At 36.7% G+C, this 72,089-nt stretch overlaps 2 protein-coding genes and 1 non-coding gene across 3 annotated transcripts; 1 reads left to right on the top strand and 2 right to left on the bottom strand.

Annotated features, from left to right (window-relative positions):
- Nucleotides 1-627: 627 nt before the first annotated feature.
- On the bottom strand, nt 628-5,481 carry LOC132065752 (dicarboxylate transporter 1, chloroplastic). The gene is made up of 3 exons (XM_059459278.1): nt 4,251-5,481; nt 2,720-2,941; nt 628-1,279 (listed from the first exon to the last, which is right to left on the bottom strand). The coding sequence occupies exons 1-3, from the start codon at nt 5,403-5,405 to the stop codon at nt 917-919; spliced, it is 1,740 nt and encodes a 579-aa protein (XP_059315261.1). The 5' UTR covers nt 5,406-5,481; the 3' UTR covers nt 628-916.
- A 9,208-nt stretch (nt 5,482-14,689) lies between these two features.
- On the top strand, nt 14,690-14,771 carry TRNAS-GCU (transfer RNA serine (anticodon GCU)). Its single transcript has one exon. It is a non-coding gene; the product is annotated as a tRNA-Ser (tRNA).
- A 28,585-nt stretch (nt 14,772-43,356) lies between these two features.
- On the bottom strand, nt 43,357-47,878 carry LOC132065751 (transcription factor MYB46-like). Its single transcript, XM_059459277.1, has 2 exons — nt 47,401-47,878; nt 43,357-44,501 (listed from the first exon to the last, which is right to left on the bottom strand). The coding sequence occupies exons 1-2, from the start codon at nt 47,700-47,702 to the stop codon at nt 43,763-43,765; spliced, it is 1,041 nt and encodes a 346-aa protein (XP_059315260.1). The 5' UTR covers nt 47,703-47,878; the 3' UTR covers nt 43,357-43,762.
- Nucleotides 47,879-72,089: the final 24,211 nt, after the last annotated feature.

Here is a 72,089-nt window from a genome sequence, read left to right as displayed (position 1 = left end):
TTCGAAATCTCTACACAACTGTAGCATTCCTACATTTTCCACAAATCTACTACCTATGTTTTCCAAAAAAAGCCTTTTCGTATATTTTCGTTAATCTGTGAGATTTTCCAAGAAGTTTTCATGGCTCTAGAATGTTTCATACGTTAAGTACTGTCACGTAAGCATCCACATGTCTTTCCTACATGATAAACAATCGACGGCGCTAGGTGGCATAATGATGTGGCGGGTCATCACAACATGACCAGATACCTCTTTTATGACCATGGTGAACAACAATCTACTCGCTACTTTTTTTTTCCTTCTTTCCCTTTTAAATTTATGAAATATTCTGGTGATGAATTAAAAAGGGGAAGGAGTTATTCCACTTTTTAACACTCACTGCAATTTTGGGAAAGTAAGGGAATTATCACCAACAAAATTGTAATAAAGGGCAACCCGCTAAGCTCCCACTATACGCGGCGTTCGAGAAAGAGCCGGACCACAAGGGTCTATTGTATGCAACCTTACCCCACCCTGCAATTATGCAAAAAATTGTTTCCACGGCTATGAAACCAAATGTTATGAAAATATCTATGTTCTAATGATCCAACTAGGTCCAAACAGCACCGTTAAGTTGCCACCAAAGAATCAGTAAAGTGGTGAGCAATAGATGTAAAAAGAATTGAAGTGAGCTAATCACTCAGCTCCTACAATTTGAAGTTTCAATGTCAAAAAACCTGAACTTCAGCTACAAATGGACCTAATTTATATACTACCATTCTTTAACTCCACAAGTCTCCACCAAAAAATAACCAAAACTTATTTCAAGAAAAGAATAGAACACTAATCTTAACAGTCCTCGTCAAGATCATATGAGGAGCTTGTAATAGGTATCATTAACTACTGTAATCAGATGCTGTCATCTTAACCAGCAACTCTACCACAAGCCGATAGCCTTCCACCAAATTCCTCCGACACCAAGCCAGATAATAAGGTTGACGACAGAACATACGAACCCGTATCCCCACCATTTAGCAAGGGGAACATAGTTTGCACCGTAGAATACAGGTGCTGATCCAATTCCGTAGTGGGTAATTCCACCCATAAGGTTCGAGAGGAATGAGAGAACCAACGCTCCCAAGTATGGTGGAGTACCTAAGGCACTAGCAACAGATAAGAATGCTGTGAACATTGCTCCGATATGAGCAGCTCCACTTGCGAAGAAGTAGTGGGAGTAGAAGTACAGAAGAACAAGAATTCCGAACGACAACTGCCATGAAAGACCTAATCCACCAACAACCTGCAAAATATAGAGAGTAAATCAAGCATGAGCAATAAATTAATGGAGCAACTCCCATACTTGTGGAGTAGCGGCACATAGATTCTTCAGCAAGTCCATTAAGAAAAAGGACAAAATGGTTTCACCACTTATCTGTATCAAAAAGTTGTTCCGTTGCTGATCAGAAAACATTCAGTTATCCCATCAGATGTACTCACCACACATGTTAACAACTACAATACTTTTGGTTATGGGAGACATAATTATAGACAAGCATAAGATTGTTAGTATTTTAACCCATAACATCCTTTTAACAGTTTCATATGTAAGCATTGTAATGGGATAATTTAGTCTTTTATGTAAACAATTCCAAATATAATACTGAAGGATATAATGTAACGCCAATCAAGGTTAAGTTTACCTCTTTTTAACTTCCCTCAATACACTTGTTAGTGGCAAGATAGTGATGTTGAATAACCATTCCACTCTTCTAAGGTGGCAATTCAAAATGATCTTTCTTAAGGCCTTTCAATATCTCCAATTGAGAAGTGTTAATTGATAATGCCCAACATTTTGATTGTTGAATCACATATTCAAAGACATAAAAAAGGGCAGCCTGCTGCACTAAGCTCTAGCTATGCACGGGGTTCGGGGAAGGGCTGCACCACAAGGGTCTATTGCACTCAGCCTTACCCTGCATTTCTGCAAGAGGTTGCTTCCACAACATTCAAAGACATAACCTAAGATAATTCATACCTCTCCCATATGCACAGAAACTTAAATCTTTTGTTACGCTTTCAGCCTTACCCTGCATTTCTGCAAGAGGTTACTTCCACAGCATTCAAAGACATAACCTAAGATAATTCATACCTCTCCCATATGCACAGAAACTTAAATCTTTTGTTACGCTTCATAACATGACACTAAGGTCAACCAAAAAGGGGAGATGGGCTCATAAGTTAACAAAAGACGAAGCTGAATTAGAAAGAAACTCTTAGCTAAGATTAAAGATCTCCATAAAAGTTGGCAGACATTGTAACAAAATAAAGAACTTGGGTGTTGAAATGCAAAACTGGATGTCCTGTAGCTAAATGTAAGTTTAGTTTAAGAAAGAAGTTTCAGTCAAATGTAAAAAGCTACTAGCATAGGAGAAACAGAGCTCCTATTAAACAAGGAGAAAAATCAATATGGCTGAGTACAACAAGCAGAAAAAAATAAGTGAATGAATGTTAACATGCAGGCATTTAGGCACAAAATCTTATATCTGATTCTACACTTGCAAATGACCCAAGATAGGATCAGCAGGCAGAAGAAGCAGTTGGCTATAGTTAAGTGTCAACTTCCTTTCAGCATAAATTACTGAACATCCACATTGATAGACTAAATAAACTATTCAGGTACCAACAATAGCAATAAAGCAAACCAAATATCATTCAGCGAAAATAAGCAATGAGAACGAACCTTGACCACTGTCTCACTAAACCAAGAGATGAGACCATATTTGTTTAGATAACCAGCCATTGCAATCAGTGCAGCAAACCAAGTAAGGGTGTCCCAAGCAACTGCCTCACCCAAGCACTCCTTCCATGTGACAACCCCAGTTATAAGGAGTACAGATAGTCCAAGAATTGCTGCAGTAACAGCATCAACCTTTAATGTGCTACCAAAAATCCAAAGTCCAACCTGGAAGAGAGCATACAGAGTGAAACATCAATAGATGGTATCATACAAATTCAAACTACATTTATCAATTCTAAATGAAAAGCATAGGGGCAAAACCAAAATGCAGAATGCATATGCTCCAACAATTACTAGGGTAAAATTCAAGCTAACTTTATTTGCATTAATACATCATGTGTCGACAAGTTAGCAACCACTTCTAAAAGCTCTTAGCACCTGCGTTTACCAACCCGATTACAGGATGGAAGTAAAGTATCACCGGATATTAGGCAAATAAGTTTTCTCAGCTAAATATGATCAATGTACAAAAAGTAGAGTATGAAAAAGTATCAGCAGTTGTCAGCCAAATGAGATATCTCAGCTAAATATGATCGGAACTAATAAAAAGATTGTTTGTCTAAGCTGGAAAGAGATGCACCGAAAAGTCATAATTAGGTTAAGGAAAAGCCACTAATGCAAGCTATTATCCAAGTGCTGAAAATGCCCCAAAAAAAAAAACACTAGAGTGATCACTAAAAACTCAATGACATAGTGATCTATATCTCTCAATTTATAAATCTGTGATGAATGAACCAATATTTTGTGAACAAGACAGAAGTGCTTGGCCATTGACGTTTCTTAAGGATAAGTTAAGCTCAATGAAAAGTGCAGCATCCAAAAAGGGACAAAATCATCTAGAAAAAAAAAAAAATTGATTCTAGGAATGCAGGACAGCATTGATGCAGCTTCACTGGCTCGACTGCATTTGCATGTCTTCGCAAAGTTAAAAGTTAAATAGGATCATTAGCTAGTCCAACAGAGCAACAAGACTAGTTATGAGAATGGTAAAATTATACTCCTTCCATCCCAATTTACGTGACACTCTTTCCTTTTTTATCAGTCCTAAAAAGAATGACATCTTTCTATATTTAGTATAACAATTTAATTTTGAACTTCCCATTTTACCCTTAGTGAAATGATTTATTGTCACACAAATGTCAAAGGTTTGTTTTACACCACAAATTTCAAAAGTCTTCCTTTGTGTCTTAAACTATGTGCCTAGTCAAACGATGCCACACAAATTGGGACATAGGTAGTAGCTCATTTAACAAACTCGCTCTATAGGGCTTTACACGTCTACATCATAGCATAATCCTCTTCTACCATTAATGCCCATAAATCCAATATCTTAATTTACATCCTAATCTTATCTACTTATGGCTGTTCCCTTAGTTCAGATATTTTTTTCAGAAATCAACATGAACAAACACATTTCTGCTTTCATCAATCAACAAGTTAAAAACAAAAGTGACCAGTATCGTTTTTCACTTACCGTAAGAAGCAGAGTTCCAGCCATAATAATCTCATTCTTAGACATTGGTCCCATCTTCTCCAACTTCTCCTTAGCCAACCTAGGAGCATCAGGACTACTCTTCACAGAAGGTGGATAAATTACATACAACAACAATGGAACCACAATCAAAGACACCAAACCAGGAACTATAGCTGCTTTAGCCCAATCCATCCAACCAATTGTCTGATTAATAGTACTAAGTGTCAAATTCGCGCTCAACGGATTAGCAGCCATAGCTGTCAAGAACATGGATGATGAAATAACAGATGTTTGAAAACAAGTAAGCATCAACCATGATCCTAACTTATGTTCAGTACCATCACCTGCATTACTTCCACAAGCCACACAAAGTGACTTAACTAATGGTAAAAAAATCCCACCAGCTCTTGCAGAAACTGATGGTATAGCAGGTGCTAAAAGTGCTTCACTGAAAACTAAACTATAACCTAACCCCAATGAAGAACTACCAAACAATGAAACAAACTGATAAGCAATCCTGTTTCCTAATCCTGTTTTAATAAACCCTCTAGCAAAGAAAAATGCAAGTGCAATTAACCATGGAATTGGATCACCAAAAGCTGAAAATGCAGCAGCAAATGTAAGTGTTTTAGTTAATACACAAGCACCAAGTCCCATAAGTGCAACAGCACCAAGTGGTAAAGGCTGTGTAATAATCCCAACAATTGTAGCAAGAAAGATAGCTAACAATTGCCATGCATTTTTTGTCACACCAGTAGGTGCTGGAATAAACCAAATAATAATTCCAGTGGCTATAGATGCAATCAATGGCTTCATAGCAGCACCTTGCCATGGTTGTTGTGGTGGAACTATTGCAGTAGATGAAGTTGAAGCATTTACAATTACACTTCTTGGTTTTCCAAGATTCCATTGTTTTCCAAGATTCCATTTTTTTTCAAGATTTATGGGGTTCTTGAATGAAGATGATGAGGCCCTTACAATTATGCTTCTGGGGTTTTCAAGATTTGACCTTTTTCCAAGATTTAAGGGGTTCTTGAATGAAGAAGACAAACTTGATGGGGTGTTTTGTGATGTTTGAGTGAATTGAAGGGGTTTATGAGATGGGGTTGGCCTGAGATGGAGGTTGATGGAGGAGGTGAGGGCCAAAGACGCCATCTTGTGTGATGGCGGAAGTGGGTTCAGTTCAGAGAGATCTGTTTAACTCAGAAGAGAAAATCTGGCAGAAATAGGGGAGTTTGAGTTTATAGTAATGGGCCAAATCTGTGAGGTGAATCTTGACAATTAAGGGTGTGTTTGGTACCAAGGAAAAAATGGTTTTCGTGAAAAATGTTTTCTTGAAAAATAAGTGATTTTTGTGTCTCTTCCTCCACTAGGTGCTAGTACCACCAAGGGATGTGGTGCAATGGATCCAGTTACTCGTTCCTAAATTAGAGGTCAGTTCGAGCCTTGGTATGAAAAAATTCTTAGTAAGGAACGCTTTCTCACAAATGGGTTGTACGCGACGCAAATCCGTATATAGTCAAGCGCCATTGAGGATATCGAACACCTGGTAGGAAACAACAAAAAGGTCTGTGTACACTCTATCATTCCCATACTACCTATGTGATTTCACTGGATATGTTGTTGTTGAAAAATACTCCATTCGTCTCAGTTTATATGGCACCGTTTGACTTGACACAAAGTTTAAGATAAAAAGGAAGACTTTTGAAATTTGTGGTCTAAAATAGATTTTTGATATTCGTGTGGTTATAAATCATTTTAATGTTAGATATTTGTGTGGCTATAAATAATTTCTTTAAGGGTAAAAAAGAAATTTTAAAGTTAAGTTGTCTCTAATTATAAAATTATGACATTTTTTGGGACAAAAAAAAAAAAGGTGTTACATAAATTGGACAAAGGAAGTAAGTAACTTCTTAATTATTTGCTAGTGTTTGGTAAGTAAATAAAAAATTATTATCACAAAAATATTTATATATAATCTAGCAAAACACTATAAGGTGGAAATACAGTTCGGGGTTGGTAGGGGTGGAATAATGAAAGTGTGAGGGTTGAGGGTGTTTAGTAAGTGGTAAGAAACAATGAACTTGAAATGTCATTTATGTAACTTGTTTTTTTTTCTTTCACGAGGAAAGTCATATTTTTTTATTTTTAAGAAATTTATTTTTCTAGAGAAAATATTAAAATATATTTGCCAATCAAATATGAAAAACTTGTAATGTTTTTCACCATGCCAAACACACCCTAAAGGTGATGATGGGGTTTGGAATATACGGCAAAAGAAGGCCAGCTTGGCTGCTCTGTTGTGTCGCATAGTGAACTCCGAAAAAATGCTTCTTGCAAAGTCCGTCATTGTTCTTGATACTAAAATACGCTTGCTCAATGCTAAAATACGCCTTTTTTAATCTTTAAGCTAACATCCTGATTTTGTGGCTCAAAAATGGATCTCCAATCTCTGAGGTGACACGTGACATGATCTCATTTGACGGGACTACATTTTGTATGTAAGGCTGAAATGACTAAAGAGCACTCAATGTTGGAGTTGTAGTCTAGTGGTCGATTAAAGAGGGAAAATAAACTAAAAAGTAAATATTGTCACTTAAACTGAAATGGTAGAACATAATTCAAATTTTAAGAAAATAATATTAGTTGGTGAGTCTTTTTATCTATCAAGTCATGATGCGCGTTACTCAATGATATTTCATATCTTTCAATTTATATATTTTATATTCCGTTGAAATATATTTACGTTCAATATCTTAACAGTATTTTTCTGTTTTTTAGTAGATTATACGTATCTTTCAAAAGTTTTATTTCTTTTCTTAAATTTTTATGAGTCAAACTAAAGCACATTAAGGTAGGCTATCTATATCACAACACTTAATGTGCGGCTCACTTCTGGCCCTATTAACGCGAGATGTTTCGTGCATCGAACTGCCCTTTTAATTTATTATTATTATTCAATAAATTAATTAATACAAATTGATCCAAAGTTGATTTGGTTATTTTGAAATGGACGAAATTTCCAAGGAAGGGTTTGGTTGCAAAATGTGATATAAACTATATTGACAACCACAAAATGGGAAGTGATGGGCATGTTGGGAAGAAGACAATGGAAGAGAGTGTGAGGTTGTGAGTGAATCTAAAGAACAGATAAAGTGCCTCTATTTCTGATCCAAAGGTCAGAGAATTTATAGAGGCAAATTCACCTGAGCCTCACAATTTAATTTCTGTAAGCTTTTGTCTTCCACCTCTCTCAATCACGAGGGCTGAAATATTTTTCTGTCTTTTTCTCAAAAGATTTTATTTATGAAGCTACCTTTTCTTTATAACAACCCATTCGATCATTTAATAATTGTAAATATTAGTTTGATCATTATTCCCTTTGTTTCAAGGCTAAGTTGACACTTATTTTAGGACGAAGCTAATACATAAAAATCCACTTGTTTAAATAAAGAAAAATTTTGAAGAAAATAATTAATTTATTCTTAATTATGTAAATGAACACTGATTTTGAACCAAAATAAAAAGGTCAAAGTGAACACTTATTACAAACAGGATGGAGTAGCATTTACAACTAACAAACTTTAATATTTAAAATATTGTTGAAATATTAAAATCTTGTTTGAAGAGTACGCAAGCAAAATAAGTAATTTTTATTTACAAATCTTCAACATTTTTCAAGTTGTTTATATCTATGTAATAATTATGCCTTAGTTTCAAACAGGTTAAAATCAACTATAAAAATCCTTGCTCGTTTACTGCGTTTCTCCATTTACGTTCAACTCTCATATCATCATATCAAATAAATTGTGTTTGGAACTAAAATTTCTTTTGAGTGAAAATCAACTTTTCACTTTAAAATACACACCTAAACAAGTATGCTATATTTTATTTGAAGTTCAAATAGGGAAGTCCAAAATATCTTTAAGTACTTATGGCCACACTTGCAAGTTTCAAGGAGTGACGGATTTTCAGTGAGAGGATTCGAAAAATAAAAATGTATTGATTGGAATTTCAAGTGAATTTTGAACACGCTATATATATATATATATATATACACACACACAAAAATGAAAAAAGACCTTATACATATGGTGTAACTTTTAGCTGATGGTGTTCGCATGAACACCCTCGGCGGGCCCTAGATCGGCCACCAAGTACTACAGTACTTGGCATTTGCAAATGATGTACTCTATTGAATGCCCAACAGAGACATATATTTACCAAACTTTATTTTGCTCTTAAAAACTTTTCAAGACAATATCTTAAAAATGATTCTCCAAACATTTCCCAAAAAGGTGGATAAACGGGCCAAATTTAGAATTATGAATTGAATGTAAAATTAAGTCGACGAAAAGATATAGCTTAGATTCTGATAGATAGTAACTCGATGGTCCCCGGCTTAGATTCATGTGCTACCTGTATATTCTATATTCATTAAAAATATTAGTATTAATTAACGCTATCAAACAAAAAGGACTTAGTTAAATTAACATATTTTTTCATGTACAAGGAATTAGATGAATATTGAATTTCATGGTGATTGGATACCTACCGGTATGGCAATAGTTCATTTAAGTGATGTGATGTGTAAATACGCTATATACAGTCAAACCTCTCTATAACAAAGATCGTCGTTGGTCTAAATTTTTTAATTTGTTATAGAGAATGGCCGATATACACCTATAACAAAAGATTGACATTTAAATAATACTTAAACATTTATAGGCAAAAAAGATGCATAAAATCTAATTTTCATTTTTAATTGTCAAATTCTAAGCTTAATCACACTTTGTACAACGAACGAAAATTGTTTAATGATGAAAATATATATATTCATATGATATTTTTTTGTCATAAATAATGTATTAATGATCAAATATTTGGTCAAAATCTATACACTTATTATTGGTAATCATAGATATTCTATTTTTATAAAAATGGTTAATTATTATAGTACCAAAAAAAAAAAAAAGATAGCTATTATATGGGGGTAATTTTACAAAGAGCGTACCGTTATAAAGTTGGTTGTTGCTGTTATAGGTGAAATGTTGTTATAGAGAAATAAAATATAATATAAAAATCGGTTCCGAAAAAACTTGGCTATTATAAAGAGGTGTTGTTATATGCGGGTGCCGTTATAGAGAGGTCTGACTGTATAAAAATCATAAAATTGCAAAGCTTCTAGCTATGTATTTCACTGCTAAGGAAAATTTATTTGTCATAGCTATCTCTAGGAGATATTTATTGATAATAACTACTATTTAATTTATTTATATTTTATAGCTACAGTGATTTTCTAATTTACATATCGTAGCTATACCAAATACATAGAGTTATTCCACTGTATCAAGCTTCTCTCTCACCTCTCTCTCTCTCTCTCTCTCTCCCCCCCCCCCCCCCACCTCTTTCTCTCCTTTCTCAGCCACATACTCCTTTTTATCATCCTCTCTCTCCACCGAAACCCTAGCCCAAAATCAGAAAGCCCTAATTTCCACACTTTCTCTTCTCTCTACCTCAAAATTCACCATGGTTAAGAAGCGAAAAACCAGAGCTTCCGAATCCACACAACAAGTTGAAGAACCACAAGACATTAAACAAGAACATGATGTTGATAAGAAGAATACAAAAACTATGTCGTAGAAGAAGAACAGTACATGAAGAAGACAAAGAAGAACCAGGTCCTGAAGAAGAGAACCATAAAGTGGCGGCGATGAGATCCGCCACCGTCATTGTCGAGTCACCGGCAAAAATTTCCACCAGCGAGCAAATCTTTGAGGGATTGGATCTGAGGCTTGTATTCATTTTTTAGGAGTGGAGACAATCTCAAATTGAGCAATACACCTGCTCGTCATTCTCCTTCTTGTATCTTAGATCTGAGTATATTTAAGTGTATTCCATGGCTTCTTCTCCTTCTTGTATCTCAAATCTAATGTATTTGAGTGTATTCGTCATTTTTTTAGTATAAATATAAGTTTAATGTATTTGGCTGATTGTATTTTTGGGCAAACTAGATGTATTTGATTGTATGTGTTGTTTAAATGATCTATATGCATATACTTGTATAGAATTTTTTTTTTTTTTTGAATAAATATAGTGTATCTGAAATTTTGTATCTGAATTTTTCTTGTTGTATACAAAATGTACCTGTCATTGTTTGATACACTCGAATACACTCTATAGCAATGAAATACTAGCCAGTGACAACTCAAATACACTAAAATACAGTCTAATACATCCAATCTTTGCGACGTCCGGCATCAATCTTGCTGATCGGAGCTCAAATACATTCAAATACAACCAAAACAAAAGAATACATCAATATATAAATACCTTGAAATACACAGCTCTTTCATGTACCTAAATAAACTGGAATACAAACATTTTGTATGCACATGTATTCAAAGAAATTAAGGTTGCATGTATTCAAATACATTCAAATACACACGAATACAGCGAATTGCCCTAAACTAGCTATAAAATGTAAAGACATAAAATGTAGCTATTACAAATTGTTAAAAGTTCTTAAAAGGTACTTAGTTTATGTAAGTTTCCCTTTTTATAAAGGCAAAATACATCAAATCACACTTAAACTATACCCAAAAAGTCGAGTTCACACTCCAACTAATCGGGCGACCTATTTACCCCCTATTCTTCTTTAAACTGGAATTAATACCCCCCTATCCGTGACGTGGCAGAGGAAATTTTTTTTATCTTTTTAAGCGCGAGTGAAAATTAAAAAAACATATTAAAAATTGATTAAATTGTACACGTGTCTATTTTTAATGGGATGTCACATAACTAATTGCACTTAATTATTTGTGGGCCCTCTTATCTTTTGTTTGCTCTTTTTTGTTCCTTTGCTTCTTTCTTTTTTCTCTGTGCAATGCTTCTTCACCACAGAAACTCCATTTTTGCCGATTCCATCACACCACACAGGATCAACTCACTGCTATGGCCCATGAAAACCCACAAAATCCCTCTTTTCTGAAGGAGATCACCCTTCATCTTTTATAAAGGGACAACATCAACAAATGTAGCCGGAAAATTTATCTAGAAAAATTTCCTCGGCAAACTTCCATTTTTTCGGTCAATCTTCTACCATATTCCTATCTCTCATTCTAATCTTCTTTCTCTTAGAATTATTATGCAAAAAATAATTACCAATAAATTACAAATTATTTTCACAAGTTGAAACCATTTCGAATTCTTAAATCTGAAATGGGTAGTCGAAAATGTTGAATCTAAAATGGGTAATCGAAAATGTAGTGGGGTTACCAATTTTGAATCTGAAATTTTTGTTTGTTGGTGATTTGTTAGTCAAAATTGGTTTGCCAGATAATGGTTAGGATGAAAAAAATGAAGAAGAAGAAGGGGGGGGGGGGGAGGTGGGGGTGGCGTGAAGGTGGTCTTTGAAATGAAGAAGAAGGGTTTGGGGGTGGGGGTGGCGTGAAGGTGGAGGAGAAGAGGGGTGGGGCGGAGGAGTGGGGGGCGGGTGGTGAAATGAAGAAGAAGATGAAAAATCAGTTTTTTTTATTAAAATTTAAAAATCATTTTTTACTTTAATTTTGTGAATAAAAAAAAAACAAGTGTGAATTAAAAAAAAAAAGTAAAAAGTATAAATATATTGTATTTCTGACGTGGGTTGACATGGCGTTGACGTGGGCTGACATGGCGCTGACGTGGTGCGCGTGTGAAGCACCCCACACCATGAGAGTGGTTTTATACCTCATAAGGTGGTATTAATTCCAGTTTAAAGAAGAATAGGAGGTAAATAGGTCGCCCGATTAGTTGGAATGTGAATTCGACTTTTTAAGTATAGTTTAAGTGTGATTCGATATATTTTGTCTTTTATAAACTTCATGTTTGAACACCTTGAGATACAGAAAATCCATTTTAAATACGTAATGGGCCCAGCCAGCACACTTGGGAGATTTAGGAGATTTATGTTTGCACTGAGGAGTCCAGAATAATAAAGTGGAATCATGTGGTAGGTAGCCACTTTTAGGATCGTTGTTTTAAGTCTTAGCTAGCAATTGCAAATTATTTAATGTTCAGTCACAACTTAAAAAGCGGAAAGATATTGCTGCTTCAGTCTCATACTTTTGAAGTTTGGGACTTCCAAGCTAAATTTTTAAATAAAAATATCTGATGTTGTTTGCTTGCTATGAAATGTCTGGCAAGCCAAATTTCAGTCTCGTATATATGTCTAAAGTTAAAAAACAAAATGATTGGAGTTTGCTTGCACAAAAAATATACCAAACTTTATTCAAATTTTGTAACTTCAGACAAGTATTTTTACAACTTTAGTCGCGTATATCTGAAGTTTATTCAAGAGTGTTTAAATACAAAAAATTATAAATTTAGGCTATGCCTTAAATAGGTGGCTGAGAGTCTATCCGAAACAACTTCTCTATCCCACAAAGGTACGTAGGAGTAAAATTTGCGTACATCCTACCCTCCCCGAATGTCACTTGTGGGATGAGTATATTGTTGTTCCGTTAAATAGGTGTCGCTAGAATGACTATTTGTGCACTTGCCTATCTACTTCGTCGTAGAATCTTGAAAACGTTTCTCTATTTCAAAAGGTGGCAACCCTTTAATTGGCTCATCTCCTTCTAATCCTTTAAGTTGCGTCCTTATACTTGATCCCTAAATCTCGTTGCGTGAATTATGTTTCATATTGTAAAGAAAATTCAAGAATAAGTACAATTTCGCCCATTTATTAATGGCAAAAAATAGCTCAACTTCCTCTTGTTGGTTAGGTTTGACGGTTTTAATTAAAAAAATCTGGCAAACTATAGTCAAATCTGCAAAGCACAGTTCTTCATCAGCATCTTTCAAATATTTCACTAATTTTTCACACGCTCTCCTCCATCGTCCACCATTACATTAAGATATCATCGTAACACCGCCATCTTCTACCACTTCTTCCACCGGCCACTCACCACAACACAAAGTCATCTTATGCATTTCTTTTTTTGCTTCTCCCACTTTCCCATGACTAGACCTCCACCATTTCTTCTTTCTATCTAAACATTATCGTTGTTTTTAAACCATAGTTGCATCATTTCACCAGAAAGACTTCCAAAATTTCATTATCTTCTTCCAAAAAATAAGAATTTATTTTTAATACTCATATTGGAGAAGTTTTTTTTATCACTGCACGAGCCTCTCGTCAGAGGTTTAATATGAAATTCAGGTCTGTTTTTTCGAGTTTCCATAGATTGGTGTTTGTCGTTCAGTTGTGGGTTTTGGAAGCCCATGTATTTATGTGTATTTTTGTGAAAATCAGTGTGAGATATATGCTATCATACACGATATATACATGTAATATACATTAGAGTAAAAAAAAAAAGAAAAACATTATTCCTTATGGTTCTATGCCTCCAAAGAGCTTGTGTGTTACATCTTGATTGGCTAGTAAAACTTTCTTTTGCAATTTTCCAAAAAGAAAAATCTCTCAACAATCCAATGATCTTGTCTAGTCCGTTAAGGGTATTTAAATAGTAACAAGAATTGGCAGAAACAAACACGCATCTACCACACTAATACAACATTCTCTCGTATATACATTGATCTACCTTGCTTCCATCATCATTAAATATATAATAATTATAAATTTTTTGTGATTCACAATTAGGAAAAAAATAATTTACCAACAAGAAGTAGTTTTATGGGACACTACAGTTGTACTATTTACAAAATTAATGATATAAAGATTCGTATGTATAAGAAAAAGTATTAAACGAATTGAAAATGGAAACGCAAATCAATTTGATACAAGGTATTTTTTCTACTAATAGTACTTAGTTGATTAAACATATGAGAGAAACATGAATATTGACAGGAAGCTAATGTGCACAGATCACAAGGAAAGGGTGTTATGTATACTTTTACTGGAAAAAAGGAACTCATACATAGTTGGTAGGTTTGCGTGTAATCTAAGAAATATGATATCATCTTTTACAATAGCATTGGTGAAATGAAGTACTCTATCCATTTTAATTTATTAAGTAATTTTATTGGATACAAAGTTTAAAATAAAATAAAATTCGTAATACTTATGGTCTTAAATATGTAATAACATTTATGTGACTATTATATTTTTTAAACTTGTGTTCTAAACATGTCATAACATTTGTATAACGAGAAAAAACTTGTTATTAAGGGTTAAATGAGGAGCTCAAGTTAAATTGTTTTCAAATCTAGAAAAGTGTCATCCTTTTTAGAAGGACAAATAAAAAAAATAACATCATTCCTTTTTGAATGGAGGGAGTAACATTTTAAGAAGAATTACATTATCTAACGGTTAAACGAAATTTGTCATACAACACTGACAAATGTAGTATTGTTTTTGTATAGCCCTCAATGTGGCTAATATGGAGATAAGGTCATATATAATTCATATAATTAAATCTGGGTGCTGCAACCACCATGTTTCTTTGGCCGAGTGGTTAAGGCGCTTCCCTGCTAAGTAAGTGGGGTTTGCCCGCGTGAGTTCGAATCTCACGGGTGACGATAAAATCTTTTGAGCTATTTTATTCGACTTTTACCAATGTTTTATAAGGGAAAGCGAACCAACAACACAGTATTTTTTTTAACCCCTCCCCTAGGAACCCTTTTTATTCGAACCCACAACCTTCAGGTTGGAGGTTGTTTTCCGGTGAAAACGGATAATAAGTTAGAGATTTGTATTTTAAGGGTTTAAAGACAAGTAGGTCGTATCCAATCCCGGAAACTCTTTGATAAGTCCAAGTGCATTTGTGTTTTGATGATTGTCAAACTATTTCACAACCAGATAGAGACCTGGTCTGTAACATGCTCTCTGTGCACCTTGCACCGTCGCAGAGAGAAGAGTCAGAAACCGAGCCACTTCGCGCACACAAGCATGTCCGTGAGTTGGCCCATGCTTTAGGTCAAAGTGAATGAGTGGTCTCTATCCATCCCACATGCTCCCACTATATATACAACATGATGGCAACATATTGAGTAGACTTGAAAAACCTAATCCATATCGTGCAGAATCTGCCGACACAAGTTTCTCAAGTGCTCTTAATAACAAAGCCATCTACAAGCTGAAGAACTTGATCCAAACACAAGATATTGTCTATGTTCTTTAGGTTGTTGTACGTGCGTGTTTACTTGTGCTTAAACCGTAAACCTACTCTTCCCAAAAAGAAAGTTGTTTGTAGGTGTTCTAAATTCTCAAGGTTGCTTCCACAAGTTTTTGAGTGGTACGCTAGGCTAGAGTTAGCTTAGTTTTATTAGTGTGTGGCTAGAGTTAGTCACAGTAAAATCTCGAAGGGTGCCTTTGAGTGTTACACTAGGCTAGAGTTAGTCTAGGTGTATTAGTTTGCTTGGCTAGGGGTAGTCAAGTGTGAAGATTACAAAATAGCTATTGTAAGGGTGAGGGGTTATGGGAGTTAATTCCTAACTTACAATCGGTTGTAATCTGAAGTTGCTCGTGTAGTGGAGTTGAAATCCTACTGGGGTAGGTCGTGGTTTTTAATCTCTTGAGCAAGGAGTTTTTCACGGTAAAATCTTGCCTTCTATACTTACTGCATTGCATAAGGGAACTGGTACTCAACCAGGTTCTTCATATTGTGTTTGGTGGACGCATAGCCTACATCAATTGGTATTAGAGCAGGTGCTTTCTAAAAGGTTAACACCTAGAAAGAATCTGTAAAATGGTAGCCCTACCAAACATGGAAGAAGGACAGTATTTCACTAGGCCACCCAGATTTAATGGAAAATATTATGGGTAGTGGAAGACAAGAATGCACGACTTCATCATGGCCGAAGATTCAGAGCTTTGGGATATCATCTATGATGGTCCTTATATCCCAGTTCACATAAGTGAAAACGGTAAAAGACCAACAGTGAAGCTGATAGGAAGAAAGTGGAGAAGAACTATAAAGCCAAGAAGATTCTTATGTGTGGAATAGGACCGGATAAGTACAATGGAGTCTTAGCTTGTTTATCAGCAAAAGGGATCTGGGAAGCTCTCCAAATTGCTCATGAAGGAACAACTCAGGTAAACAACTCCAAGATCGACATGCTCACCACTGAGTATAAGATGTTCAAGATGAAAGAGAGTGAATCCATTCATGAGATGCACACCAAATTCACCTCCATAGTCAATGAGCTCCACTCTCTCGGAGACGTCATCACAACTACCAAGCTAGTAAGGAAGATGCTTGGTGTATTACCTGACTCCTGGGATAGCAAGGTAAATGCTATCTCTGAAGCTAAAGATCTAGATATGTTGACTATCGATGAGCTTATTGGAAACCCCAAGACGTATGAGATGAAGATAACCATGAAGAAGGTAGAAAATAATGAGGTGAAGAAGGCGAAGAGCCTGGTTCTCAAAGTTGCAAAGGGAGAGTCCAGTGATGATGACTTCTAAATGGTTATCTCACACAGAGGTTTCACAAGATGATAAAGAAAAATGGCATGTTCCCCAAAATAGGAAACCCCAGCAGAAACGACTACTCCTGTCACAAGTGTGGGAAACCTGGTCATTTCATGAAGGATTGTCCTCAAAACAGGCAGGACAATTATGACAGAACTGCCAAGAGGAACCAGGTCCCCGACAGGAGTTTCAGAAGGAAAGAGGCCGCTGATAAGATTGTGAAGCAAGCAATTGCAGCCTGGGGAGACTCCTCAAGTGAGTCTGAGAATGAAATTGACAAAGGGGACTTGTCCATGATGACAATTAACGATGGAGCAACTGAGCATAAGTCAGACCTTGCACTCAAGGCTGAATCTGACACGGGTGATGTTGATGATGAGAACAAAGAGGTAAATTTCTTTGATGTAAAGAAAAACCTGAGAGATTACTCTAAGAAAAAACTCATATCACTGTCAAGTGTGTTACTTGATGCTTATTATGCTCTGGTTACTGAGAGAAAGAAGCAGAATCTTGCTCTTGATGAAATAGAACTGGATAAGGAGGATCTGTACGCGATAACAAAAGAAATGGAGACACTAGTGTCTGAGACAAACCAACAAAATATCTTGTTAGAATGTCAAGTGAGAAAAGAGATGGAAACCTCATCCAAAAGAAGAGGAGTAGCAAGTGAGATTTCCTTAGAGCTTGAAGCTGAACTAAAGAAAGTAAAGTCAAGTCTCACTGCTGAAATTGATAAGAACGAACTGCTAAGAAAAGATCTGGGAAGGGCTAAGTTCGACCTTGATAAACCTCTCAAGTGGACCTGGTTTTTCTGACGCAATCTCCTCCAGAAATGAGAAAAATGGAAATAGCGGAAGAGGACTTGTCTTTGAGAAGGAAAAGACGCCTTATGATCCCACAACAAACATGTTCCCATAACTAAAGAGCAGTCATTTCCTACTTGCGGCAAATAAGTCGTCACCAAGAGTTCTACAAGATAAAGGCTGACGTTGTTCAAAAGAATAAAAGTGTTGTCAAGAAGGGTACCAGAGTGAAAGGAGAAGGTCCTCAAAAGAAAGGACATTTGAAGAAGAGAAGGAATGTGCTGCCCATATGGGCTAAAAGGAGTCTGATTCACCCCTTCTATAACTATAAAGGACCCAAGCTGGTTTGGGTTCCCAAATCCAATCACTTGAATCGCTTAACAGGGTGGGAGAAAAAAGGAGTAGTCAGTATAAACTCATGAAATGTGACAGCTCCAAGGTGCAACTATGGTTAAGAAGTCTCCCCTCAAGGCCCTTATAGCAGGATGTGCGTGGTGTGATAATAAAAGAAAGAATCTCTGATGAACAATGCTGCAGAAAGGCATCACTCAAAATGGCTACAATAAGTGAAAAGGTACACTGCTGACAAGTGTTTTGGCTATATCTAACTAACTTCTGTACCATTATAGGTATACATCTATGGAAGGATCAAGAGAATTCAAGCATAAGCAATTCTACACAGTTCAGAGTGATAGCTTGATACTTCAAAAATTCTAATCAGAGACCAGGTCTCTGTCTCTCAGGTCAGTAATTCTTTCAATACTCATAAATGTATTTGAACTACAAAAATTTCCAGCTATGTCACGTGTCTTTTCCTCTTACAAGAAATTTCAAAAGAGTATCTGTGCCAAATCGTCACTTCGTTCTTGAACAAATTAGTTGTTCCTTCTTACACCTATCCTAAAGTGCCACCTCTGCCTCTTTGAAAGACATTTCCCCTCATCCTTCTCTCTCTTCACTTTCCCAAATCTTTGAACTTCAGGACTTCATTTGTACATCTCTCTCTTACAATACTCGCCTAAACTTTTCACCGTTCTATCCTGTCACCAAGTGCTTATCAAACATCACCAATCCTCGTCAAGCCTGAGAAAATGGAGTCCAAATCATCACCCTCAAGGTACTCAACTTCCTCTGATCATGGCATATATGAAGCAACTTCAGCCTTCCCTATAGTCGTCCCTTAAAAAACTATCAAGCGTAGAATGGCTAGGAAATTTGCATCCCTGTCGACTATCTTTGGTCAAAAGAAAACATATGATCATACGGGTGGAAAAAATGAAAAATCAGTGAAAACTAAAGGGGGAAAGTATGATGCAAGAAAGCAATGGGCTGAGAAAAGGAAATTGAGATCACTCGGTAGTGATTTAATTGGATCTGATGACACAAGCTCTTACTGTATCGCAGAAATGCTAAGTGTTGAGGACTCTGAAGATGAAAAGGAGACACCTTTGATACGAAAAAATTCAAAGAAAGAAATGGTGAGTGGAAATAAGCATTTGCTTGATCCAAAGTTGGAAGGTGATCTGAGTGAAAATGTGGCTCTTCAAAGCCAAGACGTGAAGAGATGAGAAGAACCGGGTGCCCTATCGTTACTTAAGAAAATAAAGATGAGTACAAGGGAGAGACTAGGTTCCTCCAAGAGGAGAAGTAATGAAATAGAAGGAAGAAAGAATAAAGAGAACCTACAAAAACAAAAGGTTCTCTTTGGAAGAGTCTTTGATGTCAATCTGAAATAGGAGCCTGGCATGACAGATTTGACGGAAATGGTGGAGTTCCAGGAGTGGAGCCATCTCTTTACTCAACCACAACCATGTGTATATGAAGCCGAAGTGGTTGAATTCTATGAGAATTTGCTCTGTATAAATGATAATGCTCTGGCCCTAACAGTGAATCTGAGAGAGTTTGTACTTACTGACTCGGTACTTGGGGAAATCTTGGGAGTATAGACAGCGGGACTGAGAGCTGTAACAGATAAGAGATGTCCAGATTTCAAAAAGGTCATCGTTAAAGTTACAAAGTCAGCAGCAAAAGCTAGTCTCTGTAAGAATGAGCTTAAGCCTGAGCAGCAACTAGTCTTCGAGTTTGTCAGCGAAGTGCTTTTGCCAAGGATAGAGGGACGAACTACTGTCATGGTGACAAACTTGGTTCTGACGGAAGCGTTGACATCTTTTGAACCAATCAACTTACCGGCCATCATGATCGATAGAATGAGTAAGGTGGCACGAATCGTACAAGGAGGTCCTAGTCTCCCTTATGGATTTTTCTTAACGAAAGTCCTTGCGCACTTTAATGTAAGAACTGGTAGAGCCTCCTTTGGAACTAAGGACCATGTGTTCTCTCTAGCTACCTTGAAGGATTATAAGTTTGTGTCACAGGGACAAGGTGCTAACAGTCCATCCACCCTGTCAATTCTAATTGAAGCCCAAGAAGCGGCTAATGCAGAGATCAAACAGCTCAGGGAGGAAAATTCCCTTCTAAAAGCCCAACTAGTTGAACAGCCAAAAAAACCAGTTTTCGATTGAGAAGCAAAAGAAGAAATTGAGAAACTATGAGCAGAGAGGGATCAGTGAGAACTCAAGTGGATGCACTCAGAGATGAGATGATGAAGGAACGCCAAGCCCATATAAATTGACCTACTTGTTCAGGACCCTCAAGGCTCTGCACTGTCCAGATACTCCCTCTTATACCCTATCCCTATTGTATAAAGTTGTTGCACCGTTCCCTGACTTTTGACAGATTTGCAGTTTAACTTTCATTTGCGTGTATTAATTGATCACTATTGCACTTGTGCTAATCTATCTATCGGAATATTGTTGTGTTCCCGTGCATTATTGCTAGCTTGCTTTTCTCTATCTTACTCATGATATGTTTCCCATGTGGCTCTAAGTTAACATATCTGAACTTTTTATTGGTTGTGATTTAATCTTTTTGATGATGGAAAAAGGGGGAAGATATAATTATGCAGTGAAAGTGAACTAAACTGAACATGTAGTGGGCGGGGAAGACATGCATCCGAACTAAGGGGGAAGATATGCTGTGCTGAACTAATATGTTGTAGAAATGTGTAGCATTGTTGCTAATATGTTGTAGGTGCACTAAAATGATGAAGATATCTTGTGTTGAACTAAGGGGGAAGATATACTGTCGAAATGTGTTGCGTTGTTGCTAACATGTTGCAGGTACTCTAAAATGATGGTCTGCTTCACAGGGGGAACAAGTGGGAAGCTGGTTTTCAGGGAAAACATCATCTATGAGTTTGTCATCATCCAAAAGGGAAAAATTGATAAGTCCAAGTGTATTTGTGTTTTGATGATTATCAAACTATTTCAGAACCAGTTAGAGACCTGATCTGTAACCTGCTCTCTGTGCACCTTGCACCGTCAGTAGAAAACAGTTGTAAAGCCGATCCACTTGCTACACACAAGTACAATTATGAGTTGGTCCATGCTTTAGGTCAAAGTGAATGAGTGGTCTCTATCCATCCTACATGCTCCCACTATATATACAACATGATGACAACATATTGAATAGACTTGAAAAGCCTAACCCATATTGTGCAAAATCTGCCCATACAAGTTTCTCAAGTGCTCTTAAGAACAAAGCCATCTATAATCTGAAGAACCTAATCCAGACACAAGATATTGTCTATGTTCTTTAGGTTGTTGTAAGTATTTGTTTACTTGTGCTTAAACTGTAAACCTACCTTTACCAAAAAGATGTTGTTTGTAGGTGTTCTAAATTCTCAAGGTTGCTTCCACAAGCTCTTGAGTGGTACGCTAGGCTAGAGTTAGCTTAGCTGTATTAGTGTATGGCTAGAGTTAGTCACAGTAAAATCTTGAAGGGTGCCTTTGAGTGGTACACTAAGCTAGAGTTAGTCTAGGTGTATTAGTTTGCTTGGCTAGGGGTAGTCAAGTGTGAAGATAACAAAATAGCTATTGTAACGGTGAAGGGTTATGGGATTTAATTCCTAGCGTACAATCGGTTGTAATCTGAAGTTGCTCGTGTAGTGGAGTTGAAATCCTACTAGGGTAGGTCGTTGTTTTTAATTCCTTGAGCAAGGAGTTTTCTATGGTAAAATCTTGCTTTCTGTATTTACTGCATTGCATAAGGAAACTGGAACTCAACCAGGTCTCTTCATATTGTGTTTGGTGGATGCATATCCTACATCACTCTCCTTAAGGGGTTAGTATTCGTGATTACCAGAGTTAGATTGAAAGAACTGAGCTTAAGAAATGATAAAATCAATCAAGATAGATCTATATTCCAAGATAATCAGCGTGCCTGGATGTATATTTCTTGAGAGAAAATATGAGATAAATTACAAGAGATGAGATGAAGGTGCCTTTGCTTACATGATAAGCTATCTATACAGACCAAAACAAGACTTTTCAACCCTAACGGACGATTGATGTGACCCGACGGTACCCCCATATGCTTCTCTACCACAACATACTGATTGAGATTTATTAATATGACCCGAGTAGGTGGAAGTGGGTGCCAGCTGTGGAGACCCTTCCGACCTCTCCGAGCTCCTGGTTGTAGAAACTGGCCCAGATTTTACCCAATATAGATAATCCCCCACTTTTCGGGATTACCTTAATCGTGAACCTGGAATGTGGAAGAGCCTATTGCTTCTAACCTTCGCGTGGGGAAATCCTCAAATCGTTATGGCTTGTCTTGTCAGATGCTATTAGCCCCAAGTTCCATTCTCAACCTATCCTTTTTGTGGGAGATCGCGCCTTCACAATGATGACGGAACCCTTCCTTCGAGATATAACTTAACATGCCCCAAAAAGCATCCCCCCACTTAGGGACGCGCGCTTACTCTTTTAACTTTATAAATACTTGCAGCTCTCCTCCAAAGAATCATTTTCCTCTCGAACTTATCTTTTTTTTTTAGAGAAACCTCTTGCAATCTTTCTTCTAGGCTATAATCAGTAAACCTTAATCATCTTCTTTCCCTTTTTTTACTATGTCTTCCGACTCATCTATCGCTGGCGGTGCCACCACCCGATCCTGAGTGGCCGAAAACAGCGATTTCGAGGTCTTTATTCAACAAGTTCCGATCGACAGTCCTCCGACACATAAGGCGTCGAAAAGAAAGGCCTCGGCATTGAGCACCGCCCCCTACCAGGCAAAAATGTTTATTCCCGAAAAATGGTAGACCAATAAAGATCTAGTTGTACGCGGTACTTGTACTGCCCCAGATCGTGAAAGAGACTGGCCGGCGTACGTATATCGCACCTACATCTACAAGGATTGCCTCAGCCGGCTCAAGAAAGACTTCATCTAGAAAGATATCGAGGTGCTCCTCCCGACCAAGGACGAGAACATTACTTCCCATCGACCCGGCTATTCTTTCGTTTATACCTACCCTTTCACCTTAAGGATCAGTGACCATATTGATCTCGTGATTTTGGAGTTTTACTGAAAATACCAAGTGTACTTGGCCCAAGTCGGACCGGCGATCTGGAGGATGGTGGCATGCCTCAGGTACCTTTCTACGCAAGTTCAGGAGGACTTTATTCTTTCCCACCTGATCCATCTCTACCCTCCGAAGATCTTCTGGGCCGGGGTTCTTCTATTAGCCTGGCTTGGTCAGAATGCGATAATTATGAGTATTGATGATGATTTTGATTGGGTATGGACAGAGAGATATGTCATCATCGCCATCGCGAATTTAGTCAAGCCCCCGGAGGATACCATACCCAAACATGGAACCATAAACGTAAGTGCTTTTTAACCCCCTTGCCCTCTCTAATCTATGTCTTCATGTTAGATCATTAATTTTATGCTACACAATTCTTGCAGCCGCGACTTGGACGCCGAGTCTGATATCAGATCTACCGAGGTGGGTCTAAAAAATCCTTGACTTCTCCTCCACCAACATCAGGGGGTGGAAAGAAATTTCAATTAGGAAAAACTAGAGGGGAAAGAACCATGGCCTGCCTAAGAGGTTTGCCGTATGTCTTTTGGCCGATGTGTCTGAAGACTCAGCCATAGCTATCCAACAAGTGCTACAAGTTGCTTGTACATCTTTTCAGGGGTGGGAGAATGCCCCCGTGAATCGAGCAAAAAGGACGTCTAGGGTCCTGCCCCTTCCTCAAAGAGAAGTAAGCAAGCTGATGGCGGCTGGGATAGTTTGGGTTCAACTTTGAAGACCCCAGCCACCCCCAAATAGCAATAGACTTGGAAGCTGACGCCAGCGAGGAGGAAGAGGACCCGACCGCGGAACTCGTCCGTAGAAGAAAGGCCTCTCAGGAAGTAACCATTGAGGCTTTTTTTTAGGAGATGGAAGTAGCTCCGATTGTAGGCTCGCACCATCCCCCCTTTGTTCCCCCCCAATACTAGAAGCGGATCCTTAGGCTGGCCCTAGCCTCATCTCTTTCTTCATCTTCTCGAGGGCCTCGCCTATCGATCCTCTGTAGGCCGAAACTTCAACCCCGGGCTCAGCCCTTAAGAGAAGCTCCAGAGATGCTCGAGGAGCCTCGGGAGGAGGTTTACTAAACACCTTCCTAGCCTCGGTGAAACCTCTCAGCCTTTTTCCAAGTCACCGTGTCCATTCCCAGAGTGCGACTTGCTTTCCCACTAGTGGGAGTTACAAGCTATATGAGGCGTTTGGCTAAGGAGAAGGACAGGAGGAAGATGGACGCCCTGTCAGCTGGCTACCTTCTGAACGCTGGTGCCCATGCGGTCGCCCAGGTAAGTAGTGACTTCTCTCTTTCCTTCTTTAAACTCTATTAAGTTTTTAACACCACTTCATGACTTTGAATGTGCCATTTTTCTTTTCAGGCGAGCCTTTTGATGATAGAATGCCTTCAGCGCAAACTGATCGAGAAGAAGGGAAGGTTGTAGGAGATTCAGAGGTTGTACGAGCGTATTCCTGACTTGGAGGTCAAGTTAGTGTCGGTCGAGGAGTTAGAGACAACGTTGCCTTAGTCAGAGCAGGAGAGAAAAATTCATAGTGAGAAAGCCGCCAAGTTTCACTCTGATCTGGCCGACCTGCAAAAGTAATGAGATGTCCACCAGGATCACTTCACGAGCCTTGTTCAGAGGAAATCTGAGCTTACGGAGAAAGTCCGGACCCTGGAAGCCTAGCTGGATAAAAGTGTCCAAGAGAAAGTCATGGTTGAAAAGACGATAGCCGATCTGGAGGGGAAGTTAGAGGCTCTAAAGGCCCCGAATAAGGTGTAGCTGGAGGACAACAGAGGCCTTCCTCAGTCTAATGCCAGTTTACTAGGTACCATTGAAGGACAACGGTTGAGCCTTATTGAGAAAGATGCCCAGATGCAGGATCTGAAGAGGGAATTTTTGTCTGTCGAAGATATTGCAGCCGGGGCATTGCCTGCTCAGCTTATAGTCGATAACGCAGATTAAGTATCCGGTGATGAGGGATGGTCTTCAGATGATTGGGATGAGGAGGAGGCCTCGAAAGAGGCCGGAGAGCAGACCCCAGGAGTTATTACAGAAGCTAACCCGGATGGGCCCAAGTATGTTCCCATTGCCGAAGGCCCTTCCGCCCCTAATATTGCTTCTTTCGATCCCGCACCCCCCAATCTTAAGGATTCTATGGAGGCAGGGCCTTTACTTTACTCCACCAAGCTCTGATTCGGTGCTTCCCTCCTTCCCCGCTAGGCCATGTTTGATGTGTTTTCTTTTGATTTTGCTTTGAATAGACTTATCGATGTTTGGATGATGAACGTATTTATTCCGTTCACTTATATCATCTATCCTTACTTGTGTTCCAATCGCTAAATTATCTCTGTCGGATTCGGACGTTGTTGCATATAAATTTGCTTGAATTCATTTATGTTGGTATTAATTATGGTCCGGATGTCATGTATATCCGTCCCTTTAAAGGGGAGCATCTTTATTGTAAGGATCCATTTGCCCCGAGATCCTTCTGTTGGAAACATGCTTTATTGTTATCTCGGACACGTGTGTTTAGGAGTTTGATTGCTTTATTTGCGTGCAATTACTTCTCCCAATCCGGGAATGTTACTTCCGGCCGCGTATGTTATGATCCGGTATAATTCATCCAATTTATAATAAAAGGAGGGGCCCCAATTATTTTTGATGCTGATGAAGAGGACGTATCGACCTTATCTTTTTGGCATAACGTTTATATGGTGGGAGTGGCATCAGTGGAGGACAAGATGCGGGAAGCGCGGCTGAGATGGTTTGGGCATGTGAGGAGGAGAGACATAGATGCCCCGGTGCGAAAGGTGTGAAAGGTTGGCTATGGACGGTTTCGGAAAGAGGTAGAGGTAGGCGGAAGTATTGGGGAGAGGTGCTTAGACAGGACATGGCGCGATTCGGCTTACCGAGGACATGACCTTAGATAGGAGGCTATGGAGGACTCAAATTAGGGTAGAAGGCTAGTAGGTAGTCCCACGTATTCCATCGTACTAGTAGTCACAGTTTGATCTTCATTTTCTTGTCCTTTGATTCGTACAACTACGTGTTGGTCCGTGTACCACAATTATCGTATTTATCTGTGATAGCTACGGTTTCTGTTTTCTCATATTGCTTTATCATGGCTTTTTCGCTTTCATTAGTTTTATTTTCGTATTGCTTTGAACTGTTCCTGCTTATCTGACCTTTTCTCATTATGTTTTCTCTTGAGCCGAGGGTCTTCCGAAAACAGACTCTTTATCTTCCGAGATAGAGGTAAGGTCTGTGTATATTTTACCCTCCCCAGACTCCACACTATGGGATTTCACTGGGTATGTTGTTGTTGTTATTGTTGTTTATGATTCCTTCACGCTCGGAGGCCCGCAGGCCGTGTCGTGTGTTCATGGGGAATGTATTCAAATCCGGGGGGATTCATTCGTACCAACAAATTTTAAGTGTGATCGTGTCAGTTTAAATTTCTTTCATTCATTAAAATGAGGCGCGTGGCCAGTTTGCATTTACATTGCCGATCAAAGGAAAAAGTTAAAGGCTTCACGCCATATGGATCGAACTCCTGTCTTGACAAAAGCTGAATCTCAATTGTGTTAGGGTCCAGGGCTTGCTATCCGCTGACCATAGTCTACGACTTCGAGTAGGGCGGAAGGAGTTTCCAGCTTGTGATCTCTGAAGCTCAGCCATGTCTTTAAGAGTAATACGCTTTTTGGTTTTTGCCTCATTAAAAACCTTGCTGGTAAAAAACCCCTCTGGGAAAAACTCGATCAAGGAAAAGAGTGCAATATGTATTTCCTAATTCCTATCTGTTCTGACCGAGGTCGATCAATTTTTAGATTAGTCTCAGTCCCAGTCCTGCAAATATAAGATTAAAAGGAAAAGAAATAAGGAAAGTGTAGATCAGGGGTTCTTACTTGGGATCATTCGAGCAATACGTCCGCAACGAAATTATTTTCGAAGCCGGATAAGCTCTGCGTGCTCATGGTCGAACGGGATTGATATACTAAGTCGTATTCACTCATTTCCACCAACCACTTAAATTGTCGACTTGTGAGGTGTTCACTTTGTTAGGTGGCCTGCAGCGGGGCAGTGGTAATTACTGTCATTGGATGACATTGAAAGTATGGGCGCAGCTTTCGAGTGGTCGTAACTAGTGCTAAGATCAACTTCTCCTAGGCTATATACCGGGATTTCGCCCCCATCAAAATTTTACGGGCGTAATAGAAAGGGAGCTAGCTTTCCCCATCTCTTTGTACCAACGCCATGCTGCCCGAGACCGATGAAACCAGCAAATACATGAACATGCGCTCCACCTTTTTCGGCTTAGCCATTATGTGGAAGTTGGACAGATATTACTTGAGATCTTTCAAACTTTGGTTGCACTTCAAAGTCCACTCAAATCCATTACCCTTCTTCATTAGGTTGAAAAACTCATGGCACCGATCCGAGGATAGAGAGATGAATCTGCCCAGGGCTGTGACCCTCCCGATCAGTCCCTGTACAATCTTTATGTTTCCCAGTTCCTCCGACATTTCTTGAATGGCCTTGACCTTGTCTGGGTTCATCTCGATACCCCGGCCGAAAACCAAATAGCCTAAGAATTTCTCTGACCGTACTCCGAAAGCGCACTTTTTCGGGGGTTTAGCTCCATGCAATACCTATAGAGTATGTCGAAGCTCTCCTGTAAGGGTGACAGATGGGCGTCCGCCGTTTCGGACTTGACCAACATGTCATTGATGTAAACTTTCATGGTTTTGTCGATTTGTTCTTCAAATATTTTGTTCACCTGCATTTGATATGCTGCCCTACATTCTTGAGATCAAAAGGGATAACATTATAATAGAAATTGTGATTGGTCATGAAAGACGTTTTCTCCTAATCCTCTAGATGCAAGCTGATCTAGTTGTAGCCGGAATATACGTCCAAAAAACTGAGCAATTAATGCCCTGCCGTGGTATCGATCGCCTGATCGATATGCGACGTACGGGAAGGAATCTTTCGGGCAAGCCTCTTTCAAATCCTTGAAGTCCATACTCATCCTGAACTTGTTAAGCTTCTTAGGGACCACCACCACATTTTCCAGCCAATCCGGGTTTTCCACCTTTCAGATAGACCCTATGTTTAGGGGTGGGCATGGTACGGTATTTGAAACTTCGTGATAGTTCTAAGTACATTCATTTTTTGATGATTGTCAAACTATTTCAGAACCAGATAGAGACTTGGTCTATAATCTGCTCTCAGTGCACCTTGCACTGTGGGCAGAGACAGCTGTAAAATCGAGCCACTTGCTGCACACAAGTACAATAGTGAGCTGGCCCATGCTTTGGATCAAATTTGAAGAATGGTCTCTTTTCACCCCACATGCTTCCACTATATATACAACATGATGGCAACATATTTGATAGACTTGAGAGCCGAGTGTAAATCGTGTAAAACTGCCGACACAAGTTCTCAAGATCTCCCAAGAACAAAGTTACTTTTAAGCTGAAGAACCAGATCCTAATATAAGTTTAGTCTATGTTCTTTAGGTTGTTTAAGTCTTTGTTCATGTGCTTTAAACTGTAAACATACTCTTCCCAAAAAGGAAGTTGTTATAGGTTTATCAAATTCTTAGTAGTTGTTAGGCAGTTTCCCTTTCAATCTATTAAGTGGTACCCTCGGCTAGACTTAGCTTAGGTGTATTAGTTGGGTTTGGCTAGAGGTAGTCAATCTTAGTGGTCCTTAGCTAGAGTTAGCTAAGTGGAGGTTCTTGTAATCGGAGTATTGTAAGAGTAGAGGAACTACGGGGGCTAGTTCCTAGGTCGCATAAACGTTATTGTAAGGGTGAGGGATTATGAGAGTTAATTCCTAGCTTACGATAGAGTTGGAACCTGAAATTGCTCGTGTAGTAGAGTTGAAATCCTCTTTGGGATAGGTCGTGGTTTCTAATCCCTTGAGCAAGGAGTTTTCCATTGTAACATCCTGTGTCCTTTACATACTGCACTATATAAGGGAACTGGTATACAACCAGGTCTCTCATATCTTTGTTTGGTGAGCACACAACCTCTAACAATTGGTATCAGAGTGGGTGCTTTCTAAAGTTTAACACCTAGAGAGAATATGTAAAATGGCAGCGCCACCAAATATGGAAGAAGGACAGTCTTTCACCAGGCCACTTAGATTTGATGGATAATACTATGGGTGGTGGAAGACTAGGATACGCGATATCATCATGGCTGAAGACTCACGTGATGATGAATCTGAGCTAGCATATCTCACACGAAGACTTATTAAACCGATCCGAAGAAGTGGTGGGATTCCGAAGGCAGAAAGCTCCAGCAAAAACTCTAGAGTAAATGACTATCTCTTCCATAGGTGTGGTAGACCTAGTCACTTCAATAAAAAGTGGTCTCTCAGTAAACATGACAATTATGATAGAACTGCAAAGAGAAACCAGCTCCCTAACAAAAGGCTCAGAAGAAAGAAAGCTACTGTCGAAATAGTGAAGCAGACACTTGCTGCATTAAGGGACTCCACCAGTGAGTTTGAAGATGAGGACAACAGAGGGGATACATCCATGGTGGTCATTGAAAACTAAGCCTCCAAGTATAAGTCTATCCTTGCCCTCATGTCAAAGTTAGATTCAGACGATAGTGATGAGAGTGATGAAGTGGAAGAAATAACTGTCTTAAAGGTAAAGAAAAACCTAAAAGCCTACTCTGTAAATAAACTCATGTCACTTTCAGGTGTGTTAACTGATGCCTATCATGCCCTTATTGTTGGATAGGATGCACTTACTCTTGAAATCAGGAATTTCGAACTTGAAAGAGATAATTTATTGGCGTTGATTGGAGAGATGAGAGAGCAGGTTGATGAGACAAATCAGCTGAATATTATCCTGGAAGGTCAAATAAAAAAGGATACCGGAGCTTCTCTTAAAGGGAAAGGTGAAGCTAGTAAAACTCACTTGGAGCTTGAAGATGAGATCAACAAGGCAAAGCTAAGTGTCACTACTGAAGTCGAGAGAAACAAGCAATTGAAGGAAGACTTGAATAGAATTAAGCTTGATCTTGATAAAACTCTCAAGTGGACCTGGTCCTCTGACGTAATTACCTCCATGTATAAGAGCAAAAGAAGCGGTAGGGAAGGAACTGGTTACAAGAAGACACCTTACAATCCCCATAACAAGTATGTCTCTATCACTGAGAATTGGCTTTGCACTTCTTGCGGGCAAGTAGGTCACTACAAGGAGTCTTGCAAAACAAGAATTGAATCTTTTTAGAGGAACTAAGACTTCATCAAAAGGAAAGCAAGTTTAGGAACAAAAGGAATTGGTTCTCAAAAGAAAGGACCTCAGAAGAAGGAAGGGAATGCGCTGCTTGTTTCGGCGAAGAGGAACTTGATCCATCCCTTTTATAACCATGAGGGACCTAAGCTAGTTTGGTTCTCAAAACCAAACACTGACATCATATGCAGGTTGAAGAGAGAGAAGAGGAAGGTGGATGTGACAGAAGAAGGGGTATGCACACATGGGAGGTGCAAGACAACTTATGAACAAAGTACAGAACTGCTGCTCGGCATGATCAAAACTATCTAGAGACCGGTTTCTTTGTGACTCAAGTTAGTAGTTCTTTTAGTACCTTCATACGTTTAACTATTTAATTTCCAAGTCGGTCCTCTAATTCAAATTTCAAACCATAAGTCTTCCAATTGATGCTTCACTTCTGACCCAATCTGTCTCGTCTCTCACACCTGTCCTAAAATGTCATCTCGGACAGCTTAAATGCATCTCTCTAGTCCTTCTCTCTCTTCACTTACCAAATCGTCAGATCGTCGAACTTCTCATTCTTTCTTCTGTCCTGTACAAAGCTGTCTGAACCAACTCCTATCTCATCACTCTTACCGAATACAAATATCTCAAAACCCTCCTTCAAGCCAAACCTAAATGAACTCCCAATCGTCATCCTCAGAGCACTCAATCTCCTCCAACCAAAGTATATCTACATCTTTATCTGGTGTCTTCAAATTGAGAGGACCCTTGAATCTTGAGGAAAGATCTTGCATTCCTCTTCAAAAGAATCGGAAGAAACAAGCAGAGAGGTTGAAATAGGAAGAGGTAACATCGACAACTTTGAAGGACAACAGGTCAAAAATCTTAATAGGAAAGAAATAGCTACAGATGTCATACCTATCTCTCACACTGAGAAGAAAACTTGGTGTCCATCCACGCTAAAGCACCTGGTGCCTCAAAAGAAAACTCAGGAAAAAACACTAACTCCGATGGTGATATCATACTTCACTCTGTGCGCAATCAGATCTTTGGAGGTATGAAGGAAAACAAGAAAAGGAAATCAAAGGAAATAACAGGAGGAAAAGATGACACATGAGGAGAAGAAAGTGATACTAAATCTGCCTCACAAAAGAAACGGAGGCCAAGTACCATTGAGAGACATGAAATTGAACTAAGAAAGGAACATCTCCAAACACAAAAGATTCTCTTTGGGATGATGATTGATGTAAACCTAAAAGAAAAGACAGGGATGAAAGAACTGTGCGAGATGGTGGAATTTTAAAAGTGGACTCATCTTCTTACTCCACCGGCTCCTTGTGTGTATGAAGCTAAAGTAATGGAAATGTATACAAACCTACTTCATCTTGATGACAGTGCTCTGGCCCTATTAGTGAATATGACAGACTTTGTGCTGATTGAAGCAGTACTAGTCGTAATCCTTGGAGTATCAACCGAAGGGCTGAGGGATATGACTAGAAGGGCATCCACCTCTTTAAAAAATGTGATTGTTAAGGAAGGCAGGTCTAACCATCCAGGAAAGCTTCTCAAACAGGATCTCGAGCCCACTTGTCAACTAGTTTTCGAGTTTGTGGACAAGGTGCTCATACCAAGAAGTGGAAGGGATAGCAGTGTCACTTCAAAACATATAGTACTCATGGAAGCTTTGTTAACTCTTGAGCCGATCAATCTACCAGCAATCATGATCAATCACATGATCAATACAGTGAGCACTAGTTAAAATGATCCTAGTCTTCTTTATGGCTTTTTCTTGACAAAGGTCCTTGGGCATTTTATTGTGCGGACTGGCCCAGCCACCTTGGGAACAGAAGAGAATGTGATCTCCATGGATACTCTGGAAGATTGTGAGTGTGCGCCTAGAGGAGAAGGCTCCACCATCTATGTTCTTACCAAAGCCCTGAAGGCAGCACATGCAGATATTGAGAAAATTGACAATTTTCTTCAGGCCTTGGATCACCTCAGTAATCAGCTCCTAGCATGTTCATTTAGTCTCTGCTCCTTTCCCTTGTCCTCTCTTACCTGATGTCTTAACCCCCATTCTCTCTATCTTTCTTGTCTAACTGGCACATTAGTAGTTTACTCTGACATATACTCGTACTGTTTGAACTACTTACTATTAGGCTTTTATATTTTTATGCACTTTTGCTTTCTTGCTCATGTTGATTCTGCTTGTAATATTATCTACTTGTACCTCTTACTGGCTGCACTATGGTTGCTTTTCTGATGATCAAAAGAGGAAGAATGAATATTTGTGATGGGATCACTGTGTGTTATGAGAAACAGTATAGTGGATGTGCTGCAAGACATGTTGCTGAACTAAAGGGGAAGACATGCTGCTGAACTAAGGGAGAAGACATGCGGTGTTGTGAGAAAGAGTACAGTGGATGTCTTTGGAAGACATATTGTGTTACGAGAAAGAGAACAGTGGATGTCTTTGTAGAAATGTGTCACGTTGTTGCTAGCATATTGCATGTGCTCTAAAAAGAATGGTTTGCTTCGCAGAGGGAATAAGTGGGAAGCTGGTTCTCAGGGGGAACATCAGTCTATGCATTTGTCATCATCAAAAAGTTATAAATTGATTGTTCTAAGTACATTCGTGTTTTGATGATTGTCAGACTATTTCAGAACCAGATAGAGAGCCGGTCTATAACTACTCTCTGTGCACCTTGCACTGTCGACAGAGACAGCTGTAAAGCCAAGCCACTTGCTGCACACAAGTACAGTAGTGAGCTGGCCCATGCTTTAGGTCAAAATTGAAGAATGGTCTATTTTCACCCCACATGCTCCCACTATATATACAATATGATGGCAACATATTTGGTAGACTTGAGAACCGAATCTAAATTATGCAAAGCTGCGACACAAGTTCTCAAGATCTCTCAAGAACAAAGTTATTTCATCTTTGAAGAACCAGATCCTGATGTGAGTTTAGTGTATTTTCTTTAGGTTGTTGTAAGTCTTTGTTCGTGTGCTTTAAATTGTAAACCTACTCTTTCCAAAAAGGAACCTGTTGTAGGTATATTAAATTCTTAGTAGTTGTTAGGAAGTTTACCTTAAAATCTATTAAGTGGTACCCTCGGCTAGATTTAGCTTAGGTGTATTAGTTGGGTTTGGCTAGAGGTAGTCAACCTTAGTGGTCCTTAGCTAGAGTTAGCTAAGTGGATGTGCTTGTAATCAGAGTATTGCAAGTGTGAAGGGACTACGAGGGTTAGTTCCTAGGTTGCGTAAGTGTTATTTTAAGGGTGAGGGATTATGAGATTTAATTCCTAGCTTATGATAGAGTTGTAACCTGAAGTTGCTCGTGTAGTGAAGTTGAAATCCTACTGGGGTGGGTCATGATTTTTAATCCCTTGAGCAAGGAGGTTTCTACGGTAACATCCTGTGTCCTTTACATACTGCACTACATAAGGAAACTGGTACACAAATAGGTCCCTCATATACTATTTGGTGAGCACACAACCTACAACACTTCAGTACGGTAATTTCTGTTTTCGGTTTGTAAAAATAATATACCATTACCGTACTAAATTAATTCAGTATGGTTCGGTATTTTAAAGTTCGGTTTAGGTATTTTATGATATATATATATATATATATATATATATATATATATATATATATATATATATATATAACGGTAAATCGGTACCATAGTTTGTTCGACTTCGACTTACATATACTCATATCATGGAGAATTATGACCTCTGCTACTTAAGAAATGTTTCAATTATTATGTATTGGACACCTTTACACATGTAAAAATATTCAAAAGAAAGTACAAGCAATCCCATTTGTAAATCAATTACACAAAAAAGACATTCAAATCAAGATAGACTAGTCAAAATTCCAACGTTTAAAAAATTAGTTTTCTAATAATACTAGTTTATATATTTGTTAGTATTATAATACTAAGATAGATGAATTGTATATGTAATTATATACTTCGGTATGGTGTTCGGTATTTCGATATTTTCTTTATGAATACCGAATACGTACCGAATACCAAACTTTTTAAAAATGCATACCAAATACCATAATACTGAAATCGCGATATAAAAATATCAGTTTTGGTATTGTAATCGGTATCTACCATACCATGCCCACCCCTAGCAATGTTAAGTAATCGTGTTACTTCTTCTTGGACGAACTGGTCCCTCACAACTGATATTGGCCGCTTCCTCTGTTTTACCGGAAGGTGATGTGGATCGAAACTCAACCGATACGTGGCCATCTCCGGGGGGACCCCTATTATATCCAGGTGTGACTAGGCAAAGTAATCTGCATTAGCTTTTAAATAAGTTAAAAAACTATTCATGCGCTCGGGCAGAAGCTCAGAGCCCAGGTGTACCTACTTTTTGGGATTATCGTCGAAAAGTGTCATGCGTTCTAACTCCTCCACCATTGAGTCCTCAGGATTTTGTTAACTGGGATGATGAGTCCTTCAAGGACATGCTGATCTCGATACCCTCCCCCAGATATAGCTTCCCCTGTGCATTGCTTCTTTCTTTCCCTGTCTTCGTCATTTGATTACGATAATTATAATTGCTATTTGGAGATTTTTTCCTTCTTAGTCATTGTTACCGCCATGGTTTCCACTTCACCGGCTGTGCCCTGGTCTCCCTTGACTTCACCCATCCCCCAGGGAGTAGGGAACTTGGCCTTTTGATGAAAAGTGAAAGGGACCGCTGACATTGAATGGATCCACAGCCTTCCTAATATCATATTATAAGACATGCCACCGCTTATGACATCAAAGGTCGTGTCTTGTTCCACGCCATCGGCATGAATCGATAGCACAGTCTCCCCCTCGGGTCACTCCACTTTCCATATTAAAATCGCCCAGCATTTTGGTCGTGAGGATGATTGCATCGTCTACCTCCATTTACCTATAGATGTGTTGCTGGATAATGTTTGCTGAACTTCCTGGATCAATCAAAACACGCTTAATGAAAGAATTTTAATTTGAATAGATATTACCAGGGCATCATTATGACAAGGAATAAGTCCCCTGCGGTCACTGTCTGTAAAGGATATGCTCTTGCTCTTGGCGAGATCCTAATTGTTATTCTTAGTTGTAAACGAAATGTTGGATTTTCGGAGTGTTGTGTAAGTTATCTTTTTCACCGTTTCCCTTCGAAGATCATGTTGATTGTGTGAATAGGCTGGGGTGCCCCATCCGACTTCTGCCAATAATTCTTGTTTAAGTTGAGTTGTCCCTGTCACTAATATACTTCTTGAGATGCCCGACTCGCAGGAGCTGGGACACCTTGACTCTCAGGTTCGCACAATCCTTCGTGGCATGCCCGTGGGTGCTATGGAAGTGGCACCATAAACTGGTGTTTCTTTTTTTCGGGTTGGTCTGGATCTCCTCTGCGAACTTGGCCTCCTTCATCATTCTCATTACTGCAACAAGCTTCGTAGCGTTTATGCTGAAATTATGATATGAGATCTTCGAGGGTCCGACCGTTTTTGACGTCGATCCCAAAGGGCGCGGGGCGCTTATGCTGAGGAGGCCCCGACCGTTCCCATAGCTTTCCTTATTCGAATTCTAGCCTACGGGCTTTATACGGCTCAAACAGTCCCCGGTGACTTGCGATGTTTACTTCGAAATTCGGGTCTGGTCTCTTTCCTAGGCGCCGCCTACTTTTATCGGAACTGCTGCCCTCTGGTCTTCCTCAATGCACATTTTAGCTGTATATCTGAGGTTTATTTCGCTCCACGTTTTGGCAGGGAATTCCTTTAAACTTGCTTTTAATTTCCTAGATGCGTTTAAGCTTCTTGAGTTCAAACCATTCGCGAAGGCGGCCTCGGCCCAGTCCTCCGGGATAGCTGGCAACAATATTCTCTTTCTTTGAAACCTATCCATGAACCCTCAGACCAGCTTATCCTCCCTCTGCTTTATAGCGAACACATCCTGCTTGTACGTTTTGACCCTTCGTGCCCCCACTTGGGCTTTGACGAAAGCGTCCGCAAGAGTGGCAAAAGAATCAATAGAATTTTCAGGTAAATGAGTATACCAGGGGAGCGCTCCCTTTATGAGCGCCTAATTAAATCTTTTTAGCATAATGATTCGATCTCATGCTTCTTGAGGTCGTGCCGGTGACGGCTGCTTCAAACATCGTTATATGCTCTTCAGGATCAGTGGTACCATCGTATTTGGGCATGCTCGACATTTTTTTATTTTTTAGGAATGGGCATGGGGGCTGCGCTTTCTGGGTACGGCAGTATACCATACTTTGTGGCTCTTGTGCCTTTCATTACGGATGGGGCTATTGGGATTTGGATCATTCATACATTCATTTCCTTTTCGACCCTAAGTAATTAACTCCTCATAAATGCATCTAACCGTTCTTTCGCTGCCTCAGCCTTTTCAGTTTGCTGAGTCGTAGGGATTTTATCCGCGCTCTGATTTGACGTCGGAGTCCCTGCCCTAGAGTGTTTAGCCATGACAGTCATGGCCCTTTCCATGTGTTGTATCCTTTCATTTTGCGCCTTGAGCGTGGCCATCGCATACTTCACTCGTTAAGGAACCCATCTTTTGAGCAGGTTTATGTCTATCAGGTTGAGATTACGCTCGACCCGTTCTTCCGAACACGCGCTTGTGTGGTTGTTCTGCTTCGTCGGCGTTTGGGACGCCTCTGTTTTGCTCTTCGCTAGGCTGTCTATGTGGTGTCCCACCTTCACTTCTCCCATGCTTCCTAATGGGTTCCTCACCTTGTTTCGACACCTGTACCTCCACCAGGTCCTTCATACCCTTTACCAGCATCTGTGCATCCTCGAGTCCCCGCATATTGCTCGAGCTACCACTTGCCTCAGACATGTCTATCTGCGTATAATGACTTTACTAGAATTCTTGGAAGGAGAATTTCTACTATGAATCAAGATAACTCCACAGCTGTCTATCGCCACAGACGATGCCAAACTGTTTTTCGGTGAAAATGGATAATCAGTTAGAGATTTGTATTTTAAGGTTTAAAGACAAGTAGGTCGTATCCAATCTCGAAAACTCTCTTTATGGGATTAATATTCATGATTACTAGCATTAGATTGAAAGAACTGAGCTTAAGAAATGATAAATCAAGCAAGATAGATCTATATTCCAAGATAATCAGTGTGCCCAGATGTATATTTCTTGAGCGACAAAATAAGAGATAAATTACAAGAGATGAGATGAAGATGCCTTAGCTTACATGATAAGCTATCTATACAGAAACCAAAATAAGACTTTCAACCCTAACGGACGAGTGATGTGACCCGACGGTACCCCCACGTGCTTCTCTGCTATAGCACACTGATCGAGATTCATTGATATGACCTGAGTAGGTGGAAGTGGGTGCCAGCTGTGGGCCCTTCCGACCTCTCCGAGCTCCCGGTTGTAGAAACTGGCCCGGACACGGATTTTTCCCAATACAGAGGTGGAGGGTGCTTACCAAGAAACCCCTCTTGTCAACAACATACCAATGAAATTCCACAAAATGGAGAAGAGGGAAAGAGAACCACGGGTACTAAATGCATTGAGGGGGGGGGGGGGGGTACAAGTATTGTGAGGGGTAAGTCTTAATCTTCGATCATTCTAAAGTATTTTTTCAAATTGAAGCCAAGATTACTCTCTTTTTTTTTTTTTTTTTTTTTAGAAATTTTCTTTTGTGGGTACTTTTGGAAAGAAGAAAAGTTTAGGGTTGTTATGAAGGATTTAGATAAAAGGTATGATGGGGAGGAAAGTGGTTTGCATGTGAATGAGGTTTCTCTTCTACAAGACTTACTCACTCTATGGAAATCACGGACCTGTTTGGCCATGAAAGTTTTTCACTTTTTTTCGGAAAATTATTTCTCTTTATTGAGAAAACAGCGTTGGGCCATGAAAATTCCAAATAAAACTTCAAGTGTATTTGGAATTTAAAAAACAACTAAAACCTTATTGTCACTTTTTTTTCCACTTTCAATACATTCAAACAACCAAATATTCTTTGCAAAAACTATAACCAAACACAACTCCATCTTCAACTCAAACTCCATCTTCAACTCCAACTCCAACTCCAAAATTCCAAATAAAGTGAAAACTATTTGATTTTCATGGCCAAACGCCTACCACTTTTCTCTTATCAGCCCATTAAGATATGAAGATGAAGATTACTTAATATATTATTTTTAATTACTTGAAATACTCAATGTTGACTCGTACTCCCTCTGTCACAATATATGTGATGTACTTTTCTCTTTAGTCTATTTCAAAAAAATAATAGACTTATATATTTAGAATAATTTAACTCAAAACTTTCCCTTTTACCTTAATGAAATGATTTACAGTCGCACAAATATCTATGGCCTGTTTTAGACCATCAATCTCAAGAGTCTTCTTTTCTTTCTTAAACTCCGTGCATAATCAAACTATATCACATAAATTGGGGCGGATGGAGTAGTAAATTCTCAAACTAAAAAGAACTAAAAAGTCAATTTTTTTTTTTTTATATAGTTTCGAGTTGAATTTGAACTCCACAATCCTGTTTAAATGCTTCCAATCTTTCTTAAGTTTTTTTTAATATAGCTTCGTCTAGGTCTTTCAACGAATAAATCCACTCAAAAAGAATTATTAAAGTTTCATATTCGTATTTATTGCAATTTTAAGATCAGAATTTTGGTGAGATTTGCCATTGATTAATTGAGAAATTTTTTGTGATAGTACTTGTGAAATTCAATAATTTCAAAGAAAATTGTTCAGTTGGCGGTGAGTGCATAAATCTTGCAGTATTTGCTAAAAATCATAATTGGGCTATCAGCTTGCATTTTATGGGCTACAATTGCTAAGCTTATTTTTTTGCTAAATTCCTGTCAATAATTATTAGCGCTGGTATTATTTTTTTGCTAAATTCCTGGCAATAATTATTAGCGCTGGTATATATGTGTCAATATCCCTGGGATATACAACAACTGTTATTAAGACGACTATTAGGACTCTTTACCACAAAAGTGTATAAATACAACATGTATGTAAACGTATAACTCAACTAACAAACACTTCAACTCTCCAAATATATTTTTTATTACATTTTCTTTAATAAATACAACTCTCCAACTGTTTAATTCTTAAAGATAAACTTAAAATAAATAAACAATCTTTTATGCCGTACCATTTGATTACATGAGATAGTTATTATCATCTTTAATTCTTAACCATAAATATAAACTGGTAAAAATTTATTTTTAAGTACATGTTTGATTACATGAGATATGCATGTTTAAGTAAAAATTATTTAGTCTTCAACTTTAATTTTCTTTGAAAATTTCACCTCCGACCTCCCCCCCTCTTTCATAAGCGTTATTAGGTAGTAAAATAAAATAATGCAATGACAAACTGCTAAACTAAAACAACATATAAGAAAAGGAACTATCAACTAATATAGCTGAATAAATATATTTCCAGTGAGAATGTCATTGTAACTTATAAACAGTTATAACTGAGATGTCAAATATAATCATGTAACTAGAATTGCCAACTAATCAATGAAAATGAACACATTACTTAAGACTTAAACAAATAATCTGTTTGGACCATGGCAAAATCTTCTTTTTGGATATTCATGAATGCAAGTTGAAACATCGTTGTAAGTTTGTAACCAACTTTAATACTATGAAAAATCAATGAAACTAAAAGCTGCATGAGAGACGTACTATACTATCGTGCATGACTTTTTAATTAATTCTTTGTTTGGATGGTCAAACGAATCTTGGAATCTTGGATTTCTCGTTTGAAATACAAACTTTAGTTGGATTAAGACTTTTCAATATAACGTATATTTGTGGCTTCATTTTGCTCAATTTTCAAAACTTTTTTTGTACTCCTATCACCATAAGCGACCGGCAGTTTCATTAATGATTTTATTGTTATTGTGAATAAAGTTTTTAGAAAAGGATAAAGTTTAGTTATATTAATGTAGCAAATAATAATTTTGTAAGTTGACAGTTGCAATAAATAAAATTCAGTGATCATACGTGAAATTGGAAATATCATTCAACAAGATGAGTAGTCATAGACTAGCTCGACATTCATTTCCCTATTTCTCAATTATTATGTGAAAAAATTAATTTTTTTCTTTTTTGGGGGTGAGAAAGAATGGGGGAAAAGAGCGTAATTGACTTACGGGTTTTATTAGAAAAAATAGATAATTTCCAATTTAACACAAAGCTTTTACTTAGAAACACTCATTTACATTATACCTATTAAAATAATTACCCTTATTTTGATGCTCAATTTCCATATTTTGATCCCCAGCTCCTATAATCCTTAATAATACCACATGGTTTCTATTCCTTTTCTTTTTTTCTTTTTATTTTTTTCGTCCTTTCTTATCTTTTTTCTCCTTTTCTAATTTCTTTCATTTTACCAAAAAAAAAAAAAAATCTTTTTTTTGCATTCACATTTTTGTTCAGTTTCTTTTTTTTTTTTTTTTTTTTTTTTAAAATTATGATAAAGATAACTGATTTATATATCTTTTACTTTTTTTTCTATATCAAATAAAAAATATTTGACATAGTGTACCTATTTTTTCTAAAATCTGTGTATTATGTCAAATAGTTTCAATATATAATATACCAAACTGATATTTCAGTATAACAAAACATATATCAATACAATAAAATGATATATAAGTGTTTAATATTATTATAAATACAATATTTGTGACATTAGTATACCAAAATAGTATATAAATATCTCAAATGGAAATACTAGTATTTTATATGTATTCCTATATCTACTTCTTATGCAGTGAATAATGTCTCCATGAAACATCATCAAACACCCCGTTTAAGAAAAAATTCAAAAAGTTGTGCGAACTTTGTTATAAAATTGAAAAAAAGACTTAATTAGAAATTTCGAAAAATTGAAAAAGGGCCCAGCTCTAATATAAAATTATATTATACTGTATACTGTAGCAATATATAGTTACATTAAATTAATTTCGTCATTATCTTCTAAGTGATATGATGCCAAAATTATTTTACACTATTAAAGAAGTTAAACGAATATTTTTAAGAAAAAAAATAGTCTCTCCCCTTTTTACTTGCTTAACAATTTCACCATAACAAAAACTGTGCCCAAAATTAAAGCTGACCTCATTGCAATGCACAATTTACGTAATCAAACAATCTTGTCAAAACTTAAAAGTCAGATTAGTTAGTTATGGAATGTCAAATCTTGAGGTGAAATGATTTGGGGAAGCACTTACTTTCATCCTGTAGCTAATCAGTAGCTTTTAACTATACAGAAATCACTTTGGCCTCCTAACCTAAACTAACAAAAAATATCCATCTTAGATTTTTTTCCTGCAACCCCTCATGCATGGAAATGAAGATATGATAGAAAATACAAGGGAAAAGGGTCAAAAATGCTCCTTTACTTTGGAAAAAGGGCTAAAAATATCTTCCTAATTAATTTTGGATTAAAAAATATCCCTTCCGTCATTAAAGTTTTCAAATATATTCCTTTCTTAACGGAAATTGGCAACATAACCCGATTTCATATTTAAACCCGTTCCATTTAAAACCGAACCAACTACATAAAAATCCAGATGCGACCAACTTGTTCCTGAATCCTACATCTGGAGCCACTAGGCACAGGAGCGGGCAACCCATATGTGTTTTTTATTAAATGGAGTAGGTTTAAAAATGAAATCGGGTTATGTTGTGGATTTTTGTTAAGACAGGGGTGTATTTGAAAACTTTAATGACGGAAGAGATATTTTTGACCCAAAATTAGTTTGGAGGATATTTTTAACCCTTTTTCCAAAGTAAAGGGGCATTTTTGACCCTTGTCCCAAAATATATTCGCACTCGATATTTATCATCAGAATCAATCATGGATATGAAGAAAGGTCATTTATCCGCCTTCTAAAAGCCTAGTGATATTGAATTATTGATAATAATTTACCGTATGATATATATGAATTCAATTTTTACTGTCTTTAATCTATTGTATATGTAAGAGTATCTTTTCCTTAATTTAAGAAAAATACCTCTTTATTTGTCATCTTTTTTGTTTTAAAAACTTTTTTTTTTTAACCATTCAGGATTCCACATATTTCTTCTGTTAAAAGTTCTTAACACTAGCATCCATTCGGAGGGAGAAATATATAAGTCCTTCCATGTATATGACTTATATATGTTGAAGAGTGTTGCGGTCTCTCTAAAAACTTAAGCTGTTAGAGAAAATATAATTTTAGTTTATTAATTATATTCTCAACAATATGTTCTCCCCCTTATTTCCAAAATCTTAAAGCAAAGTGAGGAGGAAAAGATTTTTTCCCCTCATTTCAATGATTGTTTAAGCTATTCTAGCAAATAGCTAAGTGCCCCAAGTTTTTCTTTTTGAAATAACTGGATGTGTGGACTAGCTTTGCATGTACTTCGATTAATTCATTAAGTATCAGTTACCTTTCCCTAATAAAGATACCGTGTAATTATATATTCACCAACATTTACATAGATTGGAAGAAATATTAACTTAACAAATGGTATTTGAATCTGGGTCTCCATCATTTTCAGTACTTGTTCAAATATTGAAATTATTCCCATTTTTTATTCTACTTTTTCATTGATATCTATCACCGGTTAAAATATAATTCTCAGGTCGATGTCACCTTCTATTTCTGTGTACTTATTGTGCTAAGTTTCTTTATTACCCTGGCCATAATTTCATTTTGCACTGATTAACTTCCCTATCGAAAATGACTGTGTTGCTACCATTAGGAGTGAGAGTGGAAAGGTTAATTATGCTATCATTGTTCTTTGAATTCTACCATTAAGGGTAAGTAGTAATTAATGTTATGATTACAAAGTCCTAGTGACATTTAGAGCAAGATGACTTTTTACCCTTCAATGTGGAAAGTCCGTAGTCCAAGTGGACGTATCACCTTAGAGATTAAACTCCATTAAAGGGAAAATTACTGGCGTGTCATATCCATAATCCTTGATTAATATCCATAATTATCCTTGATTTTCATAATACTAAGCAAACGCAAAGCATGCAAGCACACACATAGACAGACAAACAAATATGATACACGAGGATGGCTAAGATTGTCCATTAAAAGGAGGGGACCGATGGATCATTTTTCAAGCATGAATAAAACAATACAGAGAGCTAATTATTTGTCCATAAGACTTGTTCAATCCACTAATTAAAAACATAATTGCTCACATTTTAAATGGTTTGTACACAAAGACTAATAGACAATGATCACTAATCTCTACATTATCACATGTGACTATACATATATCTGCAAGAGTATATGGTGATTATTACAAACACTTAAATGAAGTCGAAATGACCAAATTACCCCTTTCCTAATTACATCATTTAAGATACAAGGTAAAATATCCTATACAAAAAGTTGCATGGCAGGCCATAAAAGTATATATCTACCAGGAAATGACACTTATTCTCATGAGATTCTTTACCCTCTCATTATCTATTTCCTGTCCAAATTTATCTCAATACAAGAGGCTTTATATGAACTATATAGGATGGAAATTATGTGGTCTAATATTGAAAGATTAAAAGGTCTTGATCTCCATAGGAAAATTAAAGGTTGTTTTAGGGTTATTCAACTTGGAAATCAAGAAAAGGGAAAGCTGAAACATCCTTCATCAATTCCTCCAAGTCCCACTCTCCCACTTTTAGATCATCTCCTTCCCAATAATTCCCTATCCCTCCAAAATTTTCTACTTTGATATTACTACTACTATTGAAATTATGGCTAGTATTCAAGTTGGTCATGTTGTTAGGGTTATTGTTGTTCTGATGATGACTGTTCCTTTGAACAAAATTCCCGTTTTCAACATTTTGATACTCAATACTGAGACTCTCCAATGGTGGAACATAGAGCTCATGACCTTCCATATTAATATTTCCTCCAAATATCCCATGGTTATTTCCATAGAAAAGACTTCCACCATTAGTACTCACAATATTCCCTCCTTGTGCCATGCCTGGTTGTGTAGTACTCAAGTATGAGGGCGCGTTGAATCCACTAATTAGCGTGTGCTCGAGCGTGGGCAAAGGATCAATAATGGTGTTTAGGGCCATGGACGAGGAAGAACACGAGGTTGAGTCCATGTACATGGACATTAGGTTATGCTTTTGCATTGACATGAATCCTTGTTGAGTGACTCCCATGTTGAGGTCTTTGCAAGGCTGATCTGAGGATGAATCACTTGCATTTGGTGATGGTGTAGAGGAAGATGATGAGTTCTTTAGCCTCTTTTTCAAGGTCGAATTCCAAAAATTCTTGATTTCATTATCAGTACGCCCAGGCAAACGTGCAGCTATTTGAGACCACCTTTGGAATCAATGAAAAAAATAAATATAAGTAAATATCTATAAGTCAAATTGAGAGAATGTGAAAGTCATGAAACATGCATGTAATATCATAATTCATAAAGAAGATTGGGGAATGGCAAGTTGATGATTTTCAACTCTAAGACAATGATGTTAATATAGTTGATCAATATGCTATACAACTCTGCTCTTTTGACTAAGAAGAACTAAGTGCATTTAATTATGCTTCATAATGTACACGAAAACAGCATGCTTCATATATAGATCTCTTGCTTGTTAATATTTAATTTGGATGAAGAACTAAGTGCATTTAATTATGCTTCATAATGTACACGAAAACAGCATGCTTCATATATAGATCTCTTGCTTGTTAATATTATAATTTGGATTTTATCTATAAAGGAGGAGTTTAATTTATAGACACAGATAATGTAAATAAAATTATACTACTATATATTACAGTAGGTCATAAAATGTTTTGAGTGACATGATGATACTGTAATTTGTTTTCTACAATATCGATGGATATAAGTTACTTATAAAAAAACTCTTCCATCTCGTATCACAAAATTTACGTGAGCTCTTTCCAACCTTTATTCTCGAGCTAGGTTTGCCTAAGAAATATAGAGATATGCCTTGAACATCTATAATCATAAAATATAACACATCTATGAATGAATTCAACTACGATATTACCTTATTCCCTTACTTAAAATCCACAAAATTCTATAAAAACCCTCTTATTAAATGACCAGTTGGCAAGATGTCTCTCCTCTGCTTCTTTTCGCTTCTAATGAGACAAAATCTGAATATATATATTTATCAACAATTGAGAAGAAAAAGGAATGAAGAAGGAAGAAAATTAGATCATTATTGGAAAAGAATATTGGAAGCTACAAAACCTTAAAGAGATGGAGATTATTAAATTTTAGGGGGTTGTAATACAATTCTAAGCAAAATTTAAGGATGTGCCTACCAAAAAAAGTTATATTATTAGGTAGAATTTAATTTGGTGCATACTGTTAATTCATTGAATTTGAAAACGTATAAGTTAAGATATGCATGTCCATAAATCATGTAAGCTGTTGAAGTCAATAACATCATAATTAGCTTTATCATGTTAGCCATTGAAGTTTACCTGTAATTCACTGTGATGTCCCCTTGACATTACTAACTACTTACTACTAACATTCTGAGATAATTGTTTCCTTAATCTCCCCTCTCACCAACCTTAGTGTTGCCAGCAATTATCTTTTTGACTTTAATTTTTATACACAAAAAATGTAAAATTATTTTATGTAGTTATCCAATAAGGTATAGAGGTTACCTGCTATAACATATTAAAATACAATATTGAAAATGTAATAATTCTTTTATACAATCCGTGTATATAAATTAAAATCCATGACAAAAGCATTTCTTTTATACATTGGGTATTTCTATGGAAGGAATTATGTTCCAATTTTACCTTTCGGTTATAGATCGAAAATTTCATGAAGATAGCTAGTACTTTACAAAGGTAGATATTTGACTTCAAATTAAAACAATTATATTGGAGATATACCTTGCTTTAATCTTCACGAGATTCACTTAAAATACATTTCTCGTCAAAAAATTTCAAAATTCTGATTTTTTGTATATTAATTAAGTACAACCCAAAAAATTGAACGTTTATGCTGCTATGTATTTTATGACTGTGGTGGTATCTCTATTTTATTTAAAAACGAGGGATCTTGATAGGTACTGAAAAGTCCAATTTGATTAATGGTCCTTAATTACCGTGTGTTCAAGGTTTTATTAATTCCTAGACACACAGACTGTCAGAAGAAGTAAATTAAAAAGAAAGAATTTTAAAGCAAAAAAAAAAAAAAAAAAAAAAAAAAAAAAAAAAGAATTTACCCTTTCCCATCTTTTTCCTGATCCTTAATTAAAAGTCCACCTAAATCCTGCAAAAGTTCTGAAAGGAGACTACAGTTTCCCTCGCATCCATAGACGTATATCATCTACTAATTTATGTATTCATGCATAAATCTCTTTTGAATATAGCAGATCGAAGAAATTATCCGCTAAACAAGAGATGGATTTGACCTGCTTTATTCTTCTAAGTGGACGACTACATGTACTTATCTTTATCTGACATATAAATTCATGAGTTTAAGTAATATACACTGATAATATAAATAAAGTTTACATCATCAGATCATTTTTACTTGTTCTACCAAGTAACATATTTTATTTTCAATATTTCATATCTCACATTTTAAGAAAACTTACCGCTTACCTATAGATATTCTTTAGATGACCTGATAATATAAAAAAAAATATTTACTTTAATGGCTGATAAATCTTAAAACTCTAATTTACGCTTGCAGTGAGAATACACAAGTTAAACTCAGAAGAAGTTAACAAGAATTCAAGTGATATACAGTTAAAGTGTAACTTTTTACACTATTAAGGAATTTTAACTGGTAATAGCTTGTTTATTAGCTAACCAATTTACCATGTCGTCAATTAAATCGATATATCTGTAATTACCAAATAAGTGATTTGATTGTGTAAAAGTTTTTGACATCATAAACATATAGAACTTAAAACTCTTCCAAAAATACTATACCTATAATTATCAATTAAGTGGTCTGATTGTGTAAATATCTTTTTACATTACAAATGCATAGAACTTAAAATTCTTCTAAAAATACTACTGTAATTATCAAAGAAGATTTGATTGTGTAAATACTTTTACACCTCAGTTCATAGAACTTAAAACTCTTCCAAAAATACTACTCCTAACCTACATGCACGTATAGACACATCAAAACACATTGAGATAGAGAGTGAGATAGAGATAGAGAGAGAGAGAGAGAGAGAGAGAGAGAGAGAGAGAAGATAGAGAGACAAACCTGTTACCAAGAAGGGAATGCAAATGTATAATATGCTCTTCTTCTTGAGGTGAAAATGCACCTCTCTTAAGATCTGGCCTCAAATAATTAATCCATCTTAGCCTGCAACTCTTTCCACATCTTTGTAAACCAGCATTTCTTGCTACATCACTCCAACACCCTTGTCCATTTGTTAGCATATAATGCATGAGCTTCTCATCTTCCTCCGGTGACCACAACCCTTTTCTTAGTTTCACGTTCGCGTTATTATTGTTATTGTTGTTGTTACTGCCGGAGGAGGAGGAGAACTCAGGCTTCCTCATTGTATTGTTTCTTTTCTTTTTGTTTTCAGACACTCCCTTTTTCCTGTCTCCCCAACTGTTTTGATGTAAAAAGAAGTCACTAACTTTATATTGATGAGCACCATCAGCCTAAAAAATCTAAAAAAAAATTTAAAAAAAATTAAAAAAGAAAATGAGAAAAACAAGAGGGAGAGAGAGTGAAACTTCTATGGAATGGAAATCATGATCATGATGATAGTGATGGTTGTGGGGCTTTGCTTAGAAACGGGGAATCAAGAGAAGAGAGGGTATAAGGTATGAAACATATAGGGGGTGGGGTGAATAAAAGCTGATTCAGTATTTCAATTTGATGAGTTTAATATTTATATATGTTTTCATTGCGATTTTTTCTTTCCATTTTTCTAATATTATGGTTCAAAAATTTGGAATATATTGAAAATTTAGTGAGCTATATATATATATATATATATATATATATATATATATATATATATTGAGTTGGTTGAATCCCCTGAATTAAAATGCCTTTGGAGGATTGGGGTGAAGGGGGTAGGGGTTAGTAATAGATGATTCAATATTTAAATTTGATGGGTTCAATATATGTATTTGTATCGCTGAATTCTTTGTACTTTTCTAATATTTTGTTACACATTTAAATTTTTTGAAATTTTAGTGATCGTTTTTATATATATTTATGTTCGGTGTAAAATATTGAGCTCAATTGAATCGGTGGGATTATAATATCTCTACCTTTGGGGGATGGGGGTGAAGGGGGTAGGGAGGTGTTGGTTGATAAGTCTAGGTAAAAACGGTTTGGAAAAGGATAGATGGTCTTCTTGTCTTTGACTCCATATCTTGTCTTTTTCCTCTATGCATATTTCTTCACTAGTAAGTTAATGATTAAAAGTACTAAAATATGTATATTCTATGAATTGGTATTAGCTTCGACACAACTCTATATGTGCATGAAATTAAAATGGAAAGTTTTTTTTGTAATCAAGGCTAATACATACGATATACATTTGCTTCCACTTCACATAATCTACCCCACCCCTGCCGCCAGAGCACACCCAATGAATACCCAAAAACAACAATTTATAAATCCACACGTGTACATAAAGATAAGAGAAAATATGATTATTAATTTATAAAAGCAGGATGATGGTTTGGAATGTGGTGATGAATTTTCAAGAATTCAAATGATCACGTAAAAATACATGATCTTTGAATGGAAATCGTCCACCAACATTTTTCCATTACAGGGGAGGAGGTTCCAATATTATTTCAAATTTACATATTTATAAAGGGTGATTTTGAAAATTTACCATCCTCTTACTTTAATAGAATATCAATACAAAAGTAAGAAGTATGGTCTCAAGAAAATATGGAATATCTTTCAAGGGACTTCATATATAACTTACTATTTGGAACGGGAAAAAAAAAAAAAAAAAGACGTTCGAAAATATGTCAAAACTAGATATATATTCTTTTGAAAGTTTAATTTGATTCATGTGATGTTAGACATTCCATCCTTTATCCAAAAATGTTTTTTTATAGCTCACTATTGAAAATGTAAACTAGTTCATGTTGGACTAGCTGTTTTTAGTATGTTATTTTAATATCTCGAAATGAAAACTTTGCGTACTTGTAGTTTTCTTACACGTCTCTTGTAAAGACCTGTTCGGTCGTTTTGATGTTTTCAGAAACGGCAAAGGGTCATATATACTCCCGTACTATCCCAAAATATTTGTTTGTATCCCCCATTTACTTTTTTGATGATATATACCCCCGCCGTTAGCGTTTTGGTCATATATACCCCCGCTTCTAACAGTTCCGTTTAACAGGGACACGTGGCACGATCTCACGGCTCCAACCATTTTCTTTTTTATTTAATCTAATTTATCATTAAAAAAACACAAAACAAAATAAAAAATAAAAAATTAGAAAGTCTAATCTCTGGCGAAGCTCCGCCATTGGCATCCGACGACTGCAACGGTATATTCATGGATCCAAAATTAAACTCACTTTGAAATCTGCCCATAAGGTTCATGAACTCTACAATTAGATTCTTGCATACGAAAATGGTGGCCGAAAAAAATAATTCAAAATGGTGAAAAATTCATTCGAATAAATTGTGTGTTGACAATTGAATCTAAAAATTGTAATTAAAGCTTGTCTTGAGAAGCTAGAACGTGAAGAAAAAACAGAAACTCCATGGACAACCATCAATGAAACTTGAAGCTTCAAGTTCTAGTTTTGGGTTTCTTCAAATGAGCTTTGTTTCTAGTGTAATGTTATTGAAAAAGATCGGTTAAATCTTGAAGAATTGATATCTGAAATTTGGGATAATTTGGTGAAGAATTCGGTGGGTTTTTGGGTGAATTTCAGTTGCAAATTAGTTGAAGAAGAAGAAGAAGAAATCCCACATTTTGAATTTTAGAAATAGCCACATTTTAAGAAATAGCCCTTTTCTGGTTTAAAATAATTTTTTAATGATAAATTAGATTAAATAAAAAAGAAAATGGTTGGAGCCGTTGAGATCGTGCCACGTGTCCCTGATAAACGGAGCCGTTAGACACGGGGGTATATATGACCAAAACGCTAACGGCAGGGATATATATCATCAAAAAAGCAAACGGGGGATACACACAACTATTTTGGGATAGTACAGGGGTATATATGACCCTTTGCTGTTTCAGAAATTCTCGACTTGACGGTCCTTCCCAAGTCCCATTAAACGTAACTAACTCAGGAGGAGCAGAAAATGTGTCTATTTGATTCGCTTTGTAAAGTTCAAGGTTGTGTGATTTATCCAAAGATTCTTATACGTTTGACTCACTCAGACTATTCTTTAATTCTTTTGAAAGTTACCCTGAAATGGTAGAGTTCGTAGGGTATCATCGGAATAATTCTTCTTAATAAATTAAAGTCTGGAAGGTCCCGAAACAAAATACAAACGACAGGAAGTGAGAGATTGGACTCTCCCCCATTTGGAAACCGTAGACTCGCATAGGTGAGTCTGGACACGCACCTGCGTGGCCGCCCCTGCGCAACTTAGTTCGCACCGGCGAACCTCCGCAATAAATGAGAACTCGTAGGAGCGAACAAGGGTCCGCTATGGCGAATCGGCACCTGCAGAAAGATGTCCGTAGAGGCGCAAATCGCTGAAACAGACCTAATTTTTAATCCCTCATTTCGGGATTGGATCTCATTTTCACCCATATATACTTCTCCAAAGCTGGTTAGAGGCAAGAACGGCTAGGAGACCTAAGGCATCAAGAAGGTAATCTTTTGAATTCATTAATCCTCTCTCCAATCTTACTTCAATCTTAATCCATGAAAGAAGTTGAGCTTTAAAGAAAACCCATGAAACTAGTAAAGCCCTAAAATGGTTAGAAATGATGGGTAGTAAATGGATATTGGTAAATCAAGGGTAGTTATGTAGATATTAATCTTGGGAAGACTAATTGCTAACTTAAAACCTTAGAGTTGATTGATTTGTATTTAGGTTGGTAAAAAGAAGCATTCTTGAAATTGGGAATTCTTGAAGAATAAAGGAATTAGTAGCATTTAGTGGGAGGGGGACGATTTTAAGTGATGTACTCATAACTATTGAACATCTACAATCCTAGTGAAGTAGGAAAAATGCCAACTTTACCCCATAAACCCAAGACAAGCCAAGTAAGGCTTTCCTAAATGGTAATGACCGATTTATCACTACGTCTTACTTATGCGAATTTGTTAATTATTAGACTCCGACGTGCTACGAGGTGATCCGAAGGAAGGAACGAAGTTCGAGACGGATGTTCATGGCACTAGCTCGGCTATCACACCCCAACTTTTAATAGGGCATGATGGGCACCCGACCCTTACTTAGGGCCGAGCGAATCCGCTGGTTCTCGTTATACTCATAATCTTACTGGACTCTAAAATCATGAAATGAGTGCATGATGAAAGCTTTTCAAAAACATGCCTTTCGTCTTTCTCAAATCAAGTAAAATCTGTAATCGTATGAAATTTGTAACATAATGCATAATGATACATCGGCTTACGCAGCCGCTTACAAGCATCGACATGTTATATACGTGACTCGTCCGCAAAGTCTCTAACATAAATCAAGATACCATAACATAGATACTCGACTCGGCAACACTCGGAAGGAAATGGAGCTCGCAATCCAGTGGAACATCTTCGACTAACATCCTCTACTCATCTATATACACCTGCGTGGCATGAAACGCGGCGTCCACAAGAAGGGACGTCAGTACGAATAATGTACTGAGTATGTAAGGCATGGATAACAACATAATATAGATATGGAAGGTAACATGGAATAAGAGAGATAACCTGTACATATGGATGACTCATAAGGCGGATGTCATGCATACTTAGCCTTTAAAAAAAATATTTCTATACATATACATAGTACCATGCCCGGCCATTAAGGCTCGGTGTCATATATATAGTATCATGCCCGGCCATTAAGGCTCGGTGTTATCATCATTAGCCGCGTCCGGCCTCCCGCATCCGAAGCAATATCATAACATGCCCACCGGTGGTGTGCACATCTACGTGCCATGCCGGCCGACTATAGCGCGGCGCGGTGTGAGAAAATACATACATATATATAAAGCATGCATGAGAGCCCAATCAAAAGCCACAATTATATCGGAGTGACGTAAGGTCGGTAGCCTCCGATTATATTATGGAATAATCATCATCGCTCTATCTCACCTTGAAGGAACAATTATTATAAGGCGAGATCAACAACAATGAAAAAAATCGAGAAAATCATGAAATAATCTCATAATAGTATGAACATCATAAGCTTTGGAATTTCTAGAATTAAAATCATCATCATCATAATCATCATAGAAATATTCTCATCTTTAACATCGTCATTCATATTGTAAAAACATGTCCGTTGTTGTTGTCATAAAAGCTTATAGAATCATAAATCTTTGACTCGGAAAATAGGGACATTTTGGAAAATATTTATGGATTATCAAGAAAGAAGTCATGCCTTTGAATCACAAACTCTATGAATCATGAATTTCTAGCTTTTGGGAATAAGAATATTCTTGGAAAACATTTATGGATTCACATAAAGGGATCATGGGACATTTGAAAACACCTATTGGATTCATAAGAAAGGAATCATGCCTTTAGAAGAAAGGGACTAGCCTTAACATACCTGTTCAACCTCCAGTTATCCACACTTATTCATCCGAATTCGTGTGTCTACATTTAAGAGGATTCACACTATCATTAGACTCATCATAGTATACTTGTACTAAACTTTCAAGTCAAACTACTCTATACTCTGTCGAAAATCGGGCAGCATCTCCCCTATTTATATGCCTAGCCCGAATTCTCAATACCAACAACCAACAACCAATAACAACAACAGAAACAACAACAACCTTATTACTACCAAAATATTCCATCAAATACTCCACATGATATTTTCTCCAACTCCTCCACAACGAATTCGCTACATAATTATTCCATAAATTTATCTCCGTAAATAAGCCTTAAATGATACCAAAAGAAAAAGATTCATACCTTACTTCCGCTAATACCGCGATATCTCCAATACTTGCCTTACTCCCAAGCCACAAATTCACCGCAACACAATATTATAATCGTAACTATACGCGGCGGAACTTAAATCCGGAGATTTTTACTTAACTCGCGTTGAAATTTAATGGAGGGAAGGTTGGAGAATTCTCTAGAATTTTTGGGAAATATTTTTGGGCTGATTCTTGGCTGAAAATGAGGGGTTAAACCCCTTTATATAGTTGCTCCGAAGTCACTGTAGCAAGATCGTTCACCGACTTACGTCCATAATTCTATTCGTTCATCATGAAATTATTTCGAGACCTAAAAATTTTATACATCGATCTCTTTATTTGCATACTTGGATATGTCCAAAACTCCATACTGATCCGTATAACTTATTCAACATCCCAAACTTAGCGAAACTTATTTTATTTTTTTCCGATTCGTTTAACCTCCAACCTTCGCGGCACTTACTTATCACTTGTTGAACATAACATAAACACTTATAAATTCAAACATAATCCTGTCCTTTGAGCTTGTGTGACTAACCTATGATGCAACTCAACGCACGAGAATACGGGATGTAACATCGGCTACGAGGTAGGTTACGACTTACCTTTTTGGTTAGACTCCGATTAGCGAAGCATATGTGTGGTTAGGAATTGACGGGGAAAGCACATTGAGACTGTAACCCTATGTGTGCATATGATTGGTCTAAAATGAATTTAATAAGAGGGCCACGGGGTAATAAAAAGGGCGATCCTGATACTTGTGAGGTGACGAGCACTAGTAGTGGATACCGATCATCATGTTTGGGTATTTGTGCTATTTCACTGGTATATTTGGTCTGAATGCCATGTCTGCGCACCAGTTGATAGAATAGTATGATCCTTTGGATATGTGATTGGGGTCTGATGCCCGTAATTTATGTCTTTTATTATATTTGCCTGTCTTGCTTGTTTTCGTGCATACCACTCATATATCCACGTTGAAATAAAAAGAAGAAAAAGGGTGAAGCTTTTATGATGTTGAGGACATGCTTTTGATGGTTTCCATGCTTACATTCTTATTCATGACTTGGAGTATGCCATATTTATGCTTTACATAGATTCACACATATGATTTGAGGATACGGTTGTGAATCCGATAAGATCTTGTTCCGGACGAGTGATATTGGCACATGATAGTGGTACTTGAGCCCGGTTGGCCAAGAGACAGGTTACTGAGATATGATATGATACAATGAGGTCGTGATCCGAGAAAATTGATAAATGGGCCTCATGAGCTTCCCATAGGTCACGACGTCGTTCATATTCGACCGTGTGTATATCAGGAAAGTGGAGAAAAGGCTCGCATTTCCATATCATTCATCTATTATCTACATTGTTGTTGTGACAATTGGTATTTGTTTGGCCTTACCTTGAAACCTGTTTGTTACATGGATTTAATTATCAAAGTGGTGATTAGCCTACTTTTGGATTATTGTTAGTTAAGGACAAAGAGGTGCTTGGTTGAATTAATGTCTGAAATTGTCCAAAGTACCAGGGTTGAAAACTAAGGAATACGAATTCATGACCTTTAAGAGTACAATATGATAATCTTCATAACCTGCTAAGTATAAGCCGACTAAAGGACTCCGTGTGCTAAACTTTATGGTTTCCCACTTAAGGTCGATAAATCATAAGAACTCCGGAAAATTGAGGGTATGTGAGTTGTATTATATTAACTGTGGTAGATCTCCTTTACGTTTAGTCATTTCTAGTCGGGATCAGTGGAGTGGGGAGTAGTGATTTTATTAGGGATCTGCGAAGTGGTTTTGTATTCCATGTGTACTTGTCGATTTCCTTTACTAGGATACATGCCAACTAATTGTTGTCGGCCTATGATGCCTATTGGTACGTGTTGTTTTGTACTGATACTGCACTTGCTACACCGTTTTAGGTGTAGAGTTGTTTCAGGTATACGGATGAGGATTTATTGATTCTGGCAGGTCTTACGGTGCCACTCCGAGTCCCATGTCTACTCTCATTCTGGACAGTGGTTATGTTCATTCTGTTATGTAATTCATTAAGTTGTGAATTGTCTTAGCAGCTTATGTACACTTATGACCCGGTTTTGAGGTATTGTCAAGTTTCTGTTGATTTTTCCGTAACATTGTAAAACTTGTATTATTGTTGTTCAATACGAAATGGTATTTATTTTACTTGGTTTTAAATGGTTTTAGCTGTTTTGGGTTTGGCTTGCCTATCGGATAGGGAAAAGGTACGCGCCATCATGACCTTGTATTTTGGGTCGTGGCATCTCTAGAGTGAAAGATATTGTTATAACTGCTTAAATTGACCGTACAAAAGTTAAATAAGACAATTGAAGCGGAATCAACAAAGAATTTCAAATGATTTCTTTTTTAATAATAGTGATGTCCGGATCAGCTTGCAAGCATGGAATCCTAACACCAATATAGGTATCCGATAACTATGCCTAAATAAATAAATAAATAATTCTATATTTTTGAAACCACCTTCTTGATTTCACGTTTTTTCCGCTCATTCTCATAGAGGAAATAGAGGTATGAAGAAAAGAAAGTGGGCTTTTGTAGATTTGTTCACAGTTTGCCAAATCTTGACTCTGCGCGAAAAGTTTTGTATTGTCACAACGTCATTTGTCTCTCTTTGAAAATCCAAATACACAGCATTTTTGTTGTTTGGTCAAAAATGAACTTAAAAGCAATCACTGTTCACTTTAGCTTCTTTTTCCTCCTTTTTTAATATATTAAAAAATCATTCATGTGTTTCACTTTTTATTTATGGGGGCCCTCTTGAGCTATTGTTTTCTGACACGTTGCAATGATTATTATGTTAGTAAAAAGAACAATATTAGTTGGAATAATCACAATAATAATAATTAATACTAACTCCTTTGCTTGTGCATAAAAAAAGGATCAAGGAGAAGGAGATGTGAATTGTGGTTTACGTAAGCGTGATAATATTATGTAAGACGAGAGAGCCTTATGAGGAAAACAAGAAAGAAAATGTTCAACTAATTATCCAATTTTTAGACCCCACTTTATTCACTTTTTGATTGCTTCCTCTTGTAATTTAATAATATACTTTAGGGGCGGGGGTGGGGCGGGGGGGAGGGGAAGGCAGAAGGGACGGAGAAAAATGAAGAAGAAAACAATGAAAAACTCGTCTTTTTCCTTGTTTTGTTTTTTTTGAGTGAAAATGTAATTTAGTATAAAATTAAAGAGTTGAATATAAGTGAAAATTTAATGGTTCAATTTTGCATGCTAAAGTTATGTTTACATAAACAATTTAGACACCAATGACTACAGCTGAAATCTAGCTAGGCCGAGCAATTATAAAATCTGAGAGGAGAAAAATCTCCAGTAATATCGCATGTTGTCATGACTAAGGTGTGGTAGCTAGATTGCAGTTGTGAATTCATAATTTAGAATTGTTGCTTCGGGGTCGAGGTCTCTTTAGCTGAAGAAGACCTTAGCCAATCTACGTGGCCTGCTTGACGAACATTAGCAACAGAAATATCATAAATTGGTCTGCGGGCATCATGCATGATAAGTCCTCTGTTGTACTGCTACAGGTGCTGATAATGGCGGAGCCAGAATTTCACTAAGGGCGTTCAAAATATAAATAAGTAAACACACGAAAAAGTCAAGGAAATTTAACATCTACTATCTATACATAAACAATAATTTTAACATTGTGTATATAGTGTTAGGGTTCATCAAAACCCCCTTCCACCCACTTGGCTCCACCCCTGGGTGCTGTGACAACCTGAATTTTGTTCTTTTTAATTATGTGCTAATTTTTCTTTTCTAGCTCACATATATATGGTGCTGTATTTGTGTATCATTGGGAGTGGAAAACTGCCTCACTGTTAGTGTTCGATATAAATTAAAAATGATATTCAGGAGAGTTATTTACTGCTATTTAATACGAAAAGATCACGTTTAAGTTACTCTAAACATGAAATGATCATTTAGATCAAATACTTCAGCCATCATGTTTGAACACTTAATGTAGTTCTGGATCTGCTTACTCTACGTTATGTTAATAAACTAGTAAGAAAAAAGGAAATAACTTCTTATTTTGCTGCTTCACTTTCAATATGAAATCGTTGTAGAAATTACTGTGGTATTCTTTTTCAGAAATCAGAACTAAAAAGCTTCTCATGAGATAAAATTTGAAAACTAAAGTGCTATCTAGGAACTAAAAGTTGGGGTGATAGTATTGCAATTGCAATCTAACTTACAGGGTAAGGTGCTTACAATATCCCAAATCGTTCTCCAAAACTTTTTCCCCAATTTTAAAGTAAAACATGGTTATAATTGAAAATAAAAGTTTATCTCAATCTATCAAAATTAATTAAGCCAAACACATTTTTTCCAATTATACCACATATATCTCGTGTTTCTTACAACAAACTACACATCTACATATAAAAACATATTAACTATATAATTTTGTTAGTATTTAATATTCGTATTATAATCTCGTCATTATACTGCATGGATAAACTTGTTCCCAACCAAATGACCCTTTAGTGTTTTCTTAACCTAAGTGTTCTGGTTTGACACTTTAAAACTATAAAACTATCCGATGTTCGGTATTCAATATTTTGTGGCTTGATTAATTTAAATTCACGCCGAATTTTTTTATTTTAAAGATCAAATGCTCCTAACCAATTAAAGATGATTCCATTCTCAAAGTTGAGATAGATGGATGAATACTTACCGCCCACTAAATTTCCAAAAGCGCTTCTGGAAAAGGCTACGTATTTAGCTTCTTCTATTATTAGAAAAACCTATTATTTTTCCTAAAAACTTTGTCATACATCTCAACTTTCTAAAGTAAGCACTTTAAACTATTATCATGCAATTGTTATCCCCAATTGCTAAGCTTCTAAGAATTTGGTCCCAAACATGTGTGGCACATTGCAACGAGCCCTGTACATGGATCCCACAAAGTCCGGCTACCAAATTTATTTGCTCTCAATTAATTAATTACCCTTCCAATAATTTACATGAAGTACAAGGAAAAATGACTTCCTATCTTATTTATAAAATCAGATCAATCCCTTAGTTCACAAAGGAAGATGTTTAAATAGAAATTCTCTTTCAAATACCATTAAGTTAATTACTATTCTTGCAAAAACAATGTTTATGTTTATTTGAAATTTCTAAAATAAAATCAACCGAATACCAATCCTTTTATAACTTAGTATGAGTATAAGATTTAGTGGGTGAAATTTAACTTTCAAGTTAAGGAAAAGAAAAATTGTGAAATTTATTAATTTTGTGCAAAATTTTCCTTAAAACAAATAATCTCATATCCCATTTTCTGTAGATGATTTGAAATCACTTATTTAAACATTTTCCATGCATAAGTATTCAAATTTACTATTTCCAAATCCTCCCAAAACTTTGAAACAAATCAACCCAAATGGGTCCTCACAGATTTTCTGAAGTTGATTTTCAATAGAAGAAATTGCAGTAATTGCTCTTCAAATGGATTGGTCTTTAATTTTTTTTTTCCCCTTCAAATGGACTAGTTTTTACTTTTTCCCTTTAGCAATCGAACTTTATGTCTAATGGGGTATAAATTCTTTAAGAGCAAAAGTCATGCGGACATAAATTGTAGAGTATTGTAATGCGAAAATATAAACTTATGTCCCGCGAAAAAAATTGTTTGTTATGAGGGCAAAATTAAAGACCAGCACAAAATAACGGCACAAGTACCAATGACCATTTTCAATATTCCAATTAGCTTCTCCTTTTATTTTTTATTTTAGGAGCATCAAAACCACCAGTTAGTGAATACAGAAACAAATAGTCTTCTTTCCTTGAAGACTCAACTCAACTCAACTCCAAAGCCACATTTAATATTTATTATTTACAAAAGGAACCAAAAAGGTATAAATTGGACTAGAAAAGAGAGAAAAGTTGGAGAAAACATTGAAGCTACTCCAATGATCTTCACTTTCTGTATGCTTCCTCTTTACTTATTTGTTTTCTCCAAGCTTTGTCCTTTGGTCATGTTGATTATACCACCGAAATAAGCAATCCCTTCCCTTTAAAGTTGCCTAGAATGGGCAAAAGAATATTCAATTTGTACTTATTGGAACCTTGTAATAGAATGAATTTGCTATCAATAGAAAGCTGCCTATCTACATAGACCCCCTATTAAGAAAGATCTTGACAGAAAATCATTCATGATAATACTACATGGTATCTATACTAACTAGAAAAAGAAGGTAGAGGCTATTTGAACACGTTGTACTTGCTTTTCTTTTCTTCCTTAATTTGTTTTTCTCTATGCAAAAATGCTGTAAACAAGTAAACAACTCTAGTATTGGTTCCTTCTAATTTGGAGAATTCATGTTTTCCAAAATTATCAAAACCTACTAAGGGTTTTCTTTTGAATTTGTTTTTCACAGACCCTTTGTGTTTACACCGAATTATATTAATTTATCATGATCAATGATAAAATTATGGTGAAAATGCGTATTGATGTACCGAGGTTAAGTGATAGTAGTAACAGCTTATGTAAAAACACATGTCATGTATTGATCGAGTTGTACCAATTGATGTAACTTTGATTTTTCAACTATTTTTTTAGAATGCAAAGATTCATTCCTCTTTTAACTTACCACATGCAAAAGAGAATGAAAATGCAATGATGAGCATGTACATACAGCACACTCCTAAATTAGTATGAAATTAAGGGGCATAAAAGAGTCTCAGCCTTCTACTGGGTAATAGGTCCCAATTGGAGGTTCGGCTTATTTTTCTCTATGGGCCGAGCCATGATCCGTAGTAACTTATCTGTTAATGAGGATTGAGCCCATGGGTTGGCAAACAAAGGCCCGATTTGATTTTTTTGGCTCTGGATTACGTTTTGAGATTTTTGCTTGTCATAACTACCTCTAAGACCTATTTATGAATAATAACTACCTTATATTTTTTTTATTTTTTGTAGCTAAAATATTTTCTTAAGTTACACATCGTAATCAGTGTCTGTATTTCACAAGTTTCTCTTTTAAATTGATTTTCTCTCACCTCCCAAATCTATCTTCTCCCTCACCCTCTCTTTCTCTCTCTTCGTTCCCTCTCCTACCCCCAGAGTTGTGAGATCTACTTCTCTTGCCTGAACCCTCTGAACGCCGCTCTCGTTTCCCCTTAGCCCTCCCTCCTCCTGGAACTAGTAAAGTGTTTGGAAGCAGAGAAAGCAAATGGCTCGACATCGACTTCAACATCCTCATCATCATCAAACTCTTTAAAATCCTTAAAATCAGCCTCGAAGTCAACATCAAGGTCAACTACTTCAGATCGCAAGTGTCCAGAGTGATAATTTCCAGGATTTTTTTGCTTCTTACTCAGATCGGCTCGACCCCATAGCAACTCGGTTGTGAGACGGCGAGAAGTCCGGTGCGGGGCTATGTAATAGGAGATTATAGCACCACCACACATGATTTATGTTCTCTTAGTATAAAAAGTTTTTTTGCAAAGATCAGTTTTCTTAATTTTGATGAATTTTGTGACGAGAATGTATTCATTTTTTTTGGGTGTAAATACAGTGATATTCATGTATTTCGCTTGTATTATTTTGTATAGAGTGTATTTTTTTTTTTTTTGTATTCGCTTGTATTTCGATGAAGACAATGTGTATTTGAATAATCAAATACACCCGAATATAGTGTTTTTTTTAAAAGGATTTTGAATGTATTCATATTTTTTTGGTGTAAATACAGTGGTATTTTGTATTTCACTTGTATTTTTTTTATATAGAGTGTATTTTTTTGTATTCGCTTATATTTCTGTATTTCGAAGGAGAAAATGTTTTCAAATATAGCCGAATACAATGTATTTTTTAAAAGAATTTGAATGTATTCATTTTTTTTTGGTGTAAATACAGTGGTATTTTATATTTCGCCGGAGATCCAACCGGTTTTGATTGTATTCTAAGTTTGAAATTTTGTTGAAATACATTCAAATACGGTGAATGATGAAAGAGAATCGTGTTACGTTATGGAAGATATAATCGCAAGACATGAGTTGTGGGATGAGTTATTATGTTTTCCATTTTAAAAAGATTCCATCCAGATATGGCACTAGAATTTCGCCCAAAAAATTAGGAATTTATCCCAAAAAATTAGGAATTGGAAAAAAAAAATACATGTATTTAACAAGGAAATGCATCCATAATAACCCTAAAGGTAGCTACGAATGATAAATATGAAAAAGTAGCTATAATTGGTTAGAATCTTCCAAAATATGGTGGTTTTTATAACTTTCCCCGTTTTGCATATGTTTGAGCGAGGCGTAAGGCCCTTGTGTATTCAATATTTAGTATTTCATAAAATAATATAATTACAATAAATTTAAATTGATAAAATTGCATAAAAATGAAGAACTAAATATATATATATATATATATATAATATATATATATGAACACACAAGTTTGCTTTAACATAGTTACATCAACTCTCATAAAAAAAAATTATTTTGTAGCATGTTAACTCAGGAATATAAACAATTAAACATAAGTTGAAAATAATCCTTGTTTCCGTTGATAACAAAGTAAATTCCAAACACGAATATCAAAGTTATTCTACATATACCCCATTACTCACTATTCCATAATTCCAATAGAAGCATGCTCCATATAATCCCATATTATGTTTTGAAAGAGAGTAAGAGAAGCAATGAACTTGAAAAACTAATCAGAGTACAAATTTTTCAAACTAACATGGAAAAAGTTAAAAGAGAGGAAAGTACGTTCAGTTAAAAATAATAAACTTTGTAAGATGGAAAAATATAAAGGATGAATAACCTGTAATTTGAACTTTTAACTTGCTAGGATGGAGGAGAACAGAGTTTTCTTGATATTCGCCATTGACTATTCGTTACTTTTTATGAGATAGATAGTACAAAACAAGAGAAAATTTTGGAAAAGAACATAAATTAGGGCTTCTAGCAATATAAAAAGTCTTGACTTTTATATTTTAATGTTTCAGTTCTTTTATAAACCTTTTAAGTAATTACAAGCTGCCTTTTGAAAATTTGGGTATTATATTAAGGACTTATTCAACAAATTTTATTTTAATTTGAAGAAGTTTTCTGGACTTATGTCCCGACACAAAAACTCGTCTTCCATCAGGCATACACCCCGAATTGATGGACGTACGCCTTTTGGAGATTTTTGCTCCTCACCATCGCCTCGGAGTGTTTTGGTGCTCTTCGCCCCGAAAGATTTTTTTAGTAATAATTGTAACGGTTCCCATTTCACGGGCGGGGTTAGCGCTCGGAAAGCTACTTTGAACTCGTTGGTGCTCTTTCGGACTTTGTTTTAAAAGAGTCGCCACCTAATTTTTTAGGAAATTAGGAAAACCGGTTTATTCATACACCGTGAAAAATTCTTCTTAATCCAAAGTTCTAGGTAAGAGTTCTGGTGATCCCCTAGGGAAGGTATTAGGCACCCTAGTATTAAAGATCCGTACTATACGGTTGACCTTCAAATTTCAATGTATAAGTATTTGCATGAACTATTTACTTGGTATTTATTTCCCGCATTATAAAATCTATCATTTTTTGAAATAATTTGAGTATATCTCCTTTATATACAGGGTATTGAGGTTCGGACTTATAATATTCAGATACAAGTAGTTCCTTTTATACATAAGGATAGTAGTAGTTTTGTAAAGATAAAAAAGTTTATTTATTTAAAGTATGGGATAAATGAGTTTTGTTCATGCTTGACTCATACATGGTCTGAGTTAATCCGTTTAATACGTTTTTAGAATGTCTTTATCTAAAACTTTATGTTTACAAATGATTTATACGGATTTAATTTATAAGAAGTTTGCTTATATAATCAAACTAACTTTCTTGGTCCTGGAATTTAAAACTTAAAGCCCAATATCTGCAGATAAAAGATAATATTTTTATGTGGGCTTTGGCCCAAATTTTATGCCTTTTCTTTAAAAAATCAATTGAGTGTTTAGATCTGTTGGACCTTAGCCCAAAATCCCGTTTTCCTTTTGTTCTTTTGGGCTCAGCCCAAAACAGTCTTTCCATCTTTTTCTAAAAATCTTGTTAAGTAGGACTTAAAAGTGCGATTTTAAATTGGGCCTTAACCCTCAAAATTCCCATTTTTCGACTGGGCCTAGTCCAGAAAAGGACTTGTGTTTGGTGCATGAATACACTATGTGTATATATGAATTGAAATCATTTTTTCTGACTGGGCTTAAGAGAAATCTTTTTTAGGAAAAAAAAATGGAGTTTTAAGGAAAAAAGAAAGGCTCTTTTGGTTTAGAAACATCTATTTGGTTTTTCTTCATTAGAAAGATGATAGCAGTACTCCACAAATGATGTGACCCTTTTATCCTTTTTACTGATTTACTTAGCCATTTTTACTCTTTCAAAAAATCATTTATACTAAGCCGGGTTTTGAAAATCGCGTGGAGACCTGTCGAACTAAACGGCGTATGTACTATTTGCCTAAGATGTCTAGTTCAAACCATAACCGATTCTAATAATAGTGTGAGTTTTTTTACAAGTACAAATACAATACAACGTTTAACAACAAAAGAAACTAGCATAATATAATTAACGGAGGAGGGATATACTAAGGGTGTACCAAACTCCTAGTTAACCATTTTCACTCATGGTTGGGCCTTCATGTCATTTTCACCCATGACTGGGCCTTCAATATATATATTAGCTTCCCTTTCTTTTCTCGGACTCAATAAATCTTTGAAAGAATTTTCCTATTGGGCCTTTAGGTGGCTGGACCTCGGCCCAGCAGTGAGAGGAGGAAAAAGAAAAAGGGACATGGTTAGTCTATATTTACTGAACCTATCACATGTATAGTTACACACACACACACACACACACACACATACATATATATATATATATCATATATATATATCAAATTTTTACAAGTTACACAATTAAGGCACTCGGTTGTATGCTATTGGCCTCACTGATTGGGACCTATATCATGCAAGGGAAAAGATTGTCGCCACTCGTATTCCCGACACCGCACAAGTTCCAAGGGGTTTCATGAACCCCAGGTATGGGTGGACATCGGGGAATGGCTAAGACCTGTTCCCCCCCTCCCTCCCCCCCCCCCCACCCACCCAAAAAAATCACCTCAACTCCCCAAACCAGTATTGCCATAGAATAAAATCAGAGTCCCATAACCATGCACAAGTATCACTACATATGGGAATAATTTAATTACACTGAAAATAACTCAAAGTCATAATAAGGGGACTGAAACAGATATTGCAATGTGATGATAGGAAAATAACATAGCAACTTCAAGACGGACAATCAATAGATGATGCAAACCAAAATCATCCTTTTTTTCTTTACCTTTGGGGCTTAATGAAATCTGGCCCCTTTTTAATTAAATTTGAATTGGGCTAAGCCCAACTGCCTTCTAAAAAGGAGATTCATTTGAAAATTTAATGCTTAAGTGAGGTTTCTATCCCCTCTATTCATTCACTTGCACCCTATTTATAACTAACCTGTTTCTTTATGTCACGACCCAATCCGCCATGATTGGCAGCCACACTAACTCCTAGTGGGCGAACTAACACATAAGTCATCTATTCATTCAAGTCCAATTTTACATTAACCAAATTAGTCAATTATTACTCATTCAATCATCAAATAAACAAAATAAGTCATGCCATAAAATACTGAAATAAGTGCGAGAGTTCTAACTATTACAAAATCCCCAAAATCCGAAAGTCATCGTACGAGGACGCTAAACTAGAACACGTCTAGGAATGAAATCTGTCTAATAGATATCTATAATGTCCAGAATAGAAAATAGACATTATAAGAGGAAGATCTTCGGGCGGCCTGGCATGGATAGGAGCTCACCCTAAATCACGCAACATCCTCAACGCTAGATGTGAGGCGGGTAGCGATCTCATGTATCTATGCACTCAAAGAATGCGAGAAGATAGTATTTACAAACACTATGTACCGGTAGATATCATAGGCCGACTAAGATTAGTATCATGCATATCTCATAAAATCAATAGAATAAACAAGCCAGCCAACGGACATGAAATAAACCATGATAAGTCAACCCAGGAATATCACCAATCAATCACCCAAATATCAAGAATCAATCAACGAAAAACCCCAACACGAAAATAATTCTACCACAATACCATTGGCCGTACACACATTTATATCGATGTCATCACTCAGTAGTCATGACCAGCAGGGGACCCATGGTGTACATGTACCACTCGTTCCGGATACTCATCGGACCCGAGCATAAACCTCCGTTCCGGAAAGAACCTCGGATGCGGGCCATATCAATATACCTCTCGTTTTCGGAACAAACCTCGGACCACGAGCCCATAATCTAGATCACATATGTGCCTTTCCATATATCTGTATGTAACGGTGTTTCCTGCCATCTTATTATTAGTACTTACATCATCATTTCGTATCACAATATCACCGAGAAAGATTATATTAACTTCTCATCACAAACACATCAACTGTAGATTCAACACACATGAATAGAGGCATGAAGCCTACACAATCACTCAATCACATTCACATGGGAGTTTAAACACACAAATCATGCATGAAGACTAGACATGCTTTCTCCTAAAGAATTCACAAAACATATATTCAACTAACCAAAGTCTAACTCAAGTAGACTGTAACATACCTCAAATGTAGAGCTGGAACAACGCAAGTCTCTGTGCTACAGCTTTTCCCTTCCTTAAAGCCTCAGAACGCTCAAAGTCTAAAAATAGAAGGCTCAATGAGTCACAAATACCAATTCAAGAACACCCTTTCCTTTACCCCATTCCAATGGGTGAATGATTTTCTAGTTGAACAACAACCTAACGAAGGCCTTAGTAATCACTAATCATTCAATTATAACAATATTACATAAACATTCCAACTACAAGCAGTTTTCATGGTCAAGCTACCCTTTTTATAGAACCCTAGGTCTCAATTTACTTAGCTCATGGCTCTAAGGGTTCAATTCATGATTAAAAAGAGTTAACCCAAGTCATTAGATGATAAATAAGTGATAACAATCATAACCCATCAAGTTTAGAAGGTTTATTAATTTCTAGGGCTTCTATTACAATTTCACCATTGAAGACCCATAAAAATGATGATAATCATGAAGATGATACGGAATGATTGGAATGAATAGATGAGACTTACCTCTCAAGAGTTTTCTTGCCCTAGCTTGGAATTTCACCCTAGGTGCTTGTGGGGAACTGTGTTGGAGTTTTATGAATAAAGAATGTGGGACTAATTTTATGAATAAAGAATGTGGGACTAAGTCTTTTAAAATCGGGCTATTATTAACCAAGACGACATAATGTGCCGTTTCGCTATAGCGGACTAAGAGAATCCCGACTACCGCTATGGCTAGCCAGCCACCACTATGGCGGTATCGCCGTAGCCGGCCATCGCCTTATGGGCCACATGGAAGGTGGGTGACGCCGGGCGGTGATGAACACTCTCTATAATTGAAGCGGTACACCCGCCGCTTAGCGGTGCCATTTAAACGGGAGCTCGATTTTTGCGTTTTCCCCTCTATTACCCAACATTTCACTCGAGGCCTCACAAACACAAACCAAACATGCACATATACATAAAAACGTCATACGAATCCACCCGTGGCCTCGGAATTCCCAACGGAGTTCTAATTTCCTACGTCACCCCCTGACGTACTCAATATAATAAAATAACAACCACAAACAAGTCAAGTTCTCAGTTCTTAGACTTATAAACTCGAGTTTCTATTAGCTCGTACTACCCTTGGGAAGGTTCTATTTAGTGGGGTGACCCTACATTTTACATAACGACCGGAAGGGTCGTTACACTTTATATACACATAGTATACTATGATATACACATATGATGTGTATATCAAGTGTATACTATATGTATTTACCTCTTCCTTTTCACTAACCTATGCACATTCTATGTATATTCATACTCTTTGTGTTTGAATCTTAGACTCATAATCATCTTATTCACCTAGTTAGTTCCTACTTCTTAGAGCAGTGTTCAAATCTAAAGTGACTAGTTCAAGTTCAACTTAATTCCCATGAGGTCAGGTAAATGATTCACATCAGGTTCATATATCAGCAGCCCTCATAGCAACAAGTGTGAGAACTGATTAAAGCTTATTCAGGAGGCCAATCACTAACAAAGCATAATAGAGAGATGCAGGTAAAAAGAATCAAACACATTACAGCTTGTGATCACAAAGAAGGGTTGAAACACCAAGAATTCTGAGTTGAAAGAACACTAAATGAGTTGAAATTGAGCAGAGTAAATTTCCAGAGAACACATAGAAATGAGCCTCTATTTTAATCACTAATAGTAATAGGAGCATGTATATTAGCAAAATTCATGTGAGTTGCCACTTAAGTAAAAAGAAAAGAAAATGAGCAGCTATGTTCATTACAAGGGCTCACAGAAAGAGGAATGACACAAGATCCCAAATGACTTTTAATGATTCAATGTTTTCTTAAATTCTCAAGAGAACACTTATTACTAATAACCTCAAATTAATCCATATCCCTTAGAAAGAAAGAAACAGTCAACTTATTGAAACAACCATGTTTCTTTTCTTAGTTTCCTAAGCTCCTTTAGACATCCAGAAAAATTAACCTTCCCCGCCCTTTTTCCATTTCAAACCTCTGATAAAATGGTAAAATTTAAAGAAATCAATGCACTCTCATGACACGGATGCCTCCCATGGGTTCATACAGTGTGCCATGACACCTCTCATTTGGAGGGTAGATACTATGAATCAAGCTAAGCTTGACTCTTCCCTCCCCTCTTTTTGAGGTGTCTTTGAAAAGACCACCCTATGCCAAGTGGTTCACAAGCTGCATGAGAACACTCACAACATCCTTAACAACAGCATTAGAATAACTCTGGATTACCACTCATTCTAAAATTTAACACGGACTCGGTTTTTGTTATTTCATCCCTCAGTTCTAAACATGATATGACTTTAACACACCCAACAATATAGAGACAAACCTCAATTAAGATGTACAAATCTTTTCAATCCAAGTTACACTATAATGCATAGTAAGGTCTAAATGTAACAGTTCAAGTTCAAAAGCAAGAATTCCTACCAATCTTATCTTAACTAAAATGTTTTCTTTCCAGATCCAAGCTATAGCTATGACAACAACACATATAGTTCAAGCATAGATATATCATACAGGTTTTCATTGAACATATTCAATATTTAGACAACAAAGCAAGAAATGTTGAACTCTATGGCATGAATCCAGGTCCTGATAAATTACTTCTCCCACTTGTAATTTTTGGTCAATATTGCGGCTTTTTTAATCCTTTAATTATGACAGAATGTGCACCTCTCGACCCCATACTTTATTCTAGGTGGTTTTGATAGCATAAAATCTCAAAATCCCGATAATACCCCGGCATGGTAAACTTCTCCTAACCAAGGATAAGACCTTTGTCAATTCCACAACCATAGGAATGAGGTTTAGGAGAAAAAGGGAACCTTAGGGTCCTGAAAGAGAAATAGGGTAAGGTGAGGTCATCACTTCCCCATCCCTTTCCTGAGTCTTGCTTTCAGTAAAAAAGGAACAAAGGCTCCACTGCTCATTACCTCCAGTTCATACCTAAGCTCACCTTTTACTCTCCTGAGGCAACCTCAACTCCTTACCTCATCCTCATGCCTAGTGACAGCCACCAAAACCTTATGGTTAGGATTTAGTTTGACACTGCCTTTAGATCAAATTCCAACTAAACACCTAGTTTACCACCCAAGTTAGCAGTTTCAATCAACTCAGCCTAGGGTCTTAACTATGAATGCTATTTTGAATTCTGTTTAGACACCACTTGTTTGAAAAAACTTGACATCACTTCTTTGAAAAAGCTTGACATTTTAATCCTTATAAACTTAAGTTTAGACTGAACACCAATACTTAGACTGAAGTAGTTCCTTTTCATTGGTTGATTAATCATTTTTAACAATCAGAGAGCATATCAGGATTCAATTACCATTTTAGTGTCACTAGAACCCCTTGAAGACTCAAGCATGGATCATATACAGAAGGGGGGAAGGGTTTGGTGACATAAAAATCAAGACTAGGTTCTGTTTTAAATGAACAATCATGACACATAATCATCCTAGTAATATCTAAGTGTCCTGACTCATCTTAGATGATTTTACAGTTTCATAAGCCTATTTCAGCCTCTAGCGAACCATTTGGGAGCATATTATACCAAATAAATAAACCTTTGTCTCAACTTTCATTTTTAGAACTTCTATATCATGTTCTAGAGTGTTGTTTGTTCTATACCTACCTTCAGTATATAAGATACAACTATTCAAGGTCATTTTTAGGCCAATGCAAACATACTTAAACAAACTTAGGTATACTTAGACCTATTCAGATGGAATTAAACCTCATTCAATCTTGTTCTAGTACCTTGACCACATCATAAGACTCATATAAGTATGCCTAGACTCTTTAAGCTTTGTTTCAGTCCAATCATGATCCTTTACTTATCCTAATCATGACTTATACCACTAATTGTGACATAAACAAAGTATATAGACTCAGGAAAGCAGATTGAAGATTCCAGGATAACACAATCTCATCAAGAAAGTGTTACACCTCAAAAAATTTCCCGTTGGTACGCAAGTGGACGAACTAGTGATGAGTGCGAGGAGTACGAGTGTATAATGTTTCATGGGCAATGTAAGTAAATGGATGGGAATGAATAGAATAAAAGTCGAGAATGTGAAAAAATTGGAAGTTGGCAAAAAGCGCCGGTGGTCGTAAACCACAAAATACGGACCGTAAAGTGCAATACGGTCCGTAAGCGCGATCGTAAACTACCGTGCAAAATCTTCAACTTTACGCAGTGAGAAATGGTTAAATACGACACTGGTGGACGGACGTAAAGTGATTTACGGCCGTAAACCATGGTCGTAAATCACCATGCATGTTGCCAAGGTTCACACTTCGGCCTTAAGCTTAAAGACGACCACGAGGGACGGTCCGTAAAGTGGAATACGGACCGTAAACCTCCATGGACGACCACTGTTCACCCGGCCACTGATTTTTCAAGTCATTAAATATAAGGACCAAGACTTGTTTTATTTCATTTCATCATTTCACTACTTCTCTCTAGAACCTCTCTCTACATTTATTACACAAGTTTTCAAGGATATTGGAGGATCAACAACACTAAATAAGTGGATCAAGAGTAAAGGAAATCATCAAAGATCATCCAGTCAAGAAATCCAAATGGAGAAAAACTAGGGTTTTGCTCAAAGAGGAGTATTAGCAACCAAGGCTTATTCCTAAAGCATCTAAGGTAAGATTCATGATATTTATATGTTGTTTAAGGTATTTGGGAGTTGAAATACTTGGTCATTATAAGAGAATAGCGAAAAAGGGTTATGAATGATGAATAGTGACGTTTTTGAGACATAGTTGGAATTGAATCATGAATGTTGTTGGGTTGTGATATAAATGTGTTATAAATGGTATTAAGAACATGAACTAGACACTTTAGACGAATGGACGAAGTTGGGCATTATGACCATGATTATGGGTAAATTAGAAGCAAATTGGAAACCTAGATAAAAGGCATAATGTGAATGACTAATGGCCATTGTTATGATATTAATGAAGGTTTAAGCGCTATCATTGGAAGGAGTCGTGCAAGCATAGAATAGTGCGACAAAAAGGTATGTGAGGCTAACCCTTCTTTCACAAGGCATGGTTCTTGGCCAAATTCCTAATACCTTCGTATGAGTATGTTGTCTTCTCATAGTTTGTGCTCGAGCTTATAAGCCCATGATCACTTGATATGTACTACTACTCGACCAAAGTTCCTCGTATGACGGGCAAGTCTATAATGTAGATGTAACTATAGTGATGATGATAGTATAATGACGAGGATAAAATGATGTTAAAGACGCTTACGAGCTATTATATGTATGTGTGCCTATGAAGGGCTATAATAAGCCTACCGGCTTGTGATCGGGTAAAGTATATGTATATGAATATTTATATAAAGTATGTATACGTTCACGAAACGCGCGCGAATATATGTACCCCCGGAGCCTTGGTAGGGCCTGTGTATGAGTAACCTTGAGCCTTAGTTGCCAAGTATGTATGAAACACCGAACCTTCGTGGTCGGGCACGCTATATAAAAGCTATATATATGATATCTATATGAGTAAGAATAAGCTATATGTATAACATCTACATGAGTACGAATAAGCAAGTATACATATGAATGAGTACGACTATGCTAAGTATATGACATCAATTAGAGTACGATTATGTTAAGGCTATGTAAGTGCCAAGTAAGGGCTATGTAAATGCGATGTATATGATATGATTATGTATGTAATATGAATGCGAATGTGCAAAACTTTGTAAAGGAATGTAGATGAGTGCATGTATGTGAGAACGAACACAAAAGGTACGGTTACTATTATGGGATACGGAAAACGAGGTATGTAAGTAGGTGATATAATGATGACATTATTGTCTCCCCTCATGTGCTACTTCGTATGTTGTCTATTATGTTCTATATTGAGGTTGATCATGCTTTACATACTCGGTACATTCTTACCGACGTCCTTTTGTTTGTGGATCTTGCGTCGTGCCGCGGTGCACGGGGAGACGAAGGCTTGACCCATGAAACAGTTGCTTATTCGAGAGGTCGCTGCAAATGAGCTCCGTTCCTTCGGAGGTGTAGCTTTTGGTACTTATTCTTTTGTGTGCATAATTATGGGCAT

The sequence above is a fragment of the Lycium ferocissimum genome, chromosome 7, assembly GCF_029784015.1.
Source record: "Lycium ferocissimum isolate CSIRO_LF1 chromosome 7, AGI_CSIRO_Lferr_CH_V1, whole genome shotgun sequence".
NCBI classification, from domain to species: Eukaryota; Viridiplantae; Streptophyta; class Magnoliopsida; order Solanales; family Solanaceae; genus Lycium; species Lycium ferocissimum.
The sequence above is the reverse complement of the archived record's forward strand: the minus strand, read 5'-3'. Positions and strand labels throughout refer to the sequence as shown.

Coding starts and splice junctions, on each gene's coding strand:
- LOC132065752 (XM_059459278.1), bottom strand. CDS start 5,405: ATGGCGTCTTTGGCCCTCACCTCCTCCATCAACCTCCATCTCAGGCCA. Junction 2,942..4,250: donor CTGGAACTCTGCTTCTTACG/GTAAGTGAAAAA, acceptor GCTCTCTTCCAG/GTTGGACTTTGGATTTTTGG. Junction 1,280..2,719: donor TTAGTGAGACAGTGGTCAAG/GTTCGTTCTCAT, acceptor TATATTTTGCAG/GTTGTTGGTGGATTAGGTCT.
- LOC132065751 (XM_059459277.1), bottom strand. CDS start 47,702: ATGAGGAAGCCTGAGTTCTCCTCCTCCTCCGGCAGTAACAACAACAAT. Junction 44,502..47,400: donor CATTCCCTTCTTGGTAACAG/GTTTGTCTCTCT, acceptor TTGATTCCAAAG/GTGGTCTCAAATAGCTGCAC.